This window comes from Silurus aristotelis, assembly GCF_946808225.1.
Source record: "Silurus aristotelis genome assembly, chromosome: 2".
Lineage (NCBI taxonomy): Eukaryota > Metazoa > Chordata > Actinopteri > Siluriformes > Siluridae > Silurus > Silurus aristotelis.
The window spans coordinates 16,850,439-16,922,527 of record NC_139575.1 but is presented as its reverse complement, the minus strand read 5'-3'; the positions used below and the strand labels follow the sequence as shown (position 1 = coordinate 16,922,527).

The 72,089-nt window shown below is 37.0% G+C and overlaps 4 protein-coding genes and 1 long non-coding RNA gene across 7 annotated transcripts in view; 3 read left to right on the top strand and 2 right to left on the bottom strand.

Annotated features, from left to right (window-relative positions):
- Nucleotides 1-14,000, bottom strand: part of fgd5b (FYVE, RhoGEF and PH domain containing 5b) — a 15,858-nt gene extending 1,858 nt beyond the window's left edge. Inside the window, exons 1-18 of the mRNA XM_083527286.1 lie at nt 13,824-14,000; nt 10,839-13,239; nt 10,365-10,470; nt 10,205-10,263; nt 9,828-9,858; nt 9,551-9,657; nt 9,327-9,447; nt 8,268-8,346; nt 7,923-7,973; nt 7,249-7,307; nt 6,950-7,021; nt 6,799-6,867; nt 3,675-3,758; nt 3,493-3,572; nt 3,205-3,298; nt 637-774; nt 443-545; nt 138-253 (exon numbers count right to left, since the gene is read on the bottom strand). Coding sequence (XP_083383412.1) covers nt 138-253; nt 443-545; nt 637-774; nt 3,205-3,298; nt 3,493-3,572; nt 3,675-3,758; nt 6,799-6,867; nt 6,950-7,021; nt 7,249-7,307; nt 7,923-7,973; nt 8,268-8,346; nt 9,327-9,447; nt 9,551-9,657; nt 9,828-9,858; nt 10,205-10,263; nt 10,365-10,470; nt 10,839-13,239; nt 13,824-13,833 — 3,780 coding nt within the window. The 5' untranslated portion in view covers nt 13,834-14,000. The remainder of the gene's footprint in view (nt 1-137; nt 254-442; nt 546-636; nt 775-3,204; nt 3,299-3,492; nt 3,573-3,674; nt 3,759-6,798; nt 6,868-6,949; nt 7,022-7,248; nt 7,308-7,922; nt 7,974-8,267; nt 8,347-9,326; nt 9,448-9,550; nt 9,658-9,827; nt 9,859-10,204; nt 10,264-10,364; nt 10,471-10,838; nt 13,240-13,823) is intronic.
- Nucleotides 14,001-23,167: 9,167 nt separating this feature from the next.
- Nucleotides 23,168-26,244, top strand: uqcrh (ubiquinol-cytochrome c reductase hinge protein). Its single transcript, XM_083535380.1, has 4 exons — nt 23,168-23,323; nt 24,349-24,372; nt 25,231-25,389; nt 26,129-26,244. The coding sequence occupies exons 1-4, from the start codon at nt 23,279-23,281 to the stop codon at nt 26,159-26,161; spliced, it is 261 nt and encodes an 86-aa protein (XP_083391506.1). The 5' UTR covers nt 23,168-23,278; the 3' UTR covers nt 26,162-26,244.
- Nucleotides 26,245-28,056: 1,812 nt separating this feature from the next.
- On the top strand, nt 28,057-36,645 carry lrrc41 (leucine rich repeat containing 41). The gene is made up of 10 exons (XM_083527566.1): nt 28,057-28,380; nt 29,317-29,403; nt 29,485-29,555; nt 31,684-32,305; nt 33,256-33,480; nt 33,640-33,789; nt 34,270-34,368; nt 34,466-34,594; nt 35,325-35,397; nt 35,734-36,645. Exons 1-10 carry the CDS (start codon nt 28,302-28,304, stop codon nt 35,951-35,953), a joined length of 1,755 nt encoding a protein of 584 aa, XP_083383692.1. The 5' UTR covers nt 28,057-28,301; the 3' UTR covers nt 35,954-36,645.
- A 469-nt stretch (nt 36,646-37,114) lies between these two features.
- On the bottom strand, nt 37,115-49,369 carry rad54l (RAD54 like). Its single transcript, XM_083527552.1, has 18 exons — nt 49,103-49,369; nt 48,924-49,022; nt 47,569-47,673; nt 46,453-46,513; nt 45,735-45,870; nt 45,551-45,620; nt 44,922-45,210; nt 44,514-44,638; nt 44,254-44,404; nt 43,747-43,873; nt 43,491-43,565; nt 42,904-43,034; nt 40,292-40,402; nt 40,073-40,196; nt 39,419-39,497; nt 38,862-39,041; nt 37,801-37,964; nt 37,115-37,546 (listed from the first exon to the last, which is right to left on the bottom strand). The coding sequence occupies exons 1-18, from the start codon at nt 49,103-49,105 to the stop codon at nt 37,345-37,347; spliced, it is 2,232 nt and encodes a 743-aa protein (XP_083383678.1). The 5' UTR covers nt 49,106-49,369; the 3' UTR covers nt 37,115-37,344.
- Nucleotides 49,370-51,408: 2,039 nt separating this feature from the next.
- Nucleotides 51,409-56,900, top strand: LOC310741876. 3 transcript variants are annotated; one of them, XR_014538078.1, is made up of 5 exons: nt 51,409-51,586; nt 53,192-53,434; nt 54,701-55,193; nt 55,467-55,780; nt 56,728-56,900. It is a non-coding gene; the product is annotated as an uncharacterized lncRNA (long non-coding RNA). The 3 variants fall into 3 exon arrangements; XR_014538079.1 differs by lacking the exon at nt 56,728-56,900 and having other exon boundaries at nt 55,467-55,898; XR_014538080.1 differs by lacking the exons at nt 51,409-51,586; nt 56,728-56,900 and adding an exon at nt 52,145-52,294 and having other exon boundaries at nt 55,467-55,898.
- Nucleotides 56,901-72,089: the final 15,189 nt, after the last annotated feature.

Here is a 72,089-nt window from a genome sequence, read left to right as displayed (position 1 = left end):
CCTATTTAAATGTATTTAGGTGTGCCCACTGTCCATTTTTTGGCATTATTATGAAATAAGAGAATAAAAAAATGTAAAACATTGTGTGTTTATTATAAATATTGAAACTTCAGTATGATGATGATATGAATGCTTACGTGGTTGAAGGTTAAGTGGCCTTTACGACTCCTCCATAAACTGGGTGTGTGAATGTTCTGGAAAACGGCAGACAGTGGCCGACTGGAGCTTTCCATTAGCACAGCAACATCACCATCTGAATACATACATTTGGGTGAAAAGTCTAACCTTTTTAAAGTCAGTCAGTTCACTTATATCAAAGATTTGACAGTCATCATCTAATACATCCAATAAAATCCTCCACCATGCTACCAGCACTGTTAAAGACCTGTAAAGTATGGTTTTATGACCATCGTAATGTTTTTAACTATTTTTCTTTTCTTACCATTTTTGCAAAGCTCAATGTAGCACTTATTACAAACTTTGGCTCGTCTGTTCTTCATGTATTTCAGGGGGACTTTGTTCTTGCAGCAGTCTCTGCACACAACCTTTGACCAATGAGATGTAAAGAAAATGTTATGTCCACCTGGTTATCTATGTCATTGAAGTGTGCATGTGTACTTTTGTGTGTGTAATTACCTTGCCACAGGCATGACAGTGATGCCTTCTGTGTGTGAGGCTGAAATGAACGGGGCAGTTCATACACACTGCTACCTGGGAAACAGACACCAGAGGTGGTGCATTCTCCCCGAGACATACTCCTGACTTCTCTCCAATCTATAGGAGAAATGTGCTGTCAGAAATCTAATCTCAGTTCTATCTTGTTAATAATGACCTCAAAGATTTAGTGTGCCAAAATATACAATACGTGGCAAATCTTCTAGTAAAAGAAAATTTGTATCACTAATTAGAGCATGACTTTTGGGTCATACTGTCTAATATCAGTTGCAAATAAATAAATATAATATTGTATAGACTTCTTTATTTCATTGCTAATATTGGGTAAACTGTATTTAAATAAATAAATAAAAACTCCAGTATCCAAAAATATCAAAATGACAGTGATATGATGTACACTTCATAAATCCCTAATTTACAGATATGTTTATTTTTCTCATTTTAATAAAAGGTGCAAAATCTGTAGTATAAAAGGCCTTTGTAATGTTTCTTTAGAGTAACTCTAATCACTGATTAACTTTCTGGGCTCTCAGATTTTGTCAATCTATCTGCTTTTTTTTTTTTCCTGGTGTGCAGCACAATGTATCATTTGTTAACCAGTATAACAATATTGACCTTTCCGATACTCAACTCAAAGAAACCTGCAACAAGAGCAAACCAAAGATCTAGCTAAAGATTCCAGATAAGTTATGTTTTTTGTGTTTTGATCATTAAAATACCAACTAATGGTTCCTCTTCAGGGCACACTTGTTTTTTTATTCGTTGCTGAGGTATGGAAGAGTATTTTGGTAGTGGTGGGTTGGGATTTTTACCACACAACAATAAAAAACGAATTAACAAACCGCCCTGGCTATGAATTACATTACCATAGTTGTCTCTATTATCCATTCGACATGTACTGGCCTAATGCCAGGAAAGCCTCAATGATCAGATCTAGTTTGTCAGATAAATTAAATATATTAACTCACTGTTTCTGTTTCTGCTTATTGTTATCATTTATGCTTTTAAAAGCATGCACAGTAGCTGATAGTGTGTGGGTTCCCACTTTATTCATTGACGCATCACCACAATAGCACCTTAGTGCCTAAAATGACGTGACATTACAAACAGAACAATGCTGATGTTGATATCTGACTGAGGTAGGTAGCATATACACCTATGCAGGCAAATCAGATCACATTCCAGACAGACGAGAACATTTATCTCTGGTTCTGTCTAAAAAGCACTGCTTTACAAATGCACACTGTGTGCATAGAGTTTGTTTGTTAATGGGAGGTGTGATAAAGGCCTTTCACACATTCAGCCAACAGAGAACAGAGTTGCTAAGTGCTAATTGGCAAAAACTTGGCCATCACGAGCATTTTAGTTTTCCACAACAGCCATCTGTTACGATACCTGAGGAGATTCTGCTTTTAGAAACCATTTCAAGTTGCTTGGATAGAAAGTGTCTGTTTGTAGTGCTAACACACAGCTTGTAAGCAAACTCAGTGAGGTTTATTGCGAGAAATCTAGGAAACAATTTTGCATATGGCCTTCTACATCAAGCATCGGGAATGAGCATGTATCCTGTGCTCTTGTTTTAATTGTGCACAATGATATTTTTGCTATATATTGAAAGCTAAGAATTACACAGGCTTCATATTGTTCCTAAACCAATGCAATACATTTACATTGATTCCCAGAACATGGTGATTAAACACTTTAATTTGCTGGTCATTAAATACTGTGTTTTCCGGACTATAAGCCGCTACTTTTTCCCACGCTTTAAACCCCGCGGCTTAAACAACGAAGCGGCTAGTTTATGGATTTTTCCTGCTCCGTAACATTATACCAAAAAAAACGCTGAACGGGTTCAGGTGAACCAATGAAACTCTTTATATTAAATCGGATTCGCTCCCACTAAATCGGGCCGCACCACATCATAAATATGGATGAGGTTCCTCTGACGTTTGACCTGCCGCTCACTCGGACTGTCTACAGGAAATGTGAATCATTCGTCACGCTGAAAACAACCGGGCATGAAAAAAACGCACTTCACCTGTGTTCTGAGCTGCACGTCATCGGGAGAAAAGATTCACCGATGGTGATTTTTAAACGCATGACGATGCCAAAAGATAAACTCTCGAGAGAAATTGTTGTGAAATAAGGGAGGAATTTTGGAGTTTTTGAATTTTTGGACTTGAGCCAATTGAGTTATCTGTTGAATAGGTTAATAACAATAATAGTATACTTTATCTAAATCTATAATAACAAATATAAAAACTTTGCTTAGAGGTGGTTAAGGCATTGTGGATCTGTGGATCTGAAAGTCATAAGTTCGAATATTATATTATATAAAGGCATATATATATATATATATATATATATATATATATATATATATATATATATATATATATATATATATATATATATATATATAAAAGGGGGATTGCTCAAGGGCATGACAGTGACAGCGTGGTAGTGCTGGGATTTTAACTCCTGACTTTCCAGACCAAAGTGAGTTAGTTAGTAACCTAAATATCATACCTCATTAAAACCAGGTGGTTCTATCAATAATGAGCCCAGGTCAGCTACTGTACGATTCAGCGTAACGAACCAATCATCCCTCTCAATAGAAGAGCTGCAAACAAGAACACATACAAAACACTTAAATGCACTGGAATGTGAAAGAGAGAGAGAGAGAGAGAGAGAGAGAGAGAGAGAGAGAGAGAGAGAGAGAGAGCGAGAAAGCACAACAATTTGTGTGTGTGTGTGTGTGTGTGTGTGTGTGTGTGTGTGTGTGTGTGTGTGTGTGTGTGTGTGTGCATGTCTTACCTTGCTAACAGTGTTATACTAATGTCTTTCACCTCAATCTTCAAGGCATTCTGATTATTTTCTATCAAATGTCTAGTAACCTGAGAGATGAATAGAAAAAAAGAAAAACATTAGAAAATACTATAAATACATTAGAGAATCAATATAAAACTATATTACTTGATAACAATTGTGTGTATTACCTCCATCCCTGTCAGGGCTAGAGTATTAATGAGTCTGTATTTGCCATCTTGTTGAGGGTACGTGTAAAGCATTATATCACTCATCTGCAATATAGAATATCGAGGTAACATATCAGCACATACTGACTTGCAGAAAAATCTCACTGTTTAGTGTAATGTAATATCTTAATGATTCAGTATGGATATGCATTGTACAGGTGTCACCACAAGAGGGCAGAACAAGTAGCGTATTTACTACAGTGTTTCTGTTATTAATCCCAAACACATCAGACATTACAAACCCATTGCTTCTCTTTTTTAGCTCTTATAACAATCTTACAAATTAACATATATGCAGTGTATATAGTGTATATTTGATCTATTCTGTATCACTGTTTACTAAACCAAGGGCTAAACACTGAAACACTCAAAAAGGTATGTTCATAGCACACTAGGACAGTTTCATACTCATGCTCTTGTTCCTAGCTTGCACACATCTTCAACCATGTCACCATTTTCAGTCTTAAAGACAATGCTATTGTTTTGAATGCTGTCTAAAATTATAATCTATGCATACAGAATTAACACTTTGAAACATACCAGATACTTAGGTATAACCCTGCTTTGTCAGTGTTTGTCACATATTTCTGACTCACAATATCTATAAAGCCACTTGTCTCTTCATCTGTCTTAATTACCAATAAGACAGACTGTTTGGGTGGGTATGTTAGCAATATCAGCGTGTCTAGATGTTCATTCTATTACATTTGTTAATAATAAGAGATTTATTCGAAGTTAAATAGACAGGAATTTGGACATAATGCTTCAGAGACCCAAAAAGTCTACTAATATAAAAAAAAATTAATATTAATATTAAATACACATATTAGTACAGATTGTCATGTTTTAAAATACTCTGTTAAAAGATGAAGTACTGACTAAATCTTTTTACTTAAGTTAAAGTAAAGAAGTTTGGGCTCTGACATGTACTTAAGTAAAAAGTGCCCATTACTACTACCCATTTTAGTGTGACGCTGGAAACTGGACACCACGTCATATATATATATATATATATATATTAGGACTGTCAATCGATTGAAATATTTAATCATGATTAATCACACGATTGTCATGAGTTAACTCAAAATTAATCGCAATTTAATCGCACATTTTAACTGTTCTAAATGTACCTCGAAATAATACTTTTCATGTTTTAATTACTCTAATCAACATGGGAATGGAGAAATATGGATGCTTTATACAAATGTATGTTTATTATTAGTGACACCAAACTGAGCATAGAACATGAAGACAAAATATTCTTGGGAATGTTTTAAAGTTATTATGGTGTTTTAAATCACGTAAATCATCAGAACACCAAACGGAACTTTTGATATGTTTCCACACGGACGGTTAATGAGGTGTTACCGGAGAAAGTTTTCTATTCATATACAGTATTTATTATGTCTGTGAGCCCCCTGTCTGTTTCATTTATTTTACAAAATGACCGTGTCTTGTTATTATGAGTGTATACAAATCAAAGTAGATGCTTTAAAGATTCGAATAATGTATTTCCTTTATCTGTACTATCAAAAAAGAGTAATTAAAGGTCGTTTCGGCGTTAAAATGAAAAATGCCAGAAAACGCGCCGGCGCATTTGTCGGTAATTGCTGCACATCATGGAGGATTTTGATGCTCACATCAGTAAAACAAATGTGTACTGATTAAAAATAATTTTCCTGTGGAATCTGTATTTATTTATTTATTTATTTATTTATTTATTTATTTATTTATTTATTTATTTTATATCTGAGTAAAGAAAAGACGTTGTGAATAAACGTGTGTTGCTTTGAAGGTTTTAGTTTTGCCTCTTTTATATTTATTTATATTTTTAATAAAAATGGTTAGACAGAAATGTGCACTACATTAATTGCACGTTAATAAAATGTGTGCCATTAAAATTCATTTTCGTTAACTCGTTATTCATTTTGACAGCCCTAATTAATATATTAATACAAAACGAACTTCAAATGTTGTTACCTAATAAATGTATCCAGGCTCAACCTCCACCATATAGAACACAAGCAGAGAAAAGATGATGATGATGATCAGCTGATCAGGAATGTCTCTGCTCAGTCATGTTTACATCGCTGACTCCCTCTGTCTCATCCACATTAACCCCATACTTCTTGTTGCCTTCTGCCTGCTCATTGTTATCTTCGTAAACTAGCCTACATCTGTGGTGTGTGAGAGCCAGGAAATGATACACCAGTGGTAGATTGAAAAAGCCACGCAATGACATGAAATAGGTTAATGGGCTGAAAACTACTTAAGTACAGTAACAAAGTATTTGTACTTTGTTACTTTCCACCTCTGACCCAGACACTACAAAAATAAAAATCCATAAATGAACAGCGTTTTTGAATCAAAGCTCCCAGTCTGTGTTTCTTTTTTGTCCTTTTGTTACTCTCTGGATTTTCAGTTGTCTACATGAGTTTCCTGTGCGTTCTCGGGTTTCCTACCACCTCCCAAAAACTGTGGGACACTATAGGTGGACTAGCTACTCTAAATTGCCCTGAAATGTGTAAATGAGTATGAATATTTGTGTATTTGCATGTGTGTTCTATCCAGGGCACTCCATATCCACTGCAACAGCATAAAGTGATAACTAAATATAAACGAATTAATAAATGAATGAACAAATAATATATTCAACAGTCTATTATAATAATAATAATATATTTAACATTTAACAAACAAAATGCAACAATTTAGTTAACAGGTTATTACTGAAGTACACTAAATATATACAATAATAATGATTATGTGAAGTAGAAATGAACCAGAATTGCAATTTTTAAGATTTGTACATTACAGACTTAGGTCTAAAAGTTGTGTGTTGTATATGGATGTCTCTCTCTTCCTTACAAACAACATACAGTTTTGAGGGAAAAACATCCTGCCAGGAAATCCAACTCTAAAATACAAGGACATCACCATGTAGGGGTGTGGGAAAGCCAAGCAACAGACAATAGGGCTGAATAAAAATTCCCTTTGTTGACAAAAACGTTCTGTCATTTGTGACTGAAATAGCAAAGGGCTGTGAAGGCTTTAACACAAATCAATAATAAATAACATGACAAACCAAGAATAGATGACGTGGCTGTTTGCACTTCCTGCTGACCTTCATCAGGGTTCCCTCTTTTACAAACACCTAAACACAAACAGGCTTAAATCATTTATACTGTAAGTATGTGACAAGTTGGGTTGTATGTGAAGTTCATATGCTTTCTCACCCTCCCAGGCTGAAGTAGGTTCTTTAATCCCTGGACATTGTGCTCGATATTGACCAGACGGAGAAGATCTGCCTGAGACAACACACAGCACACTTCTGAGTACTTATACACATTCTTGTCCTGCCATTTTCCATTATATTAAAAAAAATTTTAATCTGTCTTTTAGTGTCTTTAAATGCATTTATAAAGAATCTATTGTAAATAAACGAGACAGTTTATTCAACCCCAATTGATTCAAAGTTTTAGTGAAAAACAGCACACACTATTTAAGTCTCACACACACAGTGCATGCAACTCACTCCATTCTTGAGTCTGTCCTTTGCCTGATCAGCTACATCCGAGACCATCTCCATAGCAGCTGAGATAAAGCATTTAAAAGGAAACAAAACGGAAGCATGATTAGATGTCCACTGGTACCCTGACCTTGAACAACATATACACATACCAGTGAGGGCAAAAGTTTGCATCTCCCATTGCTCAAACGCTACATGGGAGTGAAACACGAGGTATTTTAGTAGTTAATCAAACAGTCACACAGAAACTAGGAGATAAAAGGCCAGATGACCTTCTGATTACTAAGAGAAGACAGAAACTGTCTACCACATGAACAACACACATAAAATGATATAATACATAAGGACCTAATTACATTTAGAAACGTTGTACTAAAAAAAAAGTATGTCTGGTTACAGTTAATGTTTTATCAAAGCATGCTGCCATCAGGAAATTGGTATTTTGTTGTAACTAATATTATGTAATATCATATGATTTATGAAAAAAGTCAAGTCAAGTCAAGTTTATTTCTATAGCACTTTTCACAACAGACATTGTCTCAAAGCAGCTTTACAGAAACAAACAGTCAAGGTGAGTCATGGTGTGCATTTATCCCTGATGAGCAAGCCGTGGCGACTGAGCAAGCCGTGGCACCGGAAAAAGGAATAATAAAAGCTGTAGCTGTATTGATGTTACCTACCTTGTATATCTTCATACTCTCTGGAAAGTATTGAGAGATTGTTTTTGTAATCTAATAAAGATAAAAGAAGAGGGGTGTCAAAAACAAGCACTTTAGACAAAACACAGATGCAGAACACACTATAAATAACACAATATACTATATCTTCATTTTGAGGAGGTCTGAGGTAAAGCAAAAGTTAGTCAAAATGAAAGGGTGATTACTATGTTGGTGTAGTGTATAGTTTGAATATAGTATGTCTTGTGTGGCAGTGGATGTTCTGCTGGTGACTCTAACTGTTGTGGAATGTGTGTAATGGCTAACGCATATTTGGACAGTCAGAGCTGCTTAAGTTTAATATGTTACCTGTTAGAACCATGCGGTATTGTAGGACCCGTGCTATCACATGCAGCAACTGTTGTTTGAAGGCACTGATGTCCAGTTGCTGAAAGACACAGATAATGAGCTACTGACACATTACATACATAACAAAACAATATACTATGAACAATACACCATGAACATACAGTAAATATCACATTCACACTTCAGATACATTTTGGTTGTAATAGCACTCGCAATGTTTGGCAATTCTTCATTAGTTACGGTGTTGTTATAAGTGCATTTTAATTTATTTCAAGTGTATGAGTATATTACAATAGCAATAACAACAGACATTGTCACATAAGTGACATGATGGAAATCTTGTTGTAGAATTATATTAGAATGGGCAAACCGGAGGTGACTTAAATATCATATGGTAGAAGCAAACTCAAAGAAGCAGACTCAAAAGGAAAAGCAAAAATAGATAGACTATTAATATGTTTTTCAAACATTTCCTGTAAAGCCAATAGTCATAGGTGTGTTAAATAAATGTTCAGAATGAGCATCACTGCAGGTTTACTTAAAAATTACAGTAGCAGAGGAAACAAGCCTGCAGTATCCAGGTGAGAATTTAGTGTGACCTAATCTGGAGCCAAGTTAAGGATTATGTCTCAATCTGGTTACAGCATTCATCTAGTTAAGATAGCAGGTAGCTTGCAGTAAAGGGTGAAAATAAAATGCAGTGTGCTTTTATTCAAAAATCAAGAACAAGTGACTGCAAAATGTACTAATTATATATATATTTATTAATATATTTTCTTTTATTAGATAATTTTACTTATTTTATACTTTTCCTTTTGGAATAAACTTAAACACAAAGATAACAATATATTTTATTTCTGCTTTCTGACAATTTTCACTGATAAAATCACTATAGAAATACATTTCTCTTATTAGCGTGATGTACTGTATGAGATAATAAAGTCCCTTATACTGTATGTACATCGATAAGCACCAGTTAATCAATTTCTCAGTAGGCTCTGGGTTTGGCAGTGTCTTGTTAAAGGTGCTGGAGAACTAAAGACATGTGTGATATCTTACTGTGTTCTCCATCTGCTCCATAGTCCTCGCCTTGGAGTCATGCTGGCTAATAAAAGAAGAGAAAACTGAAAACTCTGCTTTCTTCGCCAATAGAATGTCAGCAATGCCTTCCATTTGATCCCTAGAAAAAAGCAAAAAACATGGTGTGATCTGAAGAAAAGGTATATATAGACACATGGATTGATGTGACGCATATATAAATATATTTTAGTTTTGTGTCTCACCACTCTTTAATGCGGTTTTCCAGTTGAGTGTGGAGGTCTTGGTGGAGTAAACAAATTGCTGGCAAATCACTCCACAGTTTATTCAGCTGCTCATCTGCACCTACGGTCTGTAGTTTGATGAATACAGATTAATTGTGGAAATTCTGTAGACTTCCACAAGGCACATTTTGTATACATCTGTAGATATGAAATGGTCAATATGATGTTGTTTATATTGATGCAATAATTTCCCATATCTATGATACACTAACTCATGATGAGTACACAGAGTACATACCTCATTCAGAAGCTTTAAAGTCTTTACATGCCTTAAAAAAGAAAAAAGAGAAAAAATATTACAAGACATAGGACACTTCGGAATAATCACAATAAACATTTAATGTAAGTAAACTAGCAGCAGAAAAAACAGTCAAAAAGTACAGAATTATGGACTTTTCTGTAAGTGTTAAAAGAGATTTGTTTTTGATTTACTTTGCTTGAGCAGATTGAAATTGGCATGAAGTTAATTTTTGTTTCCATATGCATCGATACATAATTGCTTTGCTTACAATTGATGACAGCACCATCGTCTTTAATTCTCACATTATACAGCATTTATTCCCTAGTCATTTTCTCTTAACTACCCAAATTTTTTAATGAAATAATTGCACTCACTGTGTCTCACTGTCCAGCAGCTCCTTCACAGTGTAAAATGCTCTAGAGCAATTAACCGTCTGAAAACAGAAAATAATGCACTGGTTAAAACTAATAGTTTGACACACACACAGACACAAGTATAGGCTCTGATTCACATATAGGCTCCTTGATAGCTTACCAGTCTTTCAGATGCTTTTTTCTCCTCCTCTTTTGAACACTCTACACCTACAGATACACTCACTGTTCCATCTGACCTCACCATAGGAGAGCAGATTGTGTAAGCACTAAGAATAAAACAGACATTCAACATATACACACACATCTGGAAGTACTTATATTTACTTATATCAAATAAATGAACACACGTTTAATGTACTGATTGGCGCAATAATCATATATCATCTAAACACACACATTTTCTCCCCAGTATGTTGTTAGAACTGTAAGTTAGTAAGTATGGGCTATTCCCACCCACCTTCATCTGGCTATTCCCACCCAACTTCCCTAACACTCTCCAGGTAATAGGATGGGTGAAAGATACAGAATGCTGTGGTATTGCTGGGATTCAAATGTGTGAGGTTCCAATAATATGGTAAACAATATAGTAAATTACCAATAGTGTTTTTGACAATAGATGACTAAAATAATTTACCTCTCTGTCTCTTGTTCGTTTGCTGAACTTTTGCTCTGAAAGCTTTGTAGGCTGCTCATATCCACATAACCATCAGTGTCATTAGCTGAGCTCTGGTTTCGTTGATTCTGATTGGAGGGTGATAAAAGGCGGACTTGCACATTTTCATAGTGAGGACTTGTATTTAAAACATTCTCATAAATTGAGAAGTCCACATTTGGGGAAGAGAAAGACCGAGGCTTCGAAAGCGGGAAAGGCTGTGTAAAAAGGGAGTGGATCAAGTCATCTGACTCCACCCTAAACATATCCCATGAGTTGGGACTAGATGACCCCAAACTGTTATTTAAAGGAGGGCTTACACCTTGCCTATGCATGTCCTTGTGTAAACGAAGAGAAGATGGGGATGAAGGTCCTGAACTGTCATATGCTCTGTGAAATTCAGGGCTGTCTGTACATTGCCTTATTAAATTTAACCTTCGACAAGAGCCCTGAGGACTTGATTCTGAAGATGACCTAGATGACACAGAGCGACTATCTGTCCTTTTTTCAGTTTTTCTCAGAAACCGTAATGGTAAGAAATAACGTTTAAGGCCAAAGTCAACTTTCCTATTACAGGCGGTCACATCACTTGGCAAAGAAGGGGTACTCTTTCTGATTGGCCGTCTTGTGATAGAAGACAGTTCAAAAGGAGGTGGTATATCCAGCGGAGGGGGGGGAGGATTTCCCGGTGAGAGACATCCTAATGAACCAGTGAAAGCAGGCAAACTATCTCCTAGATAATTATGTCTTGTATAGTATGACTGTGGGTGTAGCATTAAACGTCCTTTTCCTGATATTGTGGTGCTAAATGAATCCAGTCTGGGGGTTTCCACGGATATCGAACGTGTCATTAAATACTTCCTGGACTGCAAAAGGTCTTTGGGTTGGAACTTCGGCTCAGTTTCTTCATACACGTGCTCTTCTAACATACCACCTGAAATGTCTGTTCTATCTTTTCCATTGTAACAGTACTCTTGCATCTTTTGCTCTTCAGGTTGTGGAGAAACAGTGGACGAGGCACTTGGAATAGCTGTGTCATAGTCACCTGCTTTTAACTCGGTCGATACAGTTTGTTCTGTCTCTGGGACATGCTGGGCATTTTCATTATTTTGCCTGGTCTCCTTTCCTTCTACATCGTCTGAGGTCACCTCAGACTCAGATGAGCAGAATGAAGAGTAGCAATGATCAGAAAACTCAGAAAGCACTTCAGCTTCTCTCTCAGATTTTGGATAAACTGTTGGGTCTGAGTGAGAAATTCTAAACAATGAAACGTTTTTCACTGGCTTCTTTTGTTCCAGTTCTTCTGCCACTTCACCACCCTCCTGCCCAATAGCACCCAGTGATTCATTTGAGTTCTTTGAGTCCTCTTCCACAGAAAGCATTACTGTGTCTCCACATTCACTCACATCTTCAACTCCTGACTTCCAAGAGATCTCAATATGTTCAAAGAGATCACACTCAGAAAAGCCATCAGGGTCTGCCAAAGCCTCACCTGCATCACACACCTCTGGGAACATGGTGACTATGTCAGTTCGATCTGGGGTCAAAGCATCTGCGTTGAGTCTGTTTGTGCACATGCTATTTGAATAAAATCCAGTTAGATATTTTGATTCGGTGAACATGTCATTAGTATTTGTTTTGTCAGACAATGTTACCGGTGGGCGTGTTTTGTTTCGGTTTATTCCATCTTTGTGCACTATTTGCTGATGGATCGTGTGTGTAGATGAGAATATGGAATCTCCAGGTGTGACAAGTGATCTTTTTTTCCCTTTCAGAACTACTTCCTTCCATTCCTTTTCTTTATTAAGCCGTCTGTCCACTCCTCCCATTTCCCCCTCATTACAGTAAGAGTCAGAGAGGAGTTTCACAGAGCTTAGATCTTTGCATTGTAATTTGAATCCCTCCCTCTGTTCTAAACCTACCTGCCAGTCGAACCCATTCCCCTGTGCCAGCTCCTCTCCACAACCCAAATCATCCCCCTGTTCTAGTATATTGTCCTGTTCATCCAGATCTGCTTGTGCAAGCTCCTCCCATTGCCTAGAGCCCTCTTTACAATTTATGTTTTTCCATAGTTTTGACTCCTGCCTTTGTTTCACGTCCTCTGTCAGTCGTGATTCCTTCCATTGTGTCTGTACCTCCTTCCTCTGGTTTTTCAGTGGGTGCTGTTCCGAATTAGCAGGCCTTAGGTTTTGTTTAGTGTGTCTCTTCAGGTAATAATTTAAACCGTGACCCTGTGTTGAGCTTGATCTTGCTTTGGAAAAAATTGGTAGCTTACATCCCTGTTTCTGGCAACACTTTTCTGGCACTGGGTGAACAAATTGCCCATTGGGAAGACACTGGGCTTGGATCTGGTCTTTGGGATTTATGTGATGCTCCTGTAAAACTGAAACATACAGAAGACACTTTAACCATTGTCAGGCATTGCTTACACTTACATATACACACTCTGCTCAGAAAAAAACTACACATTTTTTTTTAATTAAAATGAATTTGCAACCAAAGGTAAGCGTTCAATACTACACTGTAGTATCTGTGATCTAAATCTGAGGAGCTTGGTTTCATTACCTAATTCCACAGGTCCACAAGTTACTCATTAATAAAGCCTGCAAATCTCACTTACATCCTTATTTAAAAAACCAAAAAGCTCAATTCTAGGCAGCACAAACTGTCAATTGAGTTTGAGTTATGCTAAAATAAAATCCATAACCTAATGAAATAAAATCCGTTACAGCAAGTCATTTATAATACAAATCCCCCCCCCAAATCCATCTTTTAAATACATATTGAAACTAGATAATGTGTTTAGTAGATGTACATAGACAGATAAATATTTGTTCTATTGTTGTGTTTAATAAATGTAAAATGATTCCCTTATATTTAAATACACAGTGTTGCTTAGTAAATGTGCCAAATTTGCATGCAACAGTATAATAAAAGAAAACTTTTTTTTTTTTGCTAAAAACTTACCTGCACTCATATTGTCCACATGACTTGGTGGGATCCTAGTAAAACACCAGTTCCATAAACAGGTTAAAATAAATAAAGCTTTAAAATAAATCCGCAGACATAATATGAGAAATGTACATAGTTGTTATAAGTTTAATCGAGGACTAGAGCCTTGCTCAGTATTGCATATGAAGCAGTGGAGTGTGTTATAGAGGCGGTGAGACTGGGAGTGGGATGGGAGGCGTCTGTCTCTATGAACTTCCTGTGGAAAAGCCGCCAGATAACTGGCAAAAAATAGAGAGCTAAGACATGTCTGCCCTAATAAGACCTCACAAACAAATTAGTTACTTATTTACTTGTATCTGTTGTATCTTGTATCTTATATATATATATATATATATATATATACAGTGGGTACGGAAAGTATTCAGACCCCCTTAAATTTTTCACTCTTTTTTATTTTGCAGCCATTTTAAGTTCATTTCTTTTCCTCATAAATGTACACACAGCACCCTATATTGACAGAAAAACACAGAATTGTTGACACTGTTGCAGATTTATTAAAAAAGAAAAACTGAAATATCACATGGTCCTAAGTATTCAGACCCTTTGCTCAGTATTTAGTAGAAGCCCTCTTTTGATCTAATGCAGCCAGGAGTCTTTTTGGGAAGGCTGCAACAAGTTTTTCACACCTGGATTCAGGGATCCTCTGCCATTCCTCCTTGCAGATCCTCTCCAGTTCTGTCAAGTTGGACGGTAAACGTTGGTGGACAGCTATTTTTAGGTCTCTCCAGAGATGCTTAATTGGGTTTAAGTCAGGGCTCTGGCTGGGCCATTCAAGAACAGTCACAGAGTTGTTGTGAAGCCACTCCATCGTTATTTTAGCTGTGTGCTTAGGGTCATTGTCTTGTTGGAAGGTAAACCTTCAGCCCAGTCTGAGGTCCAGAGCACTCTGGAGAAGGTTTTCGTCCAGGATATCCCTGTGCTTGGCCGCATTCATCTTTTCCTTGATTGCAACCAGTCGTCCTGTCCCTGCAGCTAAAAAACACCCCCACAGCATGATGCTGCCACCACCATGCTTCATTGTTGAGACTATACTGGACAGGTGATGAGCAGTGCCTGGTTTTCTCCACACATACCGCTTAGAATTAAGGCCAAAAAGTTCTATCTTGGTCTCATCAGACCAGAGAATCTTATTTCTCACCATCTTGGAGAACTCCATGCGGGTTTTCATGTGTCCTGCACTGAGGAGAGGCTTCCGTCGGGCCACTCTGCTATAAAGCCCCACTGGTGAAGGGCTGCAGTGATGGTTGACTTTCTACAACTTTCTCCCATCTCCCGACTGCATCTCTGGAGCTCAGCCACAGTGATCTTTGGGTTCTTCTTTACCTCTCTCACCAAGGCTCTTCTCCCCCGATAGCTCAGTTTGGCCGGACGGCCAGCTCTAGGAATGGTTCTGGTCGTCCCAAACATCTTCCATTTGAGGATTATGGAGGCCACTGTGCTCTTAGGAACCTTAAGTGCAGCAAAAAAAATTTTGGAACCTTGGCCAGATCTGTGCCTTGCCACAATTCTGTCTCTGAGCTCTTCAGGCAGTTCCTTTGACCTTAATGATTCTCATTTGCTCTGACATGCATTGTGATCTGTAAGGTCTTATATAAACAGGTGTGTGGCTTTCCCAATCAAGTCTAATCAGTATAATCAAAAATTTCTGGACTCAAATGAAGGTGTAGAACCATCTCAAGGATGATCAGAAGAAATGGAGAGCACCTGAGTTAAATATTTGAGTGTCACAGCAAAGGGTCTGAATACTTAGGACCATGTGATATTTCAGTTTTTCTTTTTTAATAAATCTGCAAAAAGGTCAACAATTCTGTGTTTTTCTGTCAGTATGGGGTGCTATGTGTACATTCATGAGGAAAAAAAATGAAGATTTACACAATTAATCACATAAGTATAGATTTAGACTTATTGTCACATCTCAGTTTATCCATGATTTCATTCATGTGACATCATCAAGGGGATAAAATAAGCATCAAACAGGAAGCCCACCCAAAGGTTGACATGAAAAAAAAACACATGCTAACAAAACAAATTATGTTACTAGGTTCATGTACAAATGCGTATAATTTAATAATTTCATCATTATATTTTTTTTACCATACTTTAAAACTTGACCCTTGTGTTATCTATTACTTTTAAAATAACTGTTTTTCTTTTACTCCTAATAAATTCTAGCATAAATGCACCCGGTGATGTCAGAGTGGCATACAATGGCTTACATCTCAAAAGGAAAGATTAAAATAGAGTATCAGCCAACAATTTATCTCAATTATCACTACATATATAACAAATATTTAAGTACAAACATATTTTAATGTGTTTCAGGAAGAAGTTTTCCTTCAATACCCAAATAGTTCAGTGTGCAGTGAGTCAGCGGGTGTACGGTCTGTTTCGAGTCATGCATGCCCCAACGCTCTAGTTCAATATGACAGAAGGCAGTTTTGTGAAAAGGCTATGGTTTGAGTGGCTGGGGTCTTTGATAATCCTCCAGGACAACCTTAAGCACCATCTGTTGAAGATATCCTGGAGGAAACGATGCTTACCTGTGCAGTTTGTGCTACTTATATAGTCAAGAACAGTGCAATTCTCAAACAAGCAATACCACCCGATAGGGTACTCTCGATATAAAGAATTATTTAACAGATGGATTCTTGGAAAATATCTCATAAAGCATCTTAGTTTATAGAAGCGTTACTGTATGTCTTTTATGTCAACTTCAGAGAATGTCAGAGATATTCTGTGACACAGATCCAACCAATTACAAGTTGCTTATTGTATTATTGCATTTAATGCAGCTCTATTAATTTGCAATTAATTATTCAACTAATTATAGGTCATTATTATGTTAATTATCCAGAAGCAGTTTCTTTTTTTAAGCACACTGCATCCCTGCATCCACATGTGCATGATAAATGTATTTTAAACAGCTGGCGGACACATCATAAATATGTAAACAGGAACAGTTATGCCATCCGGTTGTATTCATTCAGCAACGCATAATAGACAATAGTTGCTGTATTGCTGTATCAGAACTTTATTTCCCTGTCTGAGCTCATAATGTAATAATGGACACAATTTTTTCATATTATACATTCAATCGCACATTTCTATTGTGTGAAGTTGCTTAGTTCACTTTGCTGGTTGAATAGTTTATTTTCTCTCTCTCTCTCTTTCTCTCTCTCTCTCTCTCTCTCTCTCTCTCTCTCTCTCTCTCTCTCTCTCTCTCTCTCTCTCTCTCTCTCTCTCTCTTTCTTACTGACCTTATTAGTAAACTGTACACAGCAGACTGGCATTAAGTTTAAATCGCAGAACTGGCCCTCATGTTCAGTTAAGCATTATAGCAGGTTTCACTGTACTAATACTCTATATCATTTTGGTTTTGTCCTTTTCTACTCTTGTATGTACACTCTACCTATTATCCATGGAAAATATAAACGCTTAACATATTAAAAATGAAAATACAATGCTAGTACACCACGCAACCTCATTTTTTTTTTTTTTTAATTGCCCAAATGTATATAAAATAATAATTCTTAAGAGGGAAATTATTAAGCACTGAAAGCATGTTGTTCATAAACAAATGTCTGCCTGTTCAGATTCCTATTTCTCCCATGATGAGCGTACATCATTTAGTTGTAGATGATATTTATCCCCTTTGGCATATTTCAGTACCCTTTCTTGCTGTAATGCTAAATAAGCATATCTGGAAATAGAAAAAAGGAAGTGGGTGGAGGGTGAGCAAATAACTTATGTACAGTAGACAATTGTGTCTATGCCATCTTACCTCTATTTTCAGTTACCAGAGAATGTGAAGTATTTAATGAAATAACTTTGGGCTTTATCAAAGATTTTCAGAAGTCTTAGATGATTTTGCTTCCTTGAAACTTATAACCTCCAAACCAACTTACCTCAAATATACATCTAAATAGTCTAAATAATGCACAAGTATTCTAACACACACTGGCTGGTGTTTGGTTAGAACAAAGAGGGGAAAAAACACCCAAGGCAGGACACTCCACCCTTTTGAACCAACAGGAAATGTTCAGAAAGAGTATCATCTGTGTGTTTGTGTGTGTGTGTGTGTGTGTGTGTGTGTGTGTGTGTGTGTGTGTGTGTGTGTGTTTGTGTGTGTGTGTGTGTGTGTGTGTGTGTGTGTGTGTGTGTGTGTGTGTGATGTGTGTTATGAGCAGCTTTACAGAAAACAACAGTGAAGGTGAATGGTGTGCGTTTGTCCCTGATGAGCAAGCCGTGGCGACAGTGGCAAGGAAAAACTCCCTTAGATGATATGAGGAAGAAACCTTGAGAGGAACCAGACTCAAAGGGGAACCCATCCCCATATGGGTGACATCAAGAGTTTGGTCATAAATTTTTCAACAATACAGAACAATTTGTGATCATCATAGATCCAGCATCAGCTTCTCCATGCCAGGGCCTTTAAACACTCGGCATCTACTTCTCCATGATCATCCATAGGTCCATAATCTTCACGAGGTGGGACGTGACTGGAGCTGGCCAAACCTCAGGATGCCTCGGGATGGGGAGAGAAAGAGAAGCAGTGGAGAGGAATTAGTGTATCTGCTGTTCATGATATTAACAGCACAAGTTGATAATGTGCATGTAATCATATATTCTGGAGCACAAGGTTGTGATGTGATGTGTGTGATGTGTGTTATGTGTAGGCTTTGCTAAAAAGATATGTTTTTAATCTACACTTAAACTGGGAGAGTGTATCTGAACCCTGAGCACTGTCAGGAAGACTATTCCAGAGTTTAGGAGCTAAATGTGAAAATGCTCTACCGCCTTTAGTGGACTTTGCTATTCTAGGAACTACTAGAAGCCCAGAGTTTTGAGATCTCAGGGAGCGTGACGGATTGTAGCGTGTTAAAAGACTGGATAGATACATGGGAGCCAAATCATTTAGTGCTTTATAAGTGAGTAGCAGTAGTTTGTAGTCTATTCGAAACTTAATAGGAAGCCAATGTAGGGACGATAAGATTGGGGTTATATGATCGTATTTTCTTGACCTAGTAAGAACTCTTGCTGCCGCATTCTGAACTAACTGAAGCTTGTTTATTAATGATGCAGGACATCCACCTAGTAATGCATTACAGTAGTCTATTCTAGAGGTCATAAACACATGGACGAGCTTCTCTGCATCAGATATAGATAAGATATTTCTTAGCTTGTATGTGTGTATGAGTTATAGTGGTGGTACTGTGTGAGTCACATGTAGTCATGTATTATTTTTCTGTGCAATTGCTCAGTTTGTCTTCTTTTTTTTATGGACAATTGTATTTTAATGTTTTTTTAATAAATCATAAATAAGGATAAATAAAATAAGGTTAGTATTTATTCTTGAACATGAATATGTATCACCTCATAGTCAATTGTATATACAAATAAATATATATATATGTGTGTGTGTGTATATATGCACATAACATAACATAAGGGAGCCATTCTCTCATTCACTCTACAGTTTTAGGCTACTGACTGGAACATGTTTTCCTCACAGGCCACACTAGACTCTAACGCAGGCATGGACATTTACACGTCCATGCCTGCTTTACACATTTAACACATGAAATGCTTTCCTAATCAGAAGCTGTGGATGAACTTTGAGGTCTGTCTCCTCTTTTAAATCTGACAACTTAGAGGACTACAACAGAGCCTGGGCCAACCTGAAAAGAGGTATAAGGAGAGCCAAACATACATACAAAATCTACATAGAAGAGCACTTTCACATCTTTGACCACAGAAGCATGTGGAAAGGCATCCAGACAATCACAGACTACAAACTGACACCACAATCTCAACCAACCAGCAGTGCCTATATCTGATGCAGAGAAGCTCGTCCATGCGTTTATGACCTCTAGAATAGACTACTGTAATGCATTACTAGGTGGATGTCCTGCATCATTAATAAACAAGCTTCAGTTAGTTTAGAATGCGGCAGCAAGAGTTCTTACTAGGTCAAGAAAATACGATCATATAACCCCAATCTTATCGTCCCTACATTGGCTTCCTGTTAAGTTTCGAATAGACTACAAACTACTGCTACTCACTTATAAAGCACTAAATGGTTTGGCTCCCATGTATCTCTTCAGTCCTTTAACACGCTACAATCCGTCACGCTCCCTGAGATCTCAAAACTCTGGGCTTCTAGTAGTTCCTAAAATAGCAAAGTCCACTAAAGGCGGTAGAGCATTTTCACATTTAGCTCCTAAACTCTGGAATAGTCTTCCTGACAGTGTTCGGGGTTCAGATACACTCTCCCAGTTCAAGTGTAGATTAAAAACATATCTTTTTAGCAAAGCCTACACATAACACACATCACACACATCACATCACAACCTTGTGCTCCAGAATATATGATCACATGCACATTATCAACTTGTGCTGTTAATATCATGAACAGCAGCTACGCTAATTCCTCTCCACTGCTTCTCTTTCTCTCCCCATCCCGAGGCATCCTGAGGTTTGGCCAGCTCCAGTCACGTCCCACCTCGTGAAGATTATGGACCTATAGATGATCATGGAGAAGTAGATGCCGAGTGTTTAGAGGCCCTGGCATGGAGAAGCTGATGCTGGATCTATGATGATCACAAATGTTGAGCTTTTTATACCAAAGACTGTAGAAAGAACATTCACTTATAATCTTATACTCCAGTACTCATGTTAGTTCTTCCTTTCCAGTGTTCTGTATTGTTGAAAGATTTATGATTAAACTCTTGATGTCACCCATATGAGGATGGGTTCCCCTTTGAGTCTGGTTTCTCTCAAGGTTTCTTCCTCATATCATCTAAGGGAGTTTTTCCCTTAAATGGAAAAGTCTAGTTTTTCCCTTGCTCATCAGGGACAAACGCACACCATTCACCTTCACTGTTGTTTTCTGTAAAGCTGCTTTGAGACAATGTCTGTTGTAAAAAGCGCTATACAAATAAACTTGACTTGACTTGACTTTGTTCCTACCGAACAAACTCAATTTCTTTTTGCAAGGCAGCCAACCCGGAAGGCATATCGGGATGTGTTCCTAGAGCATACGCTGGACAACTGGCACAGGTCTTCACTGACATTTTCAACCTATCACTGGCCCAAGCCACGGTTCCTAAATGCCTGAAGACTACAACCATCATACCAGTGCCTAAGCACTCAGCTGCAGAATGCCTGAATGACTCACCCAGTTCACCCACTCACCCCTATTGTTATGAAGTGCTTTGAGAAACTGGTTCTGAATCACCTCACTGCAGACCTACCACCTACACTGGACCCACACCAGTTTGCCTATTGCACGAACAAGTCGACAGTGGATGCCATTTTCACGGCTCTTCATTCACCCCTCACCAACCTGGATAAAAACAACACCTACATTAAAATGCTGTTCATTGACTTTAGTTCTGCGTTCAATACAGTCCTCCCCACTGTACTGATCACTAAGCTCAGAATAGATATCTTCAACCCTCATTCTGAACACTGGCATCCCACAGGGCTGTGTTCTAAGGCCCACTAATCTACTACCTGTTCACCCATGACTATGTATAACTCCAACATCTTCATCAAAAATGCAGATAACACCACCGTGGTTGGCCAGATCAGCAACAGCGACAAAACAGCATACAGGGAAGAGATCCGAAGCCTGGTGTGCCACCAACAACCTGACCCTCAACACCACGAAGACTAAAGAGCTGATTTTGGACTTTCGGAAATCTAACAGCAGGAGACACTTCCCAGTCTACATCAATGGAACTGAGGTAGAGAAGGTCTCCAGCTTTAGGTTCTTGGGAGTTCACATCTCTGAGGATCTATCCTATCACCAGAACATTCAGCTCTGGTTAGGAAGGCACTATAATGCCTGTACTTCTTGAGGAGTCTTAAGAAAGTTCATCTGTTCCCAAGGATTCTAATGAGTTTTTGATGCTGCATCATCATGAGCATCCTGACCAAATCCATCACTGTATGGTATGAAGGCTCCACTGCATGTGAACGCAAAGCCTTGCAAAGTGTGGTCAAAATCGCACAGCGCATCACTGGCCCCCAACTACCTGCCATTAAGCACCTTCACCACAGCAGATGTATGAGCAGAACTCACAACATCACATAAAGGACTCTTCACATCCCAGTCACAAACTGTTTAACCTCCTTCCATCCAGAAGTAGATACAGGAACATACACACCAGAAATAGCAGGTTCAGGGCCAGCTTTTTTCCATCCACTATTACACTACCTTACATACCTTACATTCTGACTAATATTTCACATTCATCCTTCACTGCCATAGCCTTATAACCATTTACTTGTACTTTTCAACTTGTCTACACGTCTCTTCACTGCTTTAGCTATTCACTGTACATGTTTGCGCGCGCACACACACACACACACACACACACACACACACACACACACACACACAAACATATATATATATATATATATATATATATATATATATATATATATATATATAAAACATAATCATCATCAATATCATTTAGAGTATAATAACAAATTACTATGGTAGTAAGTCACAAGATTATATATATATATATATATATATATATATATATATATATATATATATTCATTCATCATTCATTCATTCATTTTCTCCCGCTTATCCGTAATCCGGGTCGCGGGGGCAGCAGTCTAAGCAGGCCCCTGCCTTCGACTGCTGCCCAATCCTCACAGCACCGTCCCTTACGGTCCCTCCTGCAGGTGGTGAGCCCACAGGAAGGCGGCCCCACGTCACGGACCTTAATATTTCCCTCGTAAGGGACCCCCGGAGCATAGAGGGTTAAGGGCCTTGCTCAAGGGCCCAAGAGTGGCAGCCTGGCAATACCGGGGCTTGAACCCCCGACCTTCTGATCTGCAGCCCAGCTCCTTAGCCGCTGGAGCCACCACTCCCCCATATATATATATATGTATATATATATATATATATATATATATATATATATATATATATATATATATATATATATATATATATATATATATATATATATATATATACACACACACACATTTAACTTCATTATTAAGTTTTTTTTTTATATATTGTACACTCTACATGTATTATAAACAAATTACAGAATTTGGACAAATAAAAAATAAACATTGACGTCTTAGTTGATCTTAAAAATGGGTTTTATATGCATAATGTATAAAGGGGGGAAAAATCGATTTATCTAATCATTAATATTATTATTTACAGCATTTCTTTGTCTGTAGATGTGATAAATCAGACCACTCCTGTGTGAGAGACTGTGATTTTGGATCAGGCACAGAAACAGACACCTAAGGGTCTTTTAGATGCAGTGAGCGCACAGGCAGAAACTCCGGAAGTGTCCCGTTGCCCTCCACCAGCTCCTGTGTCTGTTCTGTTAGAAAAGCTGTAGGACGATCTCTCTGAAATCATGGTTTTTGAGGAGAAAATGATTTTAAACGGAGACCCAGAGGAGGTGAGGACCGATGTTTGATCTTCTGCTTCCAAATAAATGCAGATGTTTAGATAAGAAGGCTCAATAAATCGCTTCTATAAGGACGGATTGTAATGTAGCTTAGCTAGCAGTCCTGTAGCTGCGCCATCTATGTATCCCTCTGTCACCTTTACTGTAGATTAAATAGCTCTAGTAGTCAGAGCAGTTTCATTATGATAAACAACAGTCTTCCAAAATACCACTACATGACCACAAATTATATTATATATATTATAAAATAAGATTATGGACAAATGAAGGCCTTTTATTAAGATAACATTTATATCACAATGCTTTAAAAATGAAGCTGATATATGATAAAAAAACTTCTGAACACCATCTTTGCATTGACCAGACACAGACTTTTTAAAATATATGCTGTGTGTATGTATTATAGCTAGTGTATTTCTATTTATGGAAACACAAACTAAAGCAATGTGGGCTTTAAGTCCAGATATTAAAAGAAACATTTCAGCCAAGAAGGATATTTCTCCTCCAGAATATCACAGCAGCCAAGATGTGACTGCTGTCTCACGATACTAATGGAAGCATTTATACTTTCAATTAGCATATAAATAAATAAGCATATAAATATTTATGTATGTATTGGAATGAACATGTATCATATTGGAGTTTTTTTCTGCTTAATTTATTTCCGAAACAATAAATAAATCAACATTAAATGGTCTTGCACACCAGTTCAATCTTAGGCATTGTGAAGCTTAGGTGTTTATGAAATCACAAACAAAATCAATGTGAGCTTTTAGTCTAGATATTTACAGAAACAGTTCAGCCAAGAAGTAAGACTGCTGTCTCAAGACACTAACAGCAGACCTTTAGATTTGCTTATAAATGATTATGTATAAATGAATAATTCATTTTTTAGAAATTTAAACACAGGACAGATACACATACATTTTGTGCACCAAAGATTTTGTGCATCAAAGTCAAATATGTATTAAAGATTTGGAGTTTATTTCAAATTCTGTTGTGTTGTTTCATTACAGGAGGAAGAAGAGGAAGATATGGTGGTATGTCTGACACGCTTATTGACAAGATTTTGCTTAATTATTCAGAAAAGTTCAGAAAACATTCAGAAAATATGACCAGCATTTAGAGGTCTGCAAAACCAATCATTGTAGTGAGGCAGGTGTTTGTATTTATATCTATTATTCCTAATGATTCTGTCTGCCATTTCTTTCCCCTCATGTAAACAAAATTACAAGTTTACAGAGAAAGAAACATATAATGCTGCATTAATCATGTCTATATTAGGAGACTTTGGTAGAACAGTTATATGATGTGGCATATACTTATATAATTCTAAGAAACAGAATTATGGTGATGCCAACTTGTCAAATATTAAGATTGCAATGGTCTTCGCAACAAATAATTGGCAGAAAATGAAAACAATCCTAAAACCTCCTGTGCCCTCATTTTGATTGATTTCCAGAAATTGTTGAATCTTTGGTATTTTCCTGACCAATGGTTAGTTGTTATGGCCATAAAAATCTGAATATTTTGCAATTTTGAGCTTAGCCCAATTCTTTGCCCAGGAATGTAGAGTGCAGAAGGATTCAGTTATCATGGGAAATGGGAAAGTACATTTTTTTTTAAGGCTGTTTATGCAGATGCACTTGTTAAGTAGGACACTATCATGCAGTAGTGATGCACTCTCAAATTGATCCACAGTGAGGGGATTTAGAATAAAGCTTTTTTTATGTTGCTTGAATGAATTGCATACGCTGTATTCCACAGTGTGCATTAGTAATAATACAAAGTCAACCAGCTTTATTTAATAAGAGAACCTCCTGTGTGTGTGTGTGTGTGTGTGTGTGTGTGTGTGTGTGTGTGTGTGTGTGTGTGTGTGTGTGTGTGTGTGTGTGTAGGACCCGTTAGAGACAATCAGGCAGAAATGTGAGGAGACTGAACACTGTGTCCACACACATGAAAAACTTGAGATGTGTGAGACGAGGGTGGGCTCGCGGTCTACTGAAGAGGACTGCACCGAGGAGCTTTTTGATTTCTTGCATGCACGGGATCACTGTGTGAGTAAAGTAGTGATGTAATTCAATCTTAATGACAAGATCACTTAGCACTTTGTTGTTCAAAATATAAAGTTCTTGTAGGGGGTTGCTTATTAATATTAGGAACACAGCAATGTATTTATTTATTTTTTTCATTTTTAAATGGATACTGGTGACAAAGCCCAATATTTAATAAGTTTGAGTCCTGAGTTTTGAGCTTTATACCATCATATTTGTAAATTGGAGCCTTTCTCACCTGTAAAAAACAAAAAAAAACATCCATTCACTTCTTAACAGAAGGATCCTTCTTAAACTTGTATTTGATCTCATTGGTTCTGATGTTGTTAATATTTTCAGAAAGTGTTATTTCATGTTAAAAACAGTTCTGACAGTTGCACTGACTGCCTCTGATTCTATTGTTATAATTACTCTAATGGTAACAGCCAAAGTATAATGGAAATTCCAAACCTAACACCAAGTTTTTTTTTGAAAGATGATGTGCAAGAAATTGTATTATTTGACATACCGATGTGGTATAGAAGAAAAAAAAAAACACAGATATGCTGTTATAATAATGATAATTAAAAAAAAACACCATCCTGTTTACGTAATTGGCTTATACACTGTAAGTATTAAATAATAGTTTTATATATCATGAAGCACTGTACACCACTACACACAAAAATCAAGTGTCTATCTGTCCTCCTTTGTAGTAGCACAATTTCTGGTATTTAAAATCTTTCTTCTTTTCTTTGTGCAGGTGGCCCACAAACTCTTCCACTCAGTCAAATGAAGTTCTTCAGATCCTTATCACTGCTCCCTCATGACTTTCTTGTCAGTATCACTAAATAAAGTTGTTATTTATAGGCAGAAAAATGATGTCTGGCTTTTTTCCCCAACTGAGCCACTGTACTCTCCCTACTATTGTGTTCAGTCTACTTATGGTAATTTGTGAATAAAATGTAGTGTGCACATCTGTATATTCAAATCTGATTCTATAACCAGTGTCTGTTGTTGAAAGTGAACATTGAAACAATTGAAGAGCATCTGAAAATCTCCTGTCAAGTCCCTGCAGAAATCAGAAAGAGCTTCATTGCCAAGTATGTTTGAACGTATAAGGAATTTGTTTTAGTAACAGAAGCTTCCAGTTGCACATTTTATGAAGTAAAAAGGCAAAATGAATAAAGTATAAAAGTTATTGCACAAAAAAGATAGTAAAGACGGTGTTGCTGCGGTCGAGATGTGTTATTTCATATGGCCTCCAAACGTAAGAGTTTGCTGTGGATATCTGATACCTGCATAAGTACAGCATTCATACAGCATTAGATTTCCTGTGCACTGAATTGTGTTGTCTGACATACTGTCAGGAATTACTAGAAGCAACAACCCTAATTACAAAACATTTAAGATGCTATGTAAATGAAAGCAAAATGCAATGATTTGCAAATCTCATTAAATTATATTTCATTCAGAAACAAAACATATAAAACATGTCAAATGTTTAAACTATATAAATGTAGGATTTTAAGTAAAAAAAAATTAAAATAAATGTAGTGTTTAATTTAATGGCCTTAAAAAAAGGTGGGACAGAGCCATGGTTACCACTGGGTAGCATCCCCTAATTTTAAGGACAGTTTGTATGTATCTGGGATCTGTGGAGATCTGTTGCTGGAGTTTGGGAAGAGGAATTATGTCCTATTTTTTGTTTTATACAGCTGCTCAATACTCCTGTCATGTTTTTAGTTTTACGGTGTGGGAAATTTTAAATGGGAAAAGGTCATGACTGCAGGAAGACTCATTCAGCACCCAAACTCTTCTACTATGAACCAAGCCTGAAGCATGGGCCTAAAGATTACAGACGTTTTTTTACATTGCATCTTTGCAACCAGGGTGGCATGGAGGTACAGAGGATAGTAACGCTGTCTCAATGTGGGTTTCTCCCACCTTCCTATATATATATATATATATATATATATATATATATATATATATATATATATATATATATATATATATATATACACACACACACACACACACACACACACACTGCCTTGCACTTTAAATGCATTTTTATTATTAAACTTGATAAGATACACAACAATGCCAGGGGTATAAAATGCTAAATAATCCATATCACTAGTTTTATGTCCAGCTAAAAGGAGAAAATTCTGGATATAGAGGGAGTGAATGAAGACATTTGTTAAAGTTTCCTCTAAAATAAGTAGAAAACTTAAACAGAACATATCTTAAGCAAATCTAATATTAAATGTAAAACAGTATATATATATATATATATATATATATATATATATATATATATATATATATATATATATATATATATATATATATATATAAAATGTAACCACTCTGGTTTTTTTTTTTTGTTTGTTTTAAAAATGTAAACTGTTCACATGTTTAATACAATGTTAATAATGATATACTGCGTTCATAAAAAATATGTTTTGCATTTCTTAGCCGTACTGAAACCGAACCGTGACTGAAAAACCGAGGTTAGTATTAGGTGTACAGTTACACCCCTAATAAATATATATATAAATGGGTGAATTATCCAAACTAGTTACAATTCTACCAGCCACCTGTGCCATCTGGGGCTTTGTAAACATGAGCGGGAAGGATTCACATATCGAGCATCAGACGCAATCTTGAAACATACAAACAAACGTCTGTAACGCACGCGAGTTATTAGGCTTTTATTCTGAAACAGAGCGGCGCATGTTGTTTACGTGAGCAACCGTTACACGGCCAGCCTCCGCTTACAGCTTCTGTAGAGCTGTGCAGGACATTTCCGCATGATCAGCCAGTGTTTCAGATTACAGAAGTTGTTTTAAGAATGTGATTAAAAGAATCTACCAACAGACAAAATCGAAGGCTTTCCTGCAGCCGGAGAAAGAAGCTGTTCTTCAAACATGGGCAGCTTCAGTCTGGTGCAGATGTGCATCAGGAAAGTGGCTCTGCATATGGATGTGCTGGAGAGTCAAGCTGGAGGTGAGCTGTGTGTGTATTTTAAAATGAACTATCGTGGATAAATGTCTCACGCGTTGCAAAGTTTTGAGTGAAAAGTTAGAAACGCAATCTTAATCTGCTGTTCATCAGTTCTGAGATGAACGTGGACAGCAGGTGAGAATGGGTCTCTCTTGAGTCTGATTCCTCTCAAGGGTTCTTCCTCAAGTTATCTCAGGGATTAATAAGGGATTATTAGGGATACATTTATGGGCACAAAACATTTATTTAAATCTTTATCTCTGTAAAACTGTTCGGGACAATGTCCAATGTTAAAAGCACTGTACAAATCACACTTAATTAAATTGCATGGAATATTGTGATTTTGCATGATGCAAAAGCTTATTCGAGTCAACTTTGAGATCTGACTCCTTTCTTTCTGTCTGTCTGTCTGTCTGTCTGTCTGCTCTGAGAAATGTCTGTATGAAAAATGGTTTGAACTGAGATGTGTATTTGCCCCTGTGTGCTGTTTGCATTATTTATCATGGCATTGAGAGAGCTGGTGCTTGTTGAAGATAATCTGGAAATAAATACATTAAAATAATAATCTCCTAAAGAAATGCAGACACTGAAAACACAATCACATTATTGCTCTATATTCTAATTTCTCAGTGCACATTTATCGTCTTACTCATTTAACATTTTATTGCAATCAATATTGTAAACTACATTTTGTTAAGGTACAATAAAAGTTTGTTCCGAAGCTTCAGCTACAATAATATACAGTCTCTAGTTCCAGCATACCGAACTTTGTTTTTGAAAATGGCATTTGTGAGCCAACAGAGACGTCTCTTATCGCTGAGCTGAGCCACAAAAAGAGGTGGAATTACCTTTACTACTGCCTTGTGTTTTTGGCATCGTCACACTAATGCATTCTTAACAAACCTCTGTTTTATGTTGCTGTTGATGTTATTGATCTAGATTTGCCCGCCTCACTTCTCCGAGACTTGATGCCTCACCTGAACATGTACTACCTGGACAGGATTGAAAAAGCAGCTAATCTGAAAGGTAAACATGCAAAATAATATGCAGGGCAGTTCTTATATTCCCAGGATGTAGGATTTCACTTTACAAATCCTGTCATTGTAGGAGTATCATGCTCATCTGCTTGGGCAGCAAAATGGAGGGATCTGAATCGCTCATGGCGTTGGAAGTTAAAGGTATTTCACCTTTTTTTTTCTTATCAGATACGTGTGCATGTTGAAAGAGCTTCGAAAAGTCTTTTTAAGGGAATTCAAGCGACTCAGTCGAGATCATTTAATATTTTCTGTTTGGGGACTGTGATATGAGAGCATGCTGAGATCCATTCCCACTGGCTACTATATTCAGAACACTATTCTAATACTGGGTAGTAGTTCTTTTTGCTTCCTTTTGCTTTCAAAACAGCCTCGAAACTTTGTGGATTTCACTAGTTGTTGGAAGTTTAACGTGCATTCTGAGATGCTTTATCTGTCACTCTACAGAGTGACAGAGTGTCATCAGAGTTACTGTAGCTTTTCTCTCAGCTCAAACTACAAAGTCCATTTTTCATTTCTTTACCATCTTGAATAAACACTAGAGATGGTTATGTCTGAAAAGTTTAGCAGGTCAGCAGTTATGAAAATACTCAGACCAGCTGTTGGGTCTGTTTGTTTCGATTCCATCAACGTTAAGGAGTAGACATTATCAGTAACCAGCTACATCTGCAAGTGCATTGATGACGTGACTATCTCCAAGACAATTACCACATGCTCCAACCAGAAGCTGTGGATGATCGCTAAGGTGTCAGAGCAGGGGACAAGACGGCCTTAAGAACAGGAAGGGACAAACTGTTCCGTGCCACCAGAGAGGCAAAGTGCACACACGGCAAAAGAATCTAGGGCCACTTCCAGGACAGCCGAGACATCTGGCACATGTGGCAGGGCATCCAGGCGATCACATACTACAAGAAAACGGCGAGGAAGACCACCCCTCCTCCCAGTGATCAGGTGCTCTGTCTATCCATGGCTGAAGTGAGGAAAACTATGCAGAGTTAACCCACAGAAGTCTGCTAAACCAGACAAAATTCCAGGCAGAGTGCTCAGGGAACGTGCACAACAGCTAGCGGATGTCTTCACCGACATCTTCAACATCTCCCTGAGCAGCGCAGCTCTTCCTATGTGCCTGAAGACACGGACTATCCTCCTGTCGCACTCACACCCGTCGTGATTAAGTGTTTCAAGAGGCTTGTCATGAGGCACCTCAAGACCCAGCTTCCACCCTCACTGGACCCTATGCAGTTTGCGTATCGTCCAAACTGTTCCACAGACGATGCCATCTCCACGACCCTTCATCTGGCCTCACTCACCTGGACAACAAGGACTCATATGTACAAATGCTGTTCATAGACTTCAGTTAAGCATTCAACACAATCATCACTCAGCACATGATTGAGAAGCTGAGCCTTTTGGGCCTGAACACCTCCCTTTGTAACTGGAACTTGGACTTACTGACTGGAAGACCTCAGTCAGTCCTGATTGGGAACAGCATCTCCAGCACCACCACACTGGGGCCCCTCAGGGCCTGGTGTTTAGCCCACTGCTGTTCACTCTGTTGACTCACGACTGTGTAGCAATATACAGCTCGAATCACATCATCAAGTTTGCCAATGGCACGACTATGGTGGGTCTCATCAGCAAAAACGACGAGTCAGCATACAGAAAGGATGCAAGTCCCTGATAAGGCTGAGGAAAGCCGATTATTATATATTATTTTATTAATACATCTGTTTACATGCTGGTTTTTTTGCACATTTACTTGACTGCTGCTATTGCTGTTTTGCACACATCTTTTGTGTTTACATTTTGTGTTTATTACGAGTACAATGCTGTATTCAGTTTTCTTTTGCAAGTTGAACTGTATAACATACAGTAGGTTTAATGGCGGTGCTATTTTGTGTTTTGTTTTCCTACACTGTCTAGTGTTGTCTGTTTGCACTAGGTTGTACATGATGCAGTTTATTTGGTGAGGACAACTTACTTTAGTCCTTAGTGATGTGTTGTTATGTAGCTCTATGCTGTTTTATGTTGTTTTGTGTAGCACCAGGGTTCAGGAGGAACGTTGTCTTATTTCACTGCGTACAGCGTCAGCTATATAGGGTTAAAATGACAATAAAACTTCTTGACTCTTGGTACCAACAATCATGAAGCTGCTGATTTAAATAATAGCACAAATAAATAGGTTTACAGGTATTTATGATGAAGTGCTTAGTGAATGTAAGTATAAAGTAAATGTGTGTACTAAAATCGGATACTAAATGATCTATTCCAGTTTTTGCAGCCAGAGAAGGAAGACTGGAAGCAGATGTGCTTGGAGAGCTATTTTCACACAGTGCTGTTCAGAAGGTCGCAAGCACAAAGCTCAGATTTTGACACAAGTGATAGCGCAGCTCTCTCATTGTCAGCCAAGTACGTGCGAGTTCTCTCACTCCTCATGCTACCTGATGTGCACAGGTTAGCTTCAAAAGAATTTCGGCCCATCCTGGCAACTCTGGAGAAGGAAGTGAGGACGCTGAAGTTGCTTGACGCCAAAGTATTGCTAAGCCACAGAGAGTCAGACGTCTTCTTTGTTTTACACCGTCTCCTCGACCATGGTTCTGTCAAAAAGCTTGTTCTGAAGAGGACTCCGGATGTGTCTGTCTTCAGATGGATTATGTCCAGATGTAAGGGCACTAGATGCATTGATGTGGCTCCTGCACCATCCAAACGCCTTCGGCTGCATCCGGTCATGGACGAGATAGTATACAGCAAGTTCTGTCCTCCATGTAGTGACACTGGGACTTGTCCCAATGGACATATTCACTCAGTGGACCTGGAGGTTTGTTCACTGACTGCAGTGTCCTACCTACTGCCTTCCTGGCTGAGTCTCCGCTCACTCAACCTGTGCACTACACGTAAGTACTCGAATCTTTTTCTGAGGTAGTGTCAAATATGTCTTTTTGGTTGCTGTGATATAGGAAGACTATTTACCAGGCAACTGATTTTAAAACTTTTCTACTTTAAAGCTCTTTTTACCACTCACTAAGAAAATATAATAGTAAAATAACAGCCCACTAATTAACAATGTTAATATAATATCATAGTATAATATAATAATATAATATAATATAATTAATATAATTTTAGAGTTCTGAGGGTCAGGAGACACCTGATATAGACAATTATTTTATACAGATTTGGTACTGATGTAATACTGATAGGGTGCTAATTTATGCGGAATTTGGTATAGTTCAGATCATTCAGATCATTCAGATTCAGATCATTCAGATGTGACATTTATGTGTGAAAAATATGAAAGAAAAAAAAAATCAAATGAGTAATTTATTTTTCACAGCGTTGTATATAATTGCAGAAGTAGTCTAATGGGATTTGTGTTTATGATAAATGTGGTGCCTCTTAGGGCCGTTTGAACAGCTTTGTCAGTATTACGTTGTCTAAAATTACGTAGGGGGAGTGGTGGCTCCAGTGGTCAAGGCACTGGATTACTGATCGGAAGGTCGGGGGTTCAAGCCCCGGTATCGCCAAGCTGCCACTCTTGGGCCCTTGAGCAAGGCCCTTAACCCTCTGTGTGCTCCAGGGGCGCTGTATCATGGCTGACCCTGCGCTCTGACCCCAGCTTCCCAAGCTGGGGTATGCGAAGAACAACATTTCACTGTGCTGTAATGTATATGTGACAAATAAAGGCTATTCTATAAACAAAACTGAAACATCTGCAACATGGGAACCATTAGTATATATGACCAGATATACACACTCTTATTGATTTTGCACGTTAAAAGGTTACACCGATAAATAATGCTATCCTCGTTAAGGTTGTATTTCATATTACTTTTATTGTGTGCAGAGCTTGTCCGAAAGGACGAAGTGGGCGACTTGCTGGAGTCTCTCCGAAAGCTTTTCCTGAACCCACACTGTTCCCTCAAAGACCTGAGCCTCGGTAACTTGTGTGTTCAGGGTCATTTAGCCAGCTTGCTTATTTCTTGCCCTGCCCTGGAGAGCCTCTCACTGGAATTCACCCTGCGGTGGGGCTGTAGCACAACATCCAGCATGCAGTTCCCACCAAACATGCGTAATGCTGCTTTTACTGTTTTTATTCTGTTTTATCTGTTAAAATAAGAGGTATTGCATGAAATTATTATTATTATTATTTGTATTATTTGTATTATGCTGTCCCAATGTAATAACATTAGGTACAGGGTGGTAAATGATGGTGGTATGTTATTTGCAGAACTCACTCTTGAGAAACTCTCCTTGAAGGCAATCGAGAACCAGACAACTGTAGAGTGTTTACCAGCTGTGCTTCATCATGCACCAAATCTCCGCATCCTTCAAGTCACAGGAATACGGCAGGCTCGCTCCCTACTGCTCACACTGCCGGGTATTACAAAGCATTGTGTGTAAAAACCACAGATAGGGGTTACATTTTTTGGCTACAGTTATCTGCAAATAATAATACAAGTAATAATAGTAACATATTCAAATGAATACATTTATAGCAAATAATTTATTTATTTCTTGCATGTACATAGTTTACAAGTAGACATATTTTCATTATTAGTAGATATTTGTTTCATCAAATCTGAAGAGATGATTTTCATATAGTCTTCTGTTGATATTTATCTCTTTGCTTCACCAAACTGTTAACAATAATAACAATTAACAGTAGCTAGTCTTTTCTGTATTCATTATCTTTATTTTTTTAGTTTGGAATCCATTGTTTTCTTCTGTGTGTATGAAATAATTATTCTTTTAATCTTTTCCAGCTACTATAATTAAAGAAGGTTGTAATTAAAGACTACTGTAATAAAATTGTATCCTAAGGGAGAATATTAAGAAACTGTTATCGCTTTTACTCCAGAGTCCAATCCATTCCTGAAAGTACTAACCCTGGAAGACATAAACCTGTCAGACTGTCACCGTGAGATTATTAATTTATTAGAGAACTGCGTTTTGGATGGTAAAACAAAACATAAATTTTTTTTTATCTTACGTATTTAGTTATTTATAAATGTATTGCGCTTTAACTCACTCCTCTTGTTTTCTTATGATTTCAGAGCTTTCCTTGATAGACTGTAGGCTGCTTGAGCGGTGCACAGAGAAAAAGAACTTCCTGGTTTCATTTGTAGCATCGGCAAAGGAACGTTTTTCTCTTCGCTCCCTGTCTCTATCTCAGAATCGGCTTGGTGAGAATCGCATAAAACATTTACACTCATAATTTTCCTTTTTTTTTTTTTTACATTTTATCCTGGAACTTGCAACATCACGGTTTAAACAAAATACTTGAAAATCTTGTTTTTATGGTTTTTGTGTGTTGGTGGTGGTGGGTTTTTAGTTCAGTTTAGTTTAGTGTCAAAATCCATTCTACACTTCTGAGTAGCATACATTTTAGATAGATTTTTTTATTTGATTTTATTTTAAATTCACAAAACTGCATTATTATGAAAAATATTAGTAGTAGTAAAAGTTTTTTTTTATATATTTTTTTATTAGTTATTGTTTTATATTTAAAATTGTTTACATGAATTGATCCCTTATGATTGGTGCACTAAAATTGCACCCCTAGTTATTGATTACAATGCAAAAAATCTTACGTTTGGTCAACTTGTATGTCTCAAGTATGTCTAGTATGTAAATAAAATGTTATAAAGTAGATTTTATTTACTAATTTAAAGTGTTAATTTCTTAAGAAAGCTAAATTGTTGTCTAATAAAATTTTAAACCTTGAAATTAGTAAATAAAAAGTGAGATTAAATGTATATTTGGTTTCTTGTAATCTAATAACAGAATAGCTATTTTTTTCTTGCTAGCATTTTTTTGCAATGTAAAAAAAAACTTACATAGTACAAGGTAATCTGTGGTTTCGTGTTAATAATTTCCCAGTCATGAAAAAAAAAATGTTTCTTTCTCCTTTAGCTTCAAGTGTCATTGAGGTTGCAAATCTATTTTTAAGAGAACATCCTTGCAACATAATCAAATTGGACCTCAGGTAATATGGTTCTAAATTGGTTCTACACAATGTAATATTAATAATATTCAGTTTCAGTTGTGTGTGTTATCAATTTTTATTTGATTTTTATATGCAGCTCATTGTTTTCAGTGTCAGTGTCACTGCTTTTCCTTTTTCTCACTGTATATATCAATTTTTTTCTTGAAAACTTAATTTTAATACTTTATCTCTATAAAAAAAAAAAGCTGTTTTGAAATTCACATACTGTATGTCTTTACTATTTGTATCATTGCGTAGTCCACATCACTATCTATTGTACCGGTGTGTGTATATATGAGAAATGTAAGGCTACATGTTTTTCTAACTTTCCTGCAGCTCAAACTTCATCCTCCCCGCTGACCTCCTGGAGTTCAGCCGAAGGATTGAGGTGTACCACCCTGTACAACGATTCACACTGGACTTACGCTTTAACCCACTTAATCGTGACCCTGAGGTCAAAGGCCAAGCCATGCGGATGCTCCTTCCTTTCTGTGAAGTTCTGACTGATGAATGGGATTTTAGATCAGCCATGGTAGATCATGTTAGTGTGATGTGAAGAGACTATTAATGCTATATAAGGTACATGAAGTACTGGCTGGGGGACAGTGTTGAACCACTACTGTGCCTTTTCCAAACCCGTTGGCTTGATAATAATGAATGCTGATGGTTTCAGATTTAATAGCTGACCACAAAACAAAAAAATGTAATGGAAAATGTAATGTTTCTTGTAAATATTGAATTTTTATAAGCTTTATTATTTTTTTTTAAATTAAAACTTTGTTCTACTTTATAGTTGTTTTGTGAATGATTTCTTGTGTTTGGTGAATTATGTTTTTGTGTCAGACCCAAAAATCCAGACATAAGTACCTGGTAATTTATTACGATAAAGTTAAAACCTGCCATGCAGATATGTCACTGTGTTCAGTACATCTATATTACAGTAATATTAAGTTAATTGAATAAAAGTTGAATTTATGCAGATGACAAAATTCAAACTTGAAAATATGGAATTAAAAAAAAATATATAGAAAAATACATTTTCTTAAGTTTGGGACTTCAAACTAAAAGAAAGAAAACAAATTACAGTGCATTTACCTTTTTTTTTTTAAATTAGAATTTTATTTTATGTGTATATTAGTATTTTGATGTAAGACGGCAATTGAATGCCTTAAATGGGTGTAGTTTTCAAATATTCTTGCATGCGAATTCATCAATAAAAGTACATTTTTGTAAAAAGGAAACAAATTACTTTATTTTAAGAGGCCTGTCTTAATTTCTCTTATATATAAAATATTGGTCTTTTATAAAGAAAAACTATTCGAAATACTCGATTAATCGTTGGAATAATCGGTAGAATACCCGTTTAATAATCGTTAGCAACAGCTGTAGTTGTATGTTCAAATCCCAGGTCTGTTAGATGTCCACTATTTTTTGCAACGGAATCATTTGCAAAATTATGCGGATACTTCGTTTTAAAATGCTTGTATTGTGTCAATCAAATCAATATGATCTAAAAAATTACAGTTCTCAGATCAGCAAGTTCAGTTGACATTCTGTTATTCATGTCTTTTCCCAATGTGCCTGGATGTTTACTTTAACACTCAATTTGGGTATTATATCACAAACATTCCCTGGCATTGATAATGCAAAAATACTTATCTTTGATGTAGTATAAAATAAATCCATTATAGCAACCAGAAATAAACAAAACTAAGCATTATGCTACATGTGATAAACATTTAATCAACATTAATAGTCCCTCAAATGTACAAAATAAATAGAGAAATAAACAGAACAAAATAGTTACAGAGAAATCACCTTGGGCATGTGGGAAAAAAAAAAAAAAGTCTTCAGTTGACATCTTGTAAATTCACTTAAATTCAGTCCTGATACACAATTTTTTCATTACTACACAATATGTTTACAACTGTTCAGATGTATGTGTGTTTAGACGACTCCTCTTTGGTCCTGGTGCGAATTTTGGTGAAAGACAAAAGTCACAGCTTTGTCCCACGAAGCCTGGAGCACAGTGTCCTTCAGTCCTCGTTTATCTGCACAATGATGCCAGCATGACAGATTGCTGGTGCAGTCGGAGTCTTCAGGAGGGGGACGAACCTGACGCCCATTTACACAGCGCTGACATCGAAACCTGGAGAGAGAAAGAATTACCACTGACATGAGATTTCTTTTAATATTCCAACAACTAGTAAATTCCTCAATCCTAAAATGTACAGTGCTTTTAATCTGTTGCATGCTTTTATGATCAGAAACTTTTATTTTTATAATAATAACATTTATGTTAACAGTTACTAAATATGGCAATAGATTATGGAAATGCATCCAATCAAGTCTCAATAAAAAGCTATTTAAATTGTTTTTGTGCATGTGCTTGTGTAAGAATACCTGTCGTGTGTGTCACTAAGTGTGTCCTCGTTGAGAGTGAACAGCTCCCTCAGTTCCTCTAGAGAAAAATGTCTCTCTACATCCTGCTCCTCATCCACCACACAGCTGCTCAGAGCTTTCTTATGAGCCTGCCTCTGCAGGATCTTCTCCTCTATAGTTCCAGTCTACACACACACACATGCGTGCGCACACACACACACACAGTGAAAAAGTTATATCAACACAAACTAGATACAGTTAAGCTCAAATAGCCCAATCAGTAATCAAAAGCAAAACAGCAATAGCACTTATTATACTTATACAGATGAAAGATAGATACAGTGTCTAAATGCTAGAATCTGATTGGTCAGAAGATTCTATTGAATTATTGGTTAATATTATAACATGTTATAGTTTTAACAGCTTTTACACATATTGATTGCATAGTTGACATTTAGTCAGATTTAAAAGGTATCTAGCATAAGTACAACCTATAATTGATGATGTGGTGACTTTTTGTTGTGAGACATTTACGTAGCATTTATAATAGTTTGGGTTGTAACTTTCTTAGTGCTTTACAAAAGTTCATCAGCATAAAAAACACAAGTATTTAAGACAGTGGAGTTTACACTTTCCAGTTTCTATGTAAATGTTTTTTTTTGTGATTGCATTGTGAAAGAGAGATGGAAAAGACTAAGGCTGAGGAATGGCTGAATCGGTACTAATTTGTCTCTCACACATTCCATTTATGACATTTACAGCATTTGGCAGATGCCTGTATGGAGAGCAACTTACATTTATCCCAGTTATAAGGCAGAGCAGGTGAGAGTTAGGGGTCTTGCTCAAAAGCCCAGCAGTAAGCAGTATATTGGTGTTGGGATAAGATCTCTTGACATTTCTTTCAGAAGTACAGCATAACTACTAGCTTCCACAGCATTACAATATTATTGCAACATTTGTTAAATGAAACATATAACACTGGGAATAGCACACTCCAAACCTTTATATTATCCAAAGCAAAAACTATGTGGGCTTTTCACCAAAGAGGGAGAGCTTTAATGCTGCTTGATAAATATACTCACAGAGAGCAGTCTGTAGATGTAGCAGGTTTTTCTCTGGCCGTCACGCCACACTCTTGCCATTGCCTGCTCGTCATTGGCTGGATTCCAATCAGGGTCGAACATCACCAAACGATTTGCCCCAATAAGGTTCAGGCCGCAGCCACCAGCCTTGCTGCTCAACATGAAAATGAACTCTGGGTTCTAAAAACAAAAATAGAGGTAGAAATCGCCAAAATAGCTTATAAAAAGTAGCCTATAATTTATTACATTCTATGTCACTCAAGCAGTTGTGTGTCTTTCATTATAGACCTGCACTTGTTTTAGCTAAACTACTGAACTCTTAGTTTTGGTTATATTCTGCTTATATTCTGACTCTTCAACTCGCCTGTAAAATCAACCGTGGTTCACTGGATAATCTCACCTGGATACTGTGTTGTGAAGCTTCAAAAAGCTACAGCAGTAATCATAAAGTTTGTGCTGTACTATTCCATGATTACGAATCACTATACAATCTGGATTTTGCTATAACAGCTTTCTCTAGATATAAGGGTGTGCTGAAAACCTTGAAAAGTACTTACAGAAAGACTGTTGAATCGCTCAACAATCTTGGCTCTCTTCTTGATAGACATTGTTCCATCCAGTCGCACATACAGATATCTAATTCAACAATGAAACAATATTACAGTAGATTAGTTGGAAAGATAAAACCACATCCCACTGTAGCTACATAAACATGTGAAACAGGAATAGCATTATGGACTATTAATCTGCTTTTTTTTATACAGAATCTGCACAAATAGCATCATTACAGTTAATCATATTGTTCATCTGCTACTTAATCTAATTATAGCTAAATAAGCATATACTTTTGAAAAATGTATAAATCTAATGTTCAATATTCATAAAAACAAAATCAAATGAACTGCACATTTGTGCTTGGCTATGACAACTTGCTATTAACTAAAAAACATTGTATCTAAAAAAAATTATGAATGAATTAGTTTCTGTGAATTTTTTTTTTTTTGAGTTTTCTTACTCAAATTATTTTATTTAGAAAAAAATTATACTTTAATAGCTAAGTTGTGTTATTCATTTATTTCACTACTGATGCTGAACTAACCATCATTATACTTCTTTATAGTCTAATTATAAAATTGTTACACTTTAATTGTCTATTCAAAACTAAATGAAAAGTTGTGAATTGAAAAAAAAAGTCTGGATGTGGCTCTCACTTGCGAGCACGGCACAACTTCTCAAATAGATCCAGTGTCTGTGTGTAGTTGGACACCAGCACCACTTTATCGTTTGTGGTTGTTCGAGTCATGGCCAGAATATAGTCAAGCACCAACATCTTCCCTAAAACCAAGCAGTAAGAACGCCATGATCATTTAAAATTCAAACAGCATCTACAACACATTTGTATACACACAAAAAACACACATGTAGCTGACCTGAAAGCTGTGGTTCGACAGCTTTAGTGGAGTAACCTGGTGGAAAGAGCTCCATTGCCCCAGCAAAGCCCTCATCCCCCTCCACACACTTCTCAAAAATCAGAGAGGGGTCTGAAAAAAATAATATTTAATTAATTTGGTAGTGCTGATAATAAATAAAACTAGCATCTACATCATTGCTACCATAATGGAAACAATAGATAACTGTTCGTAACTCCAATTCTTTGAAACTTCGAGTGGAGAGATCCACCAATGGGAAGGGCTTCCATACCTGACCTCTGCAGAAGCATTCAATTGCACCAAGTCTGGCTTGATATACAGGAATCGCATGCCCAGTGGCAGATAAGGGACCGCCCCTTACACGAGTGTGTAAAGCACCTGCACAAGCTATGTTTCCTCAGTGAGCTTCTTATGCGGCAAGCAGGGCAAACTTGGTGGATCTCTCCAGAGAACCGGGGTTAAGCACAGTAACCTATTGTTCTCTTTTATCATCTCGTGTTTGAAATCCACTAATGAGAGATGTGGACAGCTCCCCGTTCGCCCAATACACTTACAGCAGAGCCCTGTAAAACAGAGGATGGCCAACCAAAAAGATGGTGCTTGACACGTCACAGTAGCAGACCACACACCAAGTGAGGGTGAAAAACTCAGCCATACAAACTAACATGCTTAATAGCATGAATAAACGGGCTGGATAATCAGGACTAAAAGGAGTCCAGGGCTTTATAGCACAAGGCTAAAAGAGCCCACCCCTAAGACAGAAAGAGTGACCGGGGTCTGAGTAACATCAAGCCAATAGTATTTGACAAATGGATGTGGACAGGCCCAGCTTGCAGTGGCACAAATGTTCTGCAAGGAAACACCTCTATACAGACCCCAGAAGCAGCTATGCCTCTAGTGGAGTGTGCTGAGGCCCCCTGGAGGCTGCACTTCCTTTAGATTCATATGCTAAAGAGATAGCGTCCAGAAGCTAATGAGAGAGGCGTTTCTTAGAAATGTGATTCCCCATGTTTGGGGAGGACCAAGAAATGAGAAGGTGGTATTTTTTTTTTTTAATAGGCTGGTCCTGTCAATATAAACCCACAGGGCACAACAGGGCATAAAGCGTTCAGCCTCTGATCCTCCGCAAAAGAAAAGGGGGGAGAGTAAATGCAGAGAGCTCTATCACACTGCCAGTGAACGCTGGGAGACATTCAGGCATCAAGGCCAGGTTAGGACTGAGAAACAACTTCTCAACTGAGAAAGAATTTGGTGCATGAGGAATAAACAGAGAGTGCAACTAGTTACCTAGTAGTACAGGCTTGGGAGGGGCGTGCAGCCTGCCCTGAGAGGGGTTAAGATGTCTGGCGATAGAGGGCTCGATGGCAGGGGGGTCACCAATGCAGCTTCTTCCTGTTCTCACTGCCATATTCTCAAGACCGGCAGGACTGTCTTTTTCATTTCCAAGTGGATCTCCCCAATAATGCTTCATGTTTTTCGCATATGCAGTGAGAACAGGCAGAAACTGCTTTCTTAGACCGGGAGGGGGACCCAGAAGTTTTCCATCGTAAACGTCTTCTCTTGATTCTGAAGAGCCGGCCATTAGATATTGAGCCGAGTGGAAGCTCATACACAAAACTCTAAGAGTACCCATTTGGGCAAGGCAGCCGACGCATTAGCCTGAGGGGCTACCGATGATAGTATGGCTTCCTCGTCATCCGAACCATCGAGAATGCCTGCATCATCCTCATACTCTGTCGATAAAATGGGGTTTGACTGCTAATAAATCCTCAAACGGAGACGGATATTGGTCGGCCCAGTTCACGGACGCCACAGCGTTGCCTTTCTTCCCCTCCGAGTCGGGCATTTCCAGATTGGCCACTTTGAGCCTGTGACGCAGGAGCTTGTTCGGAGCAATGCAACTATTAGCTACAATTCTCAGGTAAGTCTATCGCTTCTTAAGAATGGCGATGAGAGCGCCGCACGCAGCCGGCCAGGCTCACGACTGGTTGTCCACCCATGTAGCCGGTGCCGAATTAGAAAGTGGCATGAGAAAATTTTATAAACAGGCGGCAAGCCTATTAATGGGTGCAAGCGTGGGTAGCTTGCAAAAAGATAACCTGGCTAAAAGACGTGCATGCCCGGCAGAGGCTGATCCAAAGATGTGTCCTACTGAAGACAAATTAAAGTCAAATAGCCAACAAGCTGTGAGGTGAGTATGCAGATGTTGTGAGAAGCAAATGTCAACTGTAGCTGGAATGTCAATGTAGGCTTTCCTGTCTGTCAAACCAGACTTGGTGTGAATGGAAGCTTCTGCAGAGGTCAGGTACTGATGCCCTTTCCATAGGTGGATCTCGAACACAAGATGATGAAAGAGAACAAACGATCTTCAACGCTTAACAACAGTTCAACCAGTTTAGACAAATTACTTATGTACTCAAAAATGATTTATTGCACATGTTATGCTTTCTCGTTTAATTTAAATATGTTAATTTAATTTCAGTGAAAGAAACAAGGAAAAATGGTTTAGGTGATGTAAAGGGAAGAAATTTGATGTCCCTGTAAGTCTTTCTTGGTCTCTGGTAAAGATCTACGATGTGAAGCAAAAACTTTGAGAGAGAGAGCGTACTTACGGTTGCAGAGCTTTTTGAGTGAAGTAATTGAGGACAGTGAAGACACGCTGATCTTGCCCTGCTGCAGTGTCTCTACTGGCTTTGCCTGCTTCAGGAAGAGCTTATAAAGTTCCTTCTGCAGAGGAGTCAGCCTGCACAGAACAGTGACACACCCACATCAAAACTACTACTACTACTACTACTAATAAATAATAATACCAGTAATAATGTTAAAAAAGTTTAAAAGACTTGTGAAATAAAAAAATGAATTAATTTTGTCTAATAATTTTATACAAATATTTATGTTTAACACAAAATGTTACGGTGGTTCCACAGTCACTTCCCTACTGTTCTAATGAAGGACTAACAGACAGGACATAATCTTAAAATCAATCTGTAACATTTATACATACTGCATATAACATACTGTAAGTGTCACAATCAAAATAGAAATATATTTTTACATCATATTTATATTTTTGACTGCTTTCCCCACCATTCCTCTACACATACACACAAAATATAAACTCACCAATCTGCCACAAACACACAAAGGGAATCAACTAATTGTCTTCTATTTCTGACACGTATTCAGACAATTGCATTACCTGCAGCAAACGACTTGTTCAACCTTCACGGGGAGATATTTAGACAGAATGTCAGAGGTCCTCCTGATTAGACATCTGCAGAGACAAAGATTAATAAACAACTTAATAAATGTGTAATGCTGGAAATAGCCAAATCTGTTTAGTTCACTTGTAATAAGCGTCACTGCACTTTCCTTTTGAGTGTTATATGGACAGTGTATTTATTTGCTGAGGTTTGAAAGACACTGTTTTAAATAATCTTTAACCTGTAGCTTACCTGTTAACGATGCTGATTAACTCTTTTAGCTTTTCCTCCCCCACAGCTCGCTCTTTATCACTAGCATCTGCATCACGGCCCTTCAGGATGGGAAGCTCAAAGCGCTTTTTAAATTCCTGAGCTGTGCCTACAAAACCAGTAATAGAAATTAAAAGATGGCTGAAAATCCAGAAAAGAAAAAGACTAGCAAAAAATGTATAGTCTGTGAGGTCAGTCACTGTAATGTAACACCCAAGAGATTGCCTCAGACCACAAGGCAAGGTCTCTACAGACTGGGGTGTTAGGAAAGAAGACAAGTGTCCTGCACAGAGCCCTGACCTCAAACCTACATTTTGAGAAATGTGTGTGGACATGTCACTATAAATTATTATTTACTGATATCCTCCTCAATTGTTCACACTGGACAACCTAAGGTGAGTAAACTGTAGCGATCAAGATTTAATGACACTGCAGATTTACTGTATTTACCTAATCCAACCTTGCACACTATGTTTTTGAGATACATACCGAGAATGCCAGCATTGACAAAGTGAACCAGACTGAAGTACTCGAGCAGATCGTTCTGAATTGGAGTACCCGATATCAAGACTCTGCGGCGGGCGTTCATCACATTCAAAGCTTGGTAGGTCTGATTATCAGAGTTTTTCAGCCTGTGACCCTGAGCAGACATGAATGACACCTGAATCCCTGAGGTTCACCAAAATGCCATAATGATGCTATATTGTAGCTGTTGAATTAATTTTAACATATGACTTATTCAGCCATACCTCATCACAAATGACCAATCCAACTTTGCCTTTGTGCAGCACTTCAGCGTGGAGACGGAACGTTTCATAAGAAATAATCAGAATGGGAGTGGGAACTCTCAGACCTTGCTGGGAAATGAAGTTTACTAAAATACAAAAAAGTTATTTAAAAGAGTGTGATTTAATTTTAAATATTTTGTAAATATGAATATTTTTTACCAATATGTGTAAATAATACTATGCATAAACAACTGCAAGACTTAAAAGACCCTACATTTAAGACTGGTGGATATGCAATTCTTTAAAAGTAGTCAGTCTCTGATTAAATGTGGACATTGCAGCTGCAATGGAACTCTCAACTATTAAATAAATAAATGGCAATTAAATAAACAAAAAGCTTAAATTGGAGATATAATTTTTTTTAAATACCAAGTTTCCGGTCTATCTCTTCCTTGGAGCCCCCATCGATAGCCACAGGTTGCACACGTCCTCCGAGCCACTTAGCCACTTCATTGTACCAGTTTCTGACAAGGCTTGATGGGGAAACCACAATGGCTTTATCAATTTCAGGCCTGAGATCAGGACTCTGCTTAAGAAGAGTCCACATGAGTGTAATGCACTGCAGTGTTTTCCCCAGTCCCATTTCATCAGCCATGATGCAGCCGTAGGATTCAGGGATGCGCCGCCCGGTGACACACTCCCAAAGAAACTTCACACCCTAAAAACAACACAACACATTGATGTCTTGAATAAACTAATATAACAGTTCCACAACTTCATAGCACACTTTTTTTAAGAATAGTGTTGGTGTGCTTGTAACTTTACAACATGACAAACAGGTGACAAATTAAATGGGGGGAAAAAACAATGGCTATCATCTTTTGTGGCAGATACATTTAAGATCTGCTTTTTAACAAAACGGCATGGTAATAAAGTAAATAAAGTAATACAACAGGTTACATTTTAAACAAAATTAAACTGCTAGCTATTATAGAGATATTAGTAAATGCAGACCTCAGTTAGGGGGACAGCGTTTTGAAGCATCCGTTATAACTCACCTCTCTTTGATGGGGTCGAAGAACTTTACAAAGAACTGGATCCACAACAACGTGCACAGGCAGCTTGTCTCTGCAGAATGATACGTGTTCAATAAACACAGAAATAAAAAAAGTTAAAAGTTACATTGAAACAAACAGATGAGGGCTTCATCAAGACAGAAATGCTAGATGAGTGGAGACTGACTTGTCTGTTTTAATGAGGTCATGAGCCCCTAAAGCAGGTGGCTCATAAAGAACCAGAGCTCCATCTTCAAAAGGGTCATGAAGAGCCTTTCTAACACCTGACCTCTTTAAGCCCAAAGAACGCACACCCAATGGACCTGAATTGGGAGAGCATAGAAATAATTATAGTGTCAATAAATGTCAAGTAATTCAAACTCCAGTTTTACAAACTTTTTTTAAATAAACCATTAAGTCTTCATCTGAAATGAGAAGGAGACAGAGAACTGTATTTTAAATGCACAGTATAAAAATGCTATTATAATAGTCTGACAGGCACTATATGTCTAAATGTAAAGTATGTGGACACCTGAGCATCAAAGCACTAAAGAGTTCAGGCACTGAGGCTGTGTGAGATGGTCTGGGGGTGCAGTCTACATTCCAATTCATCTCAAAAGTGTGCAGTGGGTTTGAGGTCAGGTCTGTGCAATAGTTCTTCAACTGCAATGTCGTCAAACCATGTCTTAATGGAGTTCTGTTTGTGCACACTGACATTATTGAGCTGAAACATTTTTGGACCTCATCCTTCCAGTAAAGGGGAACTGTAATGCTCCAGATACAAAGAAAACCTTTTCAATAATTTGTTTTGTGGCAATAGTTTTGGGAGAAAGTAAATATCAGCATGATCATCAGGAGTCCACATAGCCATATAATATATAAATGCAAACACTGTACAAAGCTACCTGTGTAATTAGGGATGGGAACCTTGAATGGTCTTGAAAGGATACTTCTAATAAAAGCCTCCTATTGAAAAAAAGACAAAAAAACGTTGTCACAATTTTGTACTCAATAAGTCACAAGAAAAACAAACATAAGTTCAAATGAGTGGTTGAAGACATAGCTATTGCTAGAGGTCGGCCGATTGATTTACCAGCTGATTATTTGGGGCGTTTTTTTGTTGCCATTTTTAAATTAATCGGCCGGCTGATTTTGCTGCTAATTAGGCCGATTGTTAGGCAGGGGCATCTGACAGACCAAACTGTGTGTGTACGTTCTGTGCTTGTGTGAGAGGCAGAACTCGATCGTACCAACAGGTGGCAATAGTGTGTATTCGGTATCCAAACAGGGAAACCGGAAACACTACAACTGTAAATATATAAAGCATGCAGCGTTTACACCTGCCGCGATCATTACTAACGGATTCGTATAACTTTTTTCCAATCATGTCTGCTAAATTGCAAAGAAAAGAACAAGAAAGACAACACGTGTGTTCCATTGGCCGAGAGCCAGCTTGGTGTTTCCAGACTTTTATGTTCTTATTATTTGTTTTTAATCTATCCTTATATATTTCATTGGTTAAATATGATGTTGCATTTGGGGAGAAAATGAGAATAACCTTTACAGAGAGAATTAGAATAACATTTTAGGAGAGAGAAGAAGAGTAAGGTTTTGGATTTGTTTTGTTAGAGATTCTACAACCAGCTGTAGTTTAGGCTACATGTGGTCTCGGGGACCAAAACCTAGTAACAAGTGCACTGATGGGGAGGCTTGTGTCGTTCAATAAATACCTAATCTAAGCAAGTTCCTGTATCATGTCTTATTCATTAACTATTAGATCAGCTATTGGCTGCCCTGATTTCGAAATATCAGCATCAGCGACAGAAAAACCTACATCGATCGACCTCTAGCTATTGCTCTTTAAAGTTAAGTTCATCAGGGTAGATATGATATACAATCCTGTATTTATTGTTTCAGGGCATGTCCCTGCTACAGTAAATTTCACATTTATACTTAAGACAAACCTTAAACTAAATATTGACATACACACAAGATTGACAAAACGTTTTGGAGTGCCTTACATGCTCGTTGCTGTCCACACACAGAGGGCGGTTTATGAGCTGGGTCAGAGGCTTCCTATATGGAGACACGTAACTTTCTCTGCAGTCTTTCTTTCTTTTGCCTGTCTGTAAGAGTGTATTTGATTATATATGCATTAATATATATTTTTATAATTATATATAAATCACTTGTGAAAATTAACACATTTTTTCAATACAAAATGATAATATCTGCAACAACTCAAGCAAAAAATTGAAACATAGAAATGTTTATATGTTGTAAATACCAGTAAGGGGTAGTTCATTTCACACCTTGACCTTCAGTGGTGTGTTACTTAAATCAATCCACCTTTTAATGCCATTTTTATGACCACAGTTAATTGATACCATCAATAGTGTGCAGAAATGCAGTATAACAGAGCACTGCATCACAGGCAGGTTTCTCGTGCAGCTAGAATAAATGCCATTACTAAGCAAGAAACCCAATTAACACACTTCAACAAGTCTCCTTTCACTGCAGCCACAGCTGCACTGCCCACATATACAATCTCTAGCAAAAGCACCAAATATAGACCTTAACTAATATGACCTTGGGTTTTCTGTGCATTTTTGGGCACTTTTTCCTGGGATTTAAAATTAAAGTAAATTGTGCTTTGACTAGTGCACACTCTGACCATCCAATAAAAGGAGGCGAAAACGGCGACATTATTGTACGCCTGCTAGATGACCCCGGTGTACCCAAGTCAAAATCTGATTAATTAAAGCAACATTAAAAAAAAAGACTCAGTGTAAAATACATGTTGCTTCTCCATACATTTTGTCCCTTGCAACATGGGATGGGTGAAATTTGATTTGATAGAAGCTCTAACCTATATACACTACAGTAAGCAGTGCAACTGTGAGAAAAGCTAGGAAATGAAAAGAATAGACTATTGGGAATAATATAATATAATATAATATATATATATATATATATATATATATATTTTTTTTTTTTTTTAAAGGATTAAAACATATATACTATATACTCTGTGGGAGAAACGGGAGAAAATGAAAGAATGAATGAATGAATGAATATACTCTGTGTTAAATCTATTTTAAACAGTTTGCCACACAACAAATTTTAGGATATACAAACAATTGTGGATTTAGACTCTGATAGATTGTGGTTAGAGATTCAGTGAAATGAAGCATCAGGTCATATTTACTGAGAGCAAAATATTCCCCTCTTGTTGACAAACAAAAATTAAGTTTCAGTTAAAATCCAAACAGTTGCTTATCGGAAATGTCGGTTACTGACTTTATAGTGGGTAGTAATTTCTTTATATACTTGATTTATATATGGTGAAAAATATTTTGACGTATTAGCCACTTACAATTCCAGCATCCCAGTCTTCATCTTCATCTTCATCATCATCAGAGGAATCGAGTCTGTGCTTTCTTTTGGCGAGTTGACTGGGCGCAAAGCTTCTTCTCTACAATACAGATTTATGATTTTTTTTGCCCAATTATGCCCAGCTTATTATTTATATATTAATTATATTTATATACTTACCATTCTGGCAGCGAGCTCACCCTCATCCAGTTACTATAGTAGACACGGTTAGCAAGCTAATTCCTAATGCTGAATCCTAGTATTAGGATAAGCGTTACACGGTATCATTGTTAACGAAGATATAACGTATTTAATTAATCATTTATTTATACCAAGCAACAAGATAGATTATTATGAATCACATTAACTGTGCAAAGCAGAAGCTTTGAGTTCCATGATTTGTTATTAAATATCCCGCGTCCTCACTAGTGACGCAAATGTACGGGAAACGATAAGCACCAAAAAAGTCTCACAAGGCGTTGTAGAAAACAAGAAACGACTACCCGACTTCATTGCTTTCAGTCTTGCCGGTTCAGGGATATGTTCAAGACTTTGTGGTGAAATGTGTCTTAGTGTTTGCCTCCTCTCTTTACTTCTTTTGTATGCTGCTCTCTATTTTTCCACTTGTAATGCTGCACTATTATGTAGGTCAGTTGCTCTCAGATTTTATTCTGCATCACACTGTTGAAGAGAGCAGAATTATGCCACTTTTGGTCAAAGACACATATGAGTAGGGTATAAATTATTATGAATGAAGAATTCGTTTTTACATCAAATCTTCCTTTTTGAAAATTATTGTTCACAGGAAAGGAACACATATACTTGCATTAGTGACAATATATACTATCAACATACCACACTCTCTCTAAACCTCAAACACTGCTCAACTGGTCCCACCATCTCTTTCAGAGTACAAGGAAGAAATGCTCCAGACTCTTCTCTGCTCAGAGACAGTAGTGGTGGAAAAAACTTCCACTTGATGTCTGAATGGCTGAGTCACCAGCAGTCTTTATACAATGTCAAAAGGCTTCCATCTTTCAGAGGTTTTTAAATTAGGGAATGGTTTTTTTTTTCCTCAAAAAGAGCATTAGGGTTAAATGAACCTAGGCTGATGGTATTTTTAGTCTGTGTCCTAATAAACCTGTATCTTGAGGTCATGCGGAGATGCTTTTCTGCTTACTACACATCACTCAATCCATATTTTTTTTATATTTTTTACATCACTTAGTGTACTAGTAGTGTAGCAAAAGAAGTGTGTATGTTTCTGTCTGCAGTCACACTGAATGAGAAGGTTATTCATTCACACTCTGAAACTCTAACTTGTTAGATAGACAGTTCTCTAACACATATTCCTTAAAATATCTGGTAGGATAACTATGATACATATTAAGGAAGAAAACCGCACATAATACGACGGTGTATTACGGTATCGGATATATAGCGGATTTTTAAAAAGGACTGGAAGGGAAGGGGCAGGGAATTTCCCAGAGTTTACAAGTTGTAAGTCGAAATTTAATAGTTTAAAACTCAGAATAAGAAAACAACCCAAATGTACATAAAGAAAATCTAAATCCTTAAGTTTTTAATTCGGAAATGTTCAGTATGATAATTTGGTGTTTTGGGGCTAAAATAACAAGTATTTCCTTGTTGCTAAATCCAAGGGAAAATGCAAGGTGTAATGCAAAACAAGTGACATCTGCCCAACCTTGCAAAGTGTATATTCGGTGTATATTCCTTAATAGATACAAGGTCCCCTGGTGGTCTAGTGGTTAAGATGCAGCGCTCTCACCGCTGCGACCCGGGTTCGATCCCCGGTCAGGGAACCATCCTCAGCCACTCTTAGTGCCGGTCCCAAGCCCGGATAAATTGGGGAGGGTTGCGTTAGGAAGGGCATCCAGCGTAAAACATGTGCCAAATCAAACGTGCGGAGGATCCGCTGTGGCGACCCCTAACGGGAGAAGCCGAAAGAAAGTTTTGTTCCTTAATAAATATAAAAAAAAAAAAGCACAGATCTTTGAGTTTTAAATACAAACTTTGACATTTTATTTCCTTATAATATAATTTGTATTATATAGTTGTAATATTTTGAGTTTTAAACTTGAACATTTCGACCTTCAACTTGAAAAGTCTAAGTTTTAAACTCGGAAATTCCCTGCCCCTCCCCTTCCAGTTCTTTATTAAAATCCGATGTTGGCCGTAATACACATTATTATATTATATATTATTTAATTATATGCGGTTTTCTTCCTTGATAGAACCCCGACCCCCATAAAGTTTGAGTTTTACACACAAAACGTTTATAATACTTAAAGTTTATTTCTCGTAAATGTTTTTTTTCTTGTAATGTTTTTTCTAAAAAATTTCGAGTTTTTAACTCGAAAATTCCCTGCCCCTCCCCTTCCAGAAAAAAAAAAAAAAAGTTTGCCGGTTGCCACGTGATGCTCCTGGGACGTCACAGTAAACAAAACGCGCATCTGTTATTTAAAGCTGCGAACAGAGTCAGAGGCTCATTTGCGTGTTAATCTTCTTCGTAAGCGGTTGTGAAGTTGCAGGAGGTTCAATTATCAAGAGCGTTGCATCTGCCCTTCGAATAGTCCTAGATGCTGGTCTTTATTAACTTCATGAGAGGCGCAGGACAGAATCTTCTTCGATCTTCGATCCAAGGTTCTTCTCAAAATCCCATTCAGTTTCCTAAAACTAACATCACAACACTATCAGACATTGTTTGACCTGTGCCATATACAGTCAACCCCCGATTATTCGCGGCTCGGAAAAGTCGCGGGTTCTCATTAATTAATTACAGTGCAGAATACTGTTCATTATTTATTTAATTTTTGTGTAAATGTGGTCAAATATTGTACACTATTACGTTTTATAAAGTGACACAATGTCTAGATGGATTCACTAAGGTACCATAGGGGCTGCGGGGGTGCGTCCAAAATTATATGCGGATTTCTTCCTTGATTTCTTCCTTCCTATATGCGGATTTCTTTCATTATTGTTTAAAACTCAAACACAAAACTCTTATAATACTTTTAGTTTATTTCTCGTAAATTTGTGTTTTTTTCTTGTAATCTTCTAAGTTTTGTCTTGGGAATTTCGATAATTCCCTGCCCCTCATCTTCCATATTTTTATCCAATAGTGGCCCTAATACACCCTACGACGGCGTACATTTCAGTTAATCGTCTGCAAAAAAAAAGTTTGCTGGTTGCTACGTGATGCTCAGGTGACGTCACAGTAAACAGAACCTGCATCTGTTATTTAAAAGCTGCAAACAGAGTCAGAGACTCATTTGCATGTTAATCTTCGTCGTGACCGGTTGTGAAGTTGCAGGAGGTACAATGATCATCAAACCTTCGATCACCACCAAGGTTCTTTTCAAAATCCCATTCAGTTTCCTAATACTAACATCACAAGACTAACAGACATTGTTTGATCAGCGCTGTCATTCAGGAGCGTGAAGATCAAAAGTCTCGTTTTAATGAAGCGTCTAGATGAATTCACTAAGGTACCATAGGGGCTGCGGGGGTTCGTCCAAAATGAGCGGATTATCGGAACTCGCAGTGGGTCTTAGAACGTAACCCCCATGGACCAGTGTATTTACATGTCAGTGATAATACAGTAGTTTTTTTTTTATATATACTAATCATTGTAATGGTAATAATCAAGCTTATTATTTGCCTTTATTCTCCAAGTAAAGATGATGCTGGGGAAAGTGGCAATTAAAGAAATGGCGTACAGTAAATGCAGTCACTAAATCTAGCATTTCTTCTGTAATGTAAATATGTATGGAGAGCTGTAAAAAAGAGTAGAATTAAAATATTATTCGCCAAAAAAACTGAATCTGGTGGGGAGATTTAAAAAAAACAACAACATACAATTAAAATAACTGAAGAAGGATTTGCATGGTTTAGACAATCTGCTGTTATGATTGATGTTAAAATGACAAGTCTGTCTGATTGAGGATGATTTACTGAGACAAAACTAAACCATGATCTTTCAGAAAGCTTGTTAGAACTTACTGTATATATCTACAAGCTATAAAACATCTTTGAGACAAAGTATGTTGGTGTATTATTGTAATAATTTGTGTCTGAAAAAAAGCCTTAATAACAATTTAGATGTGCATACAAAGAGATTTTATCACACCAGATCAAATTTCATTACAATGCACAAATTAAATGTTTTATATTATTGAAATGACTGTAAATGTATATATTAAATACTCATAAATTTTTAACCTCTTCTACTTTATGAATGTCCTTTAGGAGCAGGAGAAAGATCACAGTGCCTCTGTACTTATACCATCGGTAAGAATGTTTGGAACGTGAACATGCTCGTGAGCATGAGAACCCTCGACCTGATGCACCAAGAAACACACTGCAAACACCAGTGAAGGAGCTGAAAGAAAACTCTGTCAGACTCACTGGACATGTGATGAGCTACTGAATGTAAGTACGAAAATCCTTGCATTGAGCTGCAAACTTCGATCCCTTCATGAAGACACCGGGGTAAGTGTTTCTTTTTATTAATTTCTATTGGGTTTAAAAAGCATATTTTTGTTTTCCAGAAGAGCAGATACAGAATATTGGGGATTTTTAAACACTTATTCACATGCTTATACTGGTACTAATCACATTTGGGATGAACTGAGTTTATGCCAGGCCTTATTGCCCAACTTCTTTTAATGCTCTGATTTAACAGCATAATATTGTATTAACTGTAAAAAGGTGTAAAATAATTGTTGCCCTATTGCTAAGGGATTCCATGTTTTAAAATCAGGGTAATGCCACAACCCTCTGGGGCTGTAACTGAAGATAGTAAATTTGATGAAAAAAAAAAATGATGCCTTCTGAGTGGATGGGATGGTGTTACCATCTTTTGCCTGTCAATCAGAGCGACAAAAGCCAATGGCAGGTTTCTGAGAGCTTATACATGCAAAAGAGGGCAGATTATGCTTTGATCTGAGTGTGTTGTTACTAGTAGCTTTTACCCCCCTCTTGTGTAACTGTGAAAGAGTTAGCTGGTGAAGAAAAATTTAGGGAGAAAATGGAGGTTATATCTTTGATCCAGTTCCATGACCTAATACTGGAATACTGTTTGAATTGACTCATCATGCTCAGTCTGTATAGTTATTTATTATTCAAATAATTCAGTTTTGCTGCTTTGAATACGTTAGAATGTACGTATATCTATTTTATCATTGTGCACATTCATAGTGAAGGCATTCAAGATATTGTGTTTACCCCAATAGTCCAACAGATGGCAGTGTAGTTTTATGCATCACTCTAACCAGTTGCATAGTGGGTATAAAATCTGCAGTCACTATAATAGGAACAACAGTACAACACTTTCACCCCCCACCCCCCCGTGGGGACCCGGGGTAGAATAGCTGATCGTAAGAGGCAACAAATGGGGCAACTCTTTTACCGTGAGCTGCAACTCATTTCTGTGGAGGAAGATGTCCCAAAGCTTGAGGGTGTGGGTTGTTGCGGATTCCCAAGGACCAACACAGTTCTTTTTCTCGGCCGTCACATAGATGGGTTATTTTTGTTCTTTGATCCAGTTAGTGCCATGACCTCATACTGGAATAGTGTTTGAATTGACTTATCATTTAGAATTGCTTTTCATCATTTAGTGCATAGTTTTTCATTCAAATAAGTCAGTTTTGCTGCTGTGTATACAAGTCATTATGTAGGTATATATTTTTTATCATTACGTTTATTCATAGTGAAGGCTTTTAAAAGTATATTGTGTTTTCCCCACATGTCCAACAGATGGCAGTGTAGCTTTATACATCACTCTGATCAGTTCCACAGTGGGTATACAACAACCAGAAATACAGTACACCTTCAGTAGCACTACCACCCCCTAGCTGATCCTAAAAAGCTACAAATGGGGTGATTTTTTTACCGTGAGCTGCAACCCGTTACTGTGGTGAAAGATGTCCTGTTACCTAAGGAATGTGTTTAGCTGCAGCTTCTTCGGGTACAACACAGTGTTTTGTCTCAGACTTCACTTTGGGAAAGTCCAACCAATCAGCTAGTCAAATCTTTTCCTGTTGGTCGTTGATTTCTGGACATTCAGGTAATATGAACTTCTAGTCCTATTAGCTTGAGTACATCACCCCAGGGAGCAGGTTGTGATAGAACTGGAGAGGTGGAAGTACGTGCTGGTGAGAAAGGGAAGAAAGTCAGTAGGAGCAAGACAGAGTACAGTGCATGGAGTGCTTTTCCCAATCGACATTGTCTCAGAGCAGCTTTACAGAATGTAAGAATTATAGAACAAAATTCACATATTTAAATTTGTGTATTAATCCCTAATGAGCAAGTCTGGGGCGACTGTGGCAAGGAAATCCTTCCTTAGGTGGTATGAGGAGGAAACCTCCTTTTTTAAGGTTTTTTAAGCCAGACTTAAAAAAAAAAAAAAAAAAAAAAAAAAAAAAAAAAAAAGGAACCAACCATCTTTTAATGCACTGACTGAACAGAACAACATTGTATTTATTTAAAAAAATGTGTGAAATAACTTTTGCCCTGTTTCTAGGAATTGCATGTATGAAACCAAGGCTCTGGGACTGGAACTAAAGAGTGCAAAATTGGTAAAGATGCTCTCTGACTGAAAGGGATGGTGTTTCCGTCTTTTGCCCGTAATCACAGTGAGAAAAGCCAATCTCATTCACTCATAGTGAAGACATTGTGAAGGCAATAAACACAAGTGCATTGTGTTTTTTCCACTAGATGGCAGTATAGCTTTATACATCGCATTGATCTGTTTCACAGTGGGTATACAATCACCAGTCACTTGAATAGGAACACCAGTACACCTACAACCCCCCGTGGGGACCCGGGGAAGAATAGGTCCCCAGCATCCAATTGCTGAGCGTGAGAGGCGACAAATGGGGCGACTTGTTTACCGTGAGCTGCAACCCGTTACTGTGGTCGGAAGCTGTCCTGGTACCAGAGGAAGTGTTTGGCTGCGGCTTCTTCAGGTCCAACACAGTGCTTTGTCTAAGACTTCAATTAGACGGGCAGTGGGAAAGGCCCAGTCCAACCAATCGGCTAGTCAAATCTTTCCCTGTTGGGTGTTGGTTTTGTGTCAATCAGGAAATATGAACTTTTAGTCCCATTAGCTCAAGTACATCACCCCTGTATCCTTGGTACATATGCAGTGGATTTCCATGGCTCTGTGTGTTCCCTTGTTGGACTTCGAGGTGGTAGGGGAGCAGGAGTGATGAAACGAAGCAATATAAATATGGCTAAAAAAAAAACCTTATTGAAGGATGTTGGATCAAAACCTGGATGACTACATTGATACTGGTTGTGTGCCTCCTCAAAAACACGAGAACTCAGGGATTTTTACTTCAGAAATCCCTCCAGCCTGACATTCCTCTCAGTAAGCTATCCTCATTTGTAGTACCATAAGGTATATCAGCATAGCAGGTACAGTAAAATATGTAAAAAGGCTCCATGGTTTATGATGTTTCCAAATGATATTGTAATGTTCTGACGAGAGAAGGGAGCAGGTTGTGAAGGAACTGGACAGGTGGAACATGCTGGTGAGAAGGGAAGAAAAGTCAGTAGGAGCAAGACAGAGTACAGTACATGGAGTGTGTGGTAAAAAAGTTTTTTTTAATTCAGCTTTATTTCTAGGTTGCTTTTCCCAATTCACATTTGTAAGAATTATAGAGCAAAATTCACGATTGCATTGTGTTTTCTCCACTAGATGGCAGTATAGAATTATACATCACTTTGATCTGTTCCACAGTGGGTATACAACGTTACCTATGGGGACCCTGGGAAAATAGGTCCCCAGCACCAACTTGCTGATTGTAAGATGCGTCAAATATGGCGACTCGTTTGCCAACATGTTAGCAAATGTCGCTATAACAGTTTGTTAACATCCAAAACTACACAGTAGTAAAGGAGTATTCTGAACCAGAGAATAACTCCAGGATATAAATAAAGCTGAAATAGTGTCTGAACTGCTTAGACTGCTGCCCCCGTGACCCGGATTACGGATAAGCGGGAGAAAATTAATGAATGAATGAATAGTGTCTGAACTAAAACAACAAGATGTAATAAATCCTTATCAAAAATGAGAATCAGAATATCAAAACAGGCATTTATATCCTCACATTCAATAAACCTAAACTGCCGGAAAGAATTCAACTATGATATCTAAGCTTTCCCTGTCAGCATTTTCATCCCAACCCACTGAGATGTTTTAAAAATTTGGCCATGGCTTTGCCAGTTGGAAAAAATTATCAACCCATCTGCTACAAATGTGAAGAAGGAAAACATGGACTAGTCTGTACAAGACCATTGAAATGTCACAACTGTTTGGCAGAGAGTCATATTTGGAGATTCTGTTGTGATAAACAAACTGTTTGTATGTATGTGTTTGTTTACAGGGATGTGGAGAACAGGAAGTTAGCTTTTCACTTCATAGAGAGTTTTCACTTAACTTCAGTTGCTTGCAGTTAATGAAATGGATTTCTTTCTTTAATTTATTTTTCTTTCAAATGAAACTGCATATTTATCATCTGCAGATACTTTCCACAAATGGACTTTACAACAAATTGCTCAAGGCACTTATTTGAAGGATATTTCAGGGGGTCTGAAATCATTTCTAATTACTCAATTGGTCATCAGTGTTGTGTAACTTCAATGGATCAGCTCTGAGCCCTTTTCCTTTTTTCGCAGTGGTGATTATGATGAAATTGTCATTTGTGGCGAGAGTAGGGAGCAGGTTGAGACGAGGCTGAAGAGGTGAATGTACACACTAGTAAAAAGGGGAATAAAAGTCAACAAAAGCAAGACAGTGCATATGGAGAGTGTATTAAGGAAGTTAAATTCGATAATAAAGTAGTTCAATTCAATATTTTTAATTTAATTTTAATTAATTAATTTTATTTCTGTCACTTTTCACAATAGACATTGTTTCAAAGCAAGTTTAAAGAATGTAAGAATTATAGAACAAACAATTTGTGTTTAGTGTTTAAATTCAGGGGTATGAGAGGGAAAATCTCTCTTAGGTAATAAATCATTAAAACGATGATAGATAGATAGATAGATAGATAGATAGATAGATAGATAGATAGATAGATAGATAGATAGATAGATAGATAGATAGATAGATAGATAGATAGATAGATAGATAGATAGATAGATAGATAGATAGATAGATAGATAGATAGATAGATAGATCGTTCGTTCGTTCGTTCGTTCGTTCGTTCGTTCGTTCTAATATATCTGGATGGATAGATTATAAACACCAGAAAGTGAGAAACACTATAAAAAATAATTTGAGGTTAGTGCACCACAGATCCGAATTCTCGATGCACAATGCCGCGAAAGCCAAAAAGGATAATGAGCATGCAACTCGCTTTTTTCGTTAGTGGGGGTAATCGGCTCTTTCACTGTGAAGGCTGTTGCTTTGTCTCAAGATCATACTAATACACCCATGTTTCGTCACCGAAATGATGCTATCCACGGCACACTGACGGAGGTCTTTGCAGACTTCGACGCTGTGTTTCTTTTGCTTTTGGTTCAGCAGCCTGGGGAAGAACTTGTCAGCAACAAGGTGAACATCAGATGTGTTCAAATCACACCTGATGATTGCCGGGACTGTTCTGTATGACACACCCACAATGGCAGCAATGTTGTGGATTGTTCTCTGATGATTATCATGCACATTTTTCCCTATGGGTTCAACAGTTTTCGAGAGTTGTTTGCATATATATATATATATATATATATATATATATATATATATATATATATATATGCAAACAACTCTCGAAAACTGTTGTATATATATATATATATATATATATATATATATATATATATATATATATATATGGTATTCTAATATCTGCAGGTAAAAAAACCCTTATAAGGCGCTGGTTGCTTACTGAACCCCCAACAATATAAGATTGGATGTATATTGTAAACAACATCTATATAATGGAAAGGATTATTTTCTCCTTACGTCTTAAGAAAAGTGTAAAATTCTGGTCTAAGCGGGTTGAACATGCAAGGCAAAATTGTCTTGCATGTTCAACCCGCTTAGACCAGAGTTTTATAAAAAAAAAATATATATATATATATATATATATGTATATGTATATATATATATATATATATATATATATATATATATATATATATATATATATGTATATGTATATGTATATATATATATATATATATATATATATGTTTATAAAATCTAATTCCATCATATGAGTGCATTTCCATGTAAATCTACATACAAGGACTAAGACCAAGACTAAGACCAAGGAGAGAGATTGAGTTCCAAATTTGAGTTTTTTTCTCAAAAGTGGATCAAAGTTTATCTCTGCTAATGTTAAAGTTTCTTTCGGTAAATATATTCCTAAATCTTTCAATGATTTCTGATCCAAAGTTGAGTATAATTTCTCTCTAATATGTTTTAGTGGTATATAATTAAAAGCCAATATTTGTATTTTCTGTATATTTAACTTATATCCTGCATATATACCAACATTTTCTAATAGGTTCATTAAATATCATCATTTAAAATATCATCAGCATATAATGCTCTTTGTGCTCTTCTCCATTCATGTGAATGCCTTTGATGTTTTCAGTTTGTCTAATCCATTGTGCAAGAGTCTCTATATAACTCTCAAAGAATAATGGTAAAATTAGGCATCCTGTTTTGATCCTCATTCTAATATTATGTTTTCTAATAGATAACCATTCCATTTTTACCCGGGCAGATGGTTTACTGTATAGTGTATTAATGCACCTAATAACATTTTTATTCACAACAAATGTTTCAAGAGTTTTATATAAAAAAGTCCAATTGCTCGGTGTTGGTTTTCATTCAAATAAGTCAGTTTTGCTGCTTTGTGAACAAGTCAGTATGTAGTTATATCTATTTTATCATTACATTCTTTCATAGTGAAGAGTCAAGAGAAGTTCTTAAGACAGTATAATGTGTTTTCTCCACTAGTGCTACAGATTGCAGTGTAGTTTTATACATCACTCTGATCAGTTCCACACCCGGTATACAATCACCAGGAATGCTAGTACACCTTCACACCCCCCGTGGGGACCCGGGGTAGAATAGGTCCCCAGCACCCCCTTGCTGATGGTAAGAGGTGACAAATGGGGCAACTCTTTTACCGCCAGCTGCAACTTGTTACTGTTTCCGTTACTAATGTGTTTGGCTGCGGCTTCTCCAGATTCTCACAGTGCTTTGTCTCAGACTTTCAGCTTTGCAGAATTTAACAATTAAGGTGAACAATGTTTAAATTTATTTCTGTTATTGCAGCTGTTAATGTTTGATTTTGTTTCTCTGATAACGTTTAGAGAATGAATGAGTTTACTAGCATAGTCGACTTCCCCGTTATCATTTTCTTCGAGAAATATTTTTATATCTTCCTTCATCTGGGTTTGAAATTGTGGGTTAATTTATACACTTGTGTTTACCCTTCACCGTGTCCTGCCTGGGAGATGTATGGTACAAGTGAAAGGTGTGTGATCAGACAGGTCGATAGATACATTATCACAACTCTGTATTCTATGACGTTCTCTCTTTAAAATATAAAAATAATCTATCCTTGAGTATACATCATGAGAATATGAATAAAATGTGTAATCACGACCTGATTGATAAAAGTCCCTCCAAAGATCTAGTATTTTTAATTCCACCATTAAAACATGAATTTTTCTATGTTCTTTTTTTAATGAATCGGCTTTTGGGTTAGGGATTTTAGGAAGAATCGTACAGCCATCTCTCCTGTGGTTATTAATGATCATGCTGTTGAGATTGTACATCATTTTAAATATCTCGGTACTATAATAGATGAAAAGCTGACTTTTGGGGCTCATGTGGATGCTGTTTGTAAAAAAGCTCACCAGGGTATGTATTTTTTACGGAAACTCTGTGGTTTTAACATGGATAGCACTTTTATTAAAATGTTTTATTCTTGTTTTAATGAGTCAGTTATTACTTTTACATTTGTGTGTTAGTATGGATCGCTTAATCTGAAAAATAGAAATAGACTTCAAGGTATTGTTAAAGTGTGTGGTAAGATTGTCGGCACCAAACTGATGGATTTAAACAGTGTGTATAAAGCAAGGACTCTGAGGAAGGCGGAGTTAATGTTAAGAGATTCCAGCCATCCGTTGCAGAATCTTTTTATGTTGTTACCTTCTTCACGTAAATATTTTTTACCGCTTTGCAGGACAAATAGATAAAAAAATTATTTTGTACCTGTTGCTATTGGGTTTTTAAATACTTACATTTTTTTCTTTCTTTTTTTTTTCTTTTAAATTTTTATTTATTTATTTATTTATTTATTTATTTATTTATTTATTTATTTATTTATTCCCCATCTTCTCTCTGTACTGTTCGTTGCTGTGTGTTTGGGATTGTATGGATTCTGCTGGCTGTGAAACAAATTGCCCCTCGGGGATAATAAAGTTGACCTGACCTAACCTAACCTAATCTTCTATCATAAAGTCAAATATTTTCTAATAAAAACAAAAAATCACTCCCAGGGGGCATAGACATTACTTACATATTGTTATGGTTGTCATCTATTTTCCCTGAGACTATTATATATCCTACTCCTTTGTCCAAACCTCTGAAAGTTGCTCGAACGATTCTTTTTGTGATTTTAAGGTTAGTACACATCTTCTATGTCCAGACGTATACGATGAAAAATATATCTCTCGAACATCCATTAATTTTTCATGTTCCACTGGGGTGAGCTGTGTCTCTTGTAGGAGCACAATCTGAATGTTTTCCCTTTTTATTTTTGACAATATTTGACTTCTATTAGCCGGGTTTAAAATCTTATTCATATTGAATGTAATATGTTTAAGCATGTGTCTATTCATGATCTTCCATAGATACCTACATTTAAAAGGAACTATTTTTAACAAAACACCACCGTAACGAATAGGTGTTGAGGCTCGTTTCAAAAAAGCCTGGTAGGGCTTCACACGGTCAAAGCCCCTGTTAGGGAAAGTCCCACGATGTCCAAAAGCTTCATGAGGTGTTCGGAGTATTAGAGAAGTGTTTGAGAAGTGAAGAAAAGAGTGCAGGCAGGGTAGAGTAGGTGGAGAAGAGTGGCAGGATTGGGATAGAAGAGTATCTGCAAGAGTGAAAAGGAAAGTTTATAGGACTGTGGTGAGATCTGCAATGTTGTATAGTTTAGAGACAGTGGCATTGAGTAAAAGACAGGAGGCAGAGCTGGAGGTAGCAGAGCTGAAGATGTGATTTTCTTTGGGAGTAACGAGGATGGACAGGTCTAGACATGAGTTGATTAGAGGTACAGCGCAAGTAGGACGTTTTGGAGAAAAGGTGAGAGCGGAGCGATTGAGATGGTTTAGTCACGTGCAGAGGAGGGACATGGGGTTTATCAGTAGAAGACGGATGGAGCCGCAATCTTCCTTTATAGAAGAGATGTACAAAAGTATAGTTTATGTGATGCATTAAGTGAAATTAAAGACACAGGTGAGTAATAATAATAAAAAAATTAAAATGATTATAATTGCTCTAGCATATTAAACTGAGTTTTGATACATTGCAATTGAAATTACATTATAAGTGTGCATGTGTGGATAAATCGTTTGTTTTTCATTGTGGTGCTTAAAACCTGATATAATATAGTAAATGTGCCACTGTACTGTAACTGAACAGAGCAAAATTGGTAGTGATGCTCTCTGACTGAAAAGTCACAGCAACAAAAGCTAATTGCAGGTTTCTGAAAGCTCATACTACCAATTAGGAAAAACAGTACAACATCTACAAGCCCCCTCCCCAACGTAGGGACTCAGTTTGGCATCTACCAGAAGTGAAAAATGTAGCAATCGTGCAAATAGTGCAGATAAACAAGGTTATAAGGTTATGGCATTTAAAATATGTGCAAGCTGAATAAACAAGCCCACTATATATATATATATATATATATATATATATATATATATATATATATATATATATATATATATATATATATATATATATATATATATATATATATATATATATATATATATACACCTTACTGTAGTTTAATGGTGGATGGAAAAAAGCTGTCCCTGGAACTGCTGGGTTTGGTGCGAATGTTCCTGTATCTCCTTCTTGATGGAAGGAGATTAAACAATTTGTGACTGGGCCCGGTCCAACCATTTGGCTACTCAGGTTAGTTAGCAAGTTAGTGTTAGCTTCGGATCCGTTGGCTAATATGATCTTCTAGTCCTATTTGCCTGAGTATATCATCCCTGTATCCTTGGTGCATAATGGTGTATCCTTCGTGGCTCTGTGCATCCCCTTGTTAGATTCTAAGGTGGGAGGGGAGCAGAAGTGATGAAACTAAGCAATATAAATATGGCTTGGAAAAAAAAACCTAAACAAAGGATGTTGAATTAATGCCTGGATGACAGCTTTGATACTGGTTGTGTTCCCCTAAAACACGAGAACTGGCAGGCATTTATACTCTTGGAATGCATCCTGCCTGACATCTCTCAAGTAAGCCTCATTTGCAGTAAAAAAAAAAAAAAGGTATATCCAGCATAGCAGCTACAGTAAAAGATGTAAAAAAAAAAAAAAAAAAGCTAAAGATGCTGATACAGATACTGGTCGTGTACATCAGGAAAATCCACACAGTGAATCTGATGCATGCATACATGTTAACAAATTATTATAAACTATTAAGGTCTATTACCATCCAACACTAAACAGTAGTAAAGGAGTAATCTGAACCAGGATCTCTCCAGGATATAGATGAAGCTTAAATAGTGTCTGAAATAAAACAAGAACATGTAACAAATGTAAAAAGAATCCTTATCAAGTAAGTGAATCAGTCAAAACTGGCATTTATATTCTGATATATATCCCTTTCTCAATTAATAATCAATAGTATGTGTAGCATCAAGGATGAGCTTTGAGCCCTTTTCATTTGCAAGGGTGATGAACAGGTTAATGGACAAGAAAAAACTCCATTTGATTGTATTAGGTAGAAACTTTGAGAGGAACCAGACTCAAGAAGGGAACCCAACTTCCTTTAATGCTCTGTTAAAACAGCATAACATTGTATTCATTACTGTGATTAGTAGTGAGAGTGAGGAGCAGGTTGAGAAGAGCCTGGAGAGCTGTTGGTACACTTTGGAGAAAAGGGGGATGAAAGTCAGTAGGAGTAAGACAAAGTACGTGTGTGAATCAGAGGGCGGGCATAGGAGTGTTTGCAGAAAGAAGAGGTGGAGAAGATGGAGGAGTTTAGGTACCTGGGGTCAACAGTGCAAAGTAATTGAGAGTGTGTTGAGAAGTGATAAAGAGTGCAGGCAGGGTGGAGTGGGTAGAGAAGTGTGGCAGGAGTGAGTTGTGATAGAAAAGGTGTCTGCAAGAGTGAAAGTGAAAGTTTATAGGACTGTGGTGAGACCTTCGATGTTGTATGGATTAGAGACAGTGGCATTGAGTAAAAGACAGGAGGTGGGGCTGGAGGTAGCAGAGCTGAAGATGTTAAGGTTTTTGTTGGGAGTGACGAGGATGGACAGGATTAGAAACAAGTTTATTAGAGGGACAGTGCATGTAGGACGTTATGGAGAAAAGGTGAGGAAGGTTCGATTAAGATGGTTTGGACATGTGCAGAGAAGGGACATGGGGTATATCGGTAGGAGAATGCTGAGGATAGAGCCACCAGGAAGGAGGAAAAGAGGAAAGCCAAGGAGGAGGTTTTTGGATGTGGTGAGTGAAGACATACAGGTAGTTGGTTTGAAAGAGGCAGATGTAGAGGACGGGGGTATAGAGACTGATGATCCGCTGTGGCGACCTTCAATGGGAGCAGCCGAAAGAAGAACATTGTATTCATAATAAAAATTGTGTAAAATTACTTTTGCCCTGTTGCTAGGGGTTGCATGTTTATAACTACGGTGATATCACAACCCTGGGGCTGGAATTGAAGAGAATAAAATTGGTGAAGAAAAAATTAAGGAGAAAATAGGGGTTATTTTTGTTCTTTGATCAAGTAAGTGCCATTACCTAATACTGGAATACTGTGCATTCACATACTCATCATTTAGAATTGCTCGGTGTGCATAGTTAGTTTTCATTTAAATAAGTCACTTTTGCCGCTTTGTATACAAGTCAGTATGTAGCAATATATATTTTATCATTATGTTTATTCATAGTAAAGGCTTTTAAAAGTATATTGTCCCGTCTTACGATCTTACTACTCGTTCGCCAACATGTTAGCAAATATCCCTGTTAAAGTCTGTTAACATCCAGAACTACACAGTAGTAAAGTAGTAATCTGAATCAGAGAATAAGTATAAAATTGAAGTATATGGATAAAGCTGAATTAGTGAAGACTATGAAACCTAAGCATTTCCTGTCAGCATTTTTATCCCAAACCCACTGAGATGTTTTAAAAATTTGGCCATGGCTTTGCCAGTTGGGGGGGAAAAAAAATTAACCTATTTGCTACAAATGTGCAGAAGGAAAACATGGACTAGTCTGTACAAGACCATTGAAATGTCACAACTGTTTGGCAGGGAGTCAGATTTTGAGATTCTGTTGTGATAAGTTAACAAAGCTGTGTGTATGTGTTAGTTTCCTTTGCTCGTGGCTGATCTGTGTCACAGTCGTCTTTGTATACAAGTTAGTATGTTAGTATATATATTTTTTGTCACTGTGTTTATAGTGAAGGCATTTAAGACATTGTGTTTTCCCAACTCGTCCAACAGATGGCAGTGTAGTTTTATACATTACTCTGATCAGTTCCACAGTGGATATCCAACCACCATTCTTTTTAATTGGAATGCCAGTAAACCTAAAACCAGTTGAATGTGAAATTCCCAGGAGATCATCTCTTAATGTAGATGTTGGGTGTAGGTATACTGTAGCATCATTTAAATTTAATTCACTGATTTAATTTTTTTTATGATTAGATGCACAAGAGAAAGGAAGTGTGGCCATAAGTACTCTTTTTAGGTTCTAGGTTTGCTGAACCTGTAACACAAATTCCTCAAGGCTCTTGATCGAAGGATATTTCAGGGGGTCTGAAATTATTTCTAATTACTCTATCCCATTTCCATTTGTTTGACACTAAAAATAATGGTAATAAATCATTAAAACGATAGATAGATAGATAGATAGATAGATAGATAGATAGATAGATAGATAGATAGATAGATAGATAGATAGATAGATAGATAGATAGATCGATCGATCGATCGATCAATCGATCGATCACCTGGAATTATATGTTGGATTACATATGTTAATTACAGGTTTACTTTGAGCTGCATAAAAATAATCCCTAACATTGGGTAATGACATACAGTACCTCCTTCCTCCTTTGGGAGCTGTAATGCTTTTATTTGACCCTGGGTTTTATTACATGCCAAATAAATCTGGAAATTATTTTATTTCATTTGGACCATTGTTTTAAGTTAATCTCATCAGGGAGAGCCTGAAATAGATAAATTTATTGTGGAAGAATATTCATCCTTAAATATTAAATTCTGTGACTAAGACCAAGGAGAGAGATCAAGTCACAACTTTCAGCTTTTTTCTCAAAAGTGGATCAAAGTTTATCTCTGCTAATGTTAAAGTTTCTTTCGGTAAATATATTCCTAAATTTTTCAATGATTTTTGATCCAAAGTTGAGTATAATTTCTCTCTAATATGTTTTAGTGGTATATAATTAAAAGCCAATATTTGTATTTTCTGTATATTTAACTTATATCCTGCATATATACCACATTTTTCTAATAGGTTTATTAAATCTGTAAATCGGTTCTCTTAAATAAATTAAAATATCATCAGCATATAATGCTCTTTGTGCTCTTCTCCATTCATGTGAATGCCTTTGATGTTTTCAGTTTGTCTAATCCATTGTGCAAGAGTCTCTATATAACTCTCAAAGAATAATGGTAAAATTTGGCACACTCGTTCTAATATTATGGTTTCTGAAAGATAAACATTAAATTTTTCCCCGGGCAGATGGTTTACTGTATAGTGTAATAATGCACCTAATAACTTTTTATGCACAACAAATCTTCCAAGAGTTTTACATAAAAAAGGCCAATTGCTCGGTGTGCATAGTTTTTCATTCAAATAAGTCAGTTTTACTGCTTTGTGAACAAGTCAGTGTGTATGAATGTCTATTTTATCATTACGTTCTTTCATAGTGAAGAGTGAAGAGAAGCTTTTAAGACAGTATAATGTGTTTTCTTCACTAGTCCAATAGATGGCAGTGTATCTTTATACATCACTCTGATCAGTTCCACTGTGGATATCCAACCACCAGTCTTTTTAATTGGAACACCAGTACACCTACAACCAGTTGTGTGTGAAATTCTCAGATAAGAAGTTTATAAAACCTTTTCAACATTTATCAATTTTATTTAATAAACTAAATCAGTTAATTTAATTTAAATAATGCTATAGTATACATCCACCCACCATCTAATAATGAAGATGGTGGGTGGAAGTATACTATAGCATTATTTAAATTGAATTAACTGATTTAGTTTATTTAATAATTCAAAATGTTACATCGTCAATCTGATTAGATGCACAAGAGAATGGAAGTGTGGCCATAAGTGCTAGTATCAATTAATCAGCTCGCTCTGTACAGTTTACAATTTGCTCTGCTGACTGTTCTCACACACTGCTGTACAAAGATTACGGCCTGAAGGAGGATAGAAGTGTCTTATCTCATTATCTTTTTTTGAGAGCATGCTAGTTGGAGACAGATTCTGTTGTGATAAGTAAACAAAACTGTATGTATTTGTGGACGTAGAGAATAGGAAGTCAACTGTTTATAAAGTGAGAAGCTTCTCATTTAACTAATGCTTATGGTTAATGAAACAGATTGATTTACTTATGTTTTTTTTTTAGGAAACTGCATATTTTCCATCTGCTTCAGAGTACAGATACTTTCCACTAATTGACATCATGATAGAATTATAGAACAAAATGAACTTATTTAAATGTATGTTTGTTTATCCCCGATGAGCAATTCTGGGTCGACTGTAAAATAACTCTGGAAATCTTGAGACTATGAAGGGGAACCCATTCCCATTTGGGTGACAGTAAAAATGCAGTAATGAGTCAGAACATGAGAAAGAACTTAGATAGATGGATAGAACTTGGATAGTTGAATAGATAGATAGAACTTGGGTGGATGGATAGATACATAGAACTTGGATAGATGGATGGATATATCTTGGATAGATGGATAGAAATAAGTTGGATGAATGGATGGATGGATAGATAGATGGATAGGTGAATGGATATATAGATAGAACTTGAAAGATAGATGGATGGATGGATGGATGGATAGATGGATAGATGGATAGATAAGGCAGATGGATAGATAAGGCAGATGGATAGATAAGGCAGATGGATAGATAGATAGATAGATAGATAGATAGATAGATAGATAGATAGATAGATAGATAGATAGATAGATAGATAGATAGATAGATAGATGGATAGATTAGGCAGATGGATAGATGGATAGATTAGGCAGATGGATAGATGGATAGATTAGGCAGATGGATAGAATAGATAGATAGGTGGATAGATAATTACATGGATGGATGGATTAGGCAAATAGATGGATGGGTGGATAAGGTAGATGAATAGATTAGGCAGATAGATAGATGGATGGATTAGACAGACAGACAGACAGACAGACAGACAGACAGACAGACAGACAGACAGACAGACAGACAGACAGACAGAATGAACGAATAAACTTATGTAATATATCTGGATGGATAGATTATAAACACTAGAAAGTGAGAAACACTATAAAAAATCATTTGAGGTTAGTGCACCACAGATCCGAGTTCTCGATGCACAATGCATCGGCATTCTAATATTTGAATGCCAAAAAGGATGATGAGCATGCACATGGTCAAGCTGCAGACCAGCCTCGCTTTTTTCGTTAGTGGGGATGATCGGCTCTTTCACTGTGAAGACTGTTGCTTTGTCTCAAGGTCATACCCATACACACATGTTTCGTCACCGAAATGATGCTATCCACGGCACACTGACGGAGGTCTTTGCAGAATGTTCAAATCACACCTGATGATTGCCGGGACTGTTCTGTATGACACACCCACAATGGCAGCAATGTTGTGGATTGTTCTCTGATGATTATCATGCACATTTTTTTCCTATGGGTTCAACAGTTTTCGAGAGTTGAGCTCGTTGAAGGTGTTCCTGGTTTCTTGTCGTCTTCCAGTGATGTTCCTCCGCTCTTATTGCTGTAAATTTGCAGAATAATGTCAAACGTCTCAGGCAGATTTGCCCAGTTTCATCCCAGGATTTCACGTTTGCTCTTTGTTCTAACTTGCTGACTATTATGAAATCACAGACGTGGGAATGCATGTGGTCAGAATAGCACTAGTTACACTGCTCTCAATGTACACAGCCTGACTTATGAAGGTCAATGCTTCCTATAAATGTGCATGCAGCTTTCAGCTGCAATCTGTTTTGTGTTGGAAAAATAGTCTTGAAACTTTTTAATTCTACCTCGTATCATGAGCAAAGGAGTGCGTGATGAGTAGTTTCTTCTCTACAGTCTTCTACAGTCAGTTTGAGTTGCAACAGTAGCTGGTCCTCTTGTGCTAAATTTTGCCCTGTAATGCCTGGAAACAACTTTCTCAAAAATATGACTTAACCAAGCAAAATAGAGTTTATTGTAGCATAACCACAAACAGCATTAGAGCACATACCTGACATGTCAAAGATCTAAACAACCCATAGATGATCTCAACATTTGGTCATTGTAGATTCAAAACCTGCTCCTTCATGTCAGAGCCATTAAATGTTCAATGATGTAGAAACAGCATGTGTAGATTATTTTAAATATGAATTTAAAATAATCTACACATGCGGTTTTTTATAAAATTCTTGTCTAAGTGGGTTGAATCTGCAAGACAATTTCGCATATTCAACCCACTTAGACCAGAATTTCATAAAAAAAAAACCCCACTTTTCTTAAGACGTAAGGAGAAAGTAATCCTTTCCATTATATCGATGTTGTTTACATTATTTATCCAATCTTATATTGTTGGGGGTTCAGTAAGCAACCAGCGCATTAGAAGCGCTTTTTACCTGCAAATATTAGAATGCCAAATAAATATTTATCAGGTCGTCTTCTTGAAAGTCAACTTTCCCTAGAAATAGTGCAGAAAAGTGCAAAGCAATGACTGTATAAAGAATGCTTTCCACTGCCTTTTAAATCTCTGTCCAAAAAACTTTTATCACTGGGCATTTCCAGGCATATGTTAATGATCAGTTTCCTGAAACCTGCAATTTCTCCAGCATTTGGTGTCACCCCCAAAAATATGAGCTTTCAGTTTCAGTGTGATAAAGAATCTAATTAGGCACTTCCACGCCAATTCCCGTCATATGAGAGTGCATTTCCATGTAAATTTACATACATCAGTCTATTCCTCATGTTATATTTGGAAATTATCCTCTTTTCTCCCATCTTTAGTCTGTACAGTCGTCTGTAGAGTGAGATTTACTTGTTTTAATGTCTTTATAAAATTTGGATATGACCCCTTTATTTAGATCATCTTGGTAAGCACCAATAAATATCCGTTCTACTGGGTCGTCAAGATCTGTTTTATTCTTAATGTTTTGTTCAAAATAATTACGTATTTGAAGGTATCTATAAAAGTCAGATTTCTCAAGAGAGTAATCCTTCTTCAAACTTTCTAAGTCTTTTAGGTTTCTCTTTTCTGTAATAGAGTAAAATGTTGTTCTTCCTTTTGAGACACAGGATTTAAATCTATAGTCCATTTTGTTAAGCTTGAATTCAGTGTCGTATGCACACCACTGGAATATTTCAATATCTTTCCACCTGGAATAATATGTTGGATTACATATGTTAATTAGAGGTTTGCTCTGAGCTGCATAAAAATAATCCCTAACATTGGGTAATGACATACAATACCTTGTTCCTGCTTTGGGAGCTGTAATGCTTTTATTTTGACCCTGGGTTTTATTACCTGCCAAAGAAACCTGGAAATTATTTCATTCGGACCATTGTTTTAAATTAATCTTCTCAGGGAGAGCCTGAAATAGATAAATATATCGTAGAAGAATATTTATCCCTAAATATTCAATTCTGTGACTAAGACCAAGGAGAGAGATCAAGTTCCAACTTTAAGGTTTTGCCAAGAGTGGATCAAAGTTTCTTTCGGTAAATATATTCCTAAATTTTTCAATGATTTCTGATCCAAAGTTGGGTATAATTTCTCTCTAATATGTTTTAGTGGTATATAATTAAAAGCCAATATTTGTATTTTCTGTATATTTAATATATATCCTGCATATATATACCAACATTTTCTAATAGGTTCATTAAATCTGTAAATGAGTTATTGGGTTCTCTTAAATAAATCTAAATATCATCAGCATATAATGCTCTTTGTGCTCTTCTCCATTCATGTGAATGCCTTTGATGTTTTCAGTTTGTCTAATCCATTGTGCAAGAGTCTCTATATAACTCTCAAAGAATAATGGTAAAATTGGGCATCCTGTCTTGATCCTCCTTCTAATATTATGGTTTCTGATAGATAACCATTCCATTTTTACCCGGGCAGATGGTTTACTGTATAGTGTATTAATGCACCTAATACCATTTTTATGCACAACAAATGTTTCAAGAGTTTTATATGAAATAGGCCAATTGCTCGGTGTGCATAGTTTGTTTTCATTCAAATAAGTCAGTTTTGCTGCTTTGTGAACAAGTCAGTATGTAGTTATATCTATTTTATCATTACATTCTTTCATAGTGAAAAGTGAAGAAAAGCTTTTAAGACAGTATAATGTGTTTTCTCCACTAGTGCTACAGATTGCAGTGTAGTTTTATACATCACTCTGATCAGTTCCACACCCGGTATACAATCACCAGGAATGCTAGTACACCTTCACACCCCCCGTGGGGACCCGGGGTAGAATAGGTCCCCAGCACCCCCTTGCTGATCGTAAGAGGCGACAAATGGGGCAACTCTTTTACCGCCAGCTGCAACCCGTTACTGTTTCCGTTACTAATGTGTTTGGCTGCGGCTTCTCCAGATCCAACACAGTGCTTTGTCTCAGACTTCACATAGATGGGCATTGGAAAAGGCCAATTTT

Coding starts and splice junctions, on each gene's coding strand:
- uqcrh (XM_083535380.1), top strand. CDS start 23,279: ATGGTTTTTGAGGAGAAAATGATTTTAAACGGAGACCCAGAGGAG. Junction 23,324..24,348: donor TAAACGGAGACCCAGAGGAG/GTGAGGACCGAT, acceptor GTTTCATTACAG/GAGGAAGAAGAGGAAGATAT. Junction 24,373..25,230: donor AAGAAGAGGAAGATATGGTG/GTATGTCTGACA, acceptor GTGTGTGTGTAG/GACCCGTTAGAGACAATCAG.
- lrrc41 (XM_083527566.1), top strand. CDS start 28,302: ATGGGCAGCTTCAGTCTGGTGCAGATGTGCATCAGGAAAGTGGCTCTG. Junction 29,404..29,484: donor AAAAGCAGCTAATCTGAAAG/GTAAACATGCAA, acceptor CTGTCATTGTAG/GAGTATCATGCTCATCTGCT. Junction 33,481..33,639: donor GCAGTTCCCACCAAACATGC/GTAATGCTGCTT, acceptor TGTTATTTGCAG/AACTCACTCTTGAGAAACTC.
- rad54l (XM_083527552.1), bottom strand. Junction 39,042..39,418: donor AGCGATTCAACAGTCTTTCT/GTAAGTACTTTT, acceptor TTTTGTTTTTAG/AACCCAGAGTTCATTTTCAT. Junction 37,965..38,861: donor ACATCTACAGACTGCTCTCT/GTGAGTATATTT, acceptor GTGTGTGTGTAG/ACTGGAACTATAGAGGAGAA.